We start from the raw sequence: 59,251 nt of genomic DNA on the forward strand, positions 1-59,251 counted from the left end.
AGTTTTTCATAAATTTCTGATATAACATTGAGAAGTTATTGAATTTTATCCTCCAACGTCCACTTCCCTACTCCACTATTCCCGAGTCCCTCCCCTACTTCTCCCACTTCCTTACCCCCCACTACTCCCATGTCCCTCCCCTACTACTACTACTTGCTTACCTCGCTACTCCTATGTCCCTCCCCTACTACTCCCACTACTCCCATGCCCCTTCCCTACTACTCCCACTTCCTTCTCACACTATTCCCATGTCCTTACCCTTCCACTCTCACTTCCTTACCCCACTACTCCAAAGTCCCTTCCCTACTACTCAAACTTTCTTACCCCACTACTCCCACGTCCCTCCACTACTACTCCCTCTTCCTTCTCCCATGTCCCTCCCCTACTACTCCCACTTCCTTCTCCCACTACTCCCATTTCCCTCCTCTATTACTCCCACTTCCTTCTCACACTACTTCCGTGTTCCTCCCTACTACTCCCACTTCCTTTTCACATTATTGCCATGTCCCTCCCCTACTACTCCCACTTCCTTACCCCACTACTCCAAAGTCCCTCCACTACTACTCTCACCTCTTTCTCCCACTACTCCAATGTCCCTCCCCGCTAGTCCAACTTCCTTCTCACACCACTCCCATGTCCCTCCCCTACTACTCCCACTTCCTCCTTACCCCACTACTCCACGTCCATCCACTACTACTCCTCGACCTTCTCCCATGTCCTTCCCCTAATGACTACTACTCCCACTACTCCAAAGTTTTCAAAACGGTTTTTTTTAGCAAGATATCTATAAGTTTGATTGTTTGTTTGTTGTTTTTTTTTGACGCATGAAATCAAACAGAACAGATAATTATGTGCTATCGAATACTTTTCCGTATAAAAGTTATCTCCCCATACAATTGGTCAATACGTATGTGTTCCTTGCGCAAAGAATACTTCAGTAGCGTTATGAGGAAGAACGACTGATATCAACACTACACAAAATGTAAAATACGTCACCACCACGAACTGGTTGACCGGTACGTTATTTCTGAGAGTCAATTCAAGAGACATGTCCCTTGTGTAGTGGACCTTAAGATACTAGAATATTCGATCTGAAAATTGATTTTGTACCAATTGCTATCGTGACTTTTAGAGTTAGTTTGAATTCGTATCACAGTTTATGCCTTCATAGGAGGAAACCTCGAATTGTTGACGTAAGCGGTCTAGATTCGTTTAGAGTCTATTCCTTCAGTTTTATTTAGCTTGGTTTGTTTATCTAAATTGATATTGAAAATGATGTTAGTTTTACCGAGAAATATTGATCATTTGACAATTTAAGAATTAAGACAATGAGTTTTCAAATTTAACGTAAAAAATTATCTCTATATCATAAAGTAATTACACGAGTTATAGTTATACTTGTTTTTTTTCAAATATAGATGTAGTATTTTATTAAGTTACATTACATTCGCTAAATTATATAACACCTACTAATAATTAATATTCCTTGTGACAGTTAAGCACAGTGAGTACCGAAAATAATAATATATATCAATTCTGGACTTTCGACGAGGTCAATACGTTATATATGGACTTGTTCACACTTTATTGACGAAGGACAAAGTCCGATTGTCAATATAATCTAGCAGGTCGATACATAATGTATTGACTGAGTGAAAGCCCTTAATTTACATATTACATATTACATATTACAAAATTGTATTAAGAAAATGGACTTCAATGATCTTTCTGTGTATTTTACATTGTATTTTGCAAGTATTTTTATATTGACCGTCAATATAAATATGAATAGAAACATAGCCTCCATTTACTTCAAAGAGAAACAAGGCTTCGGGTACATGGAATACCCTTTGAATCACGTGATCGAGATAACCAATAAAAAAAAAAGAATGCTACACCATATGTAATATTAAACCTTGATATGCAGACAACAATATATTGCAAGTTTAAATCCGTTGGTTTCCAGTATCTATTAAATGGAATTTAACATATATTTCGCATACATTATACAGTTCTATTTCAATTAATGTTTTATCATATTAGAAAAATACTAAAATTATAAAACAAAGTTTTAACAAAAATGCTACCATGAAATAAAGTAATTGAGATGTTTCTAATCAATGAAAATATTTGCAAATGGATGCTATATTAACGACAAACTAAGAGTATGAAGAGATAAAAGGTAGTAAAACAAATCTTAGGGAATCGTATGAACTCAAAAAAAGTAGAGACTGGATTCGTTGTCATGGTAAGTGCCTTATTGCATGCATCACACGCAATCCGAATGCACACTCAGTCCCTAATGTAACAATCGGGGGTAGGAAATAAATAACAAATTTTCAAATCAGAAGAATATACTGATATATATAGATCTAGGACGAAAACACGTCGCTAGGGAAATAAAGACACATCGTGTAAATCGATCAACCAAATCTTGATGGTGACCGTAAAACGTATTCAGTGCTGATTTCAGGCCTTTTTCAATATAATTTGTTGGAACAGTTTTTGTGTTAAGAGCACACACATGTCAACGAAGACCACATAAAGTAAACATACTTGAGCTTAACGTTTTAGTTTGAATATGTAAGCGCCATACAACGGCGAAGAGGGTTTTTACTACTAAGATATGGAAAGTTAACATATGGAAAGTTGAAATCATTACGTTAGACATAGATTCTAGTTGAAGTCGTTCATAATTTGCAATAGCGCAAACAGATCAAAATGTTGACGCAGATCTATTGCTGTCGATTGTAACCTCTATATCAAGTTCACTTGCATGTTCGAGAAGTAAGCATTCATTAGAATGAGTGTTATTGAGTGTCATGACATCATCATTATATTTGAAAGGATTTTAAAGAACATTGCTAGATGCTTTTTTTTCTATGCGAATGTTCTTAATTGATTTTGTTTCAGATGGGTACACAATTAAATTAGCCAACACAATTATATCATATTCTTCTCATCAATAGTTCAGTTCTTAAAAAGTTAAAAATTCAGTTAATAACGCTCCATTGCATATTGGATTTTTTTTCCATTAGAAAGATAATGTAGTTAATTATCTATGATGATTATCTCGCCTTTCCAATGAGGATTAATATACATACAGCAATACCAACATGTTTGTTGCTGGATATGTTGGATGATTTTTGACATTATCACTGTGCGCCTGGTTATAATATATTTTCCATGTTAATATTTAAATAAATGCATCAAATCTTACTAAATTCGTCTTCGATGACTTTGGCTGCAGCAAAAAGAAAGAAATTATAGTCTTGAGGTTAGGTTTACATATCTTTACAAATAACAAGCTTCAAAAGGACAAGTATTAGCTTGTCAAGACAAATTAAAGTTTTGGCAATTCCTGGACAAATTGATTCGAAATCCAAGATACAAATAGAAATTCAATGCATCTATACTTTCTTCTCCTTGCACAAAAATATTATTTCCTATGAAAAAAAAACCCTTTTAAATTTGCGTCTCAGTTCCTTGTGTTTAATTCTGTTTCTGCGAAAAGAAACATATGTCTTGCGGAATAGAACAAATTTTATTAAACTGCATTCTTCCTTCAAATAATGAACAATTAAGTGGTTTTGCATGACGATAACGAACTTTTAAGGTGATGTAAATAATTCATATGCGTTTAAAAATAAACAATGTAAAAATTTCAATTGCTTTTAACAATGCATGTTTGTTTTACTCAATAAAGGGAAACCGTTCCTTGGAAGAATATTGTCTGTTATAAAAGATGTAATGGAAGTTGTGAAGGAAGGCTTGTCTTTCATAATTTTCTTAACTTTGTACCATCAATATATATGTTTATATGAGGAATTTTGTGAAAAAGATGACATCGAGTGCCAGCATCTCAACATTAAAAATGGTATTGGGTATCTGCAACATGACATATATGAATAATACATATATATAGTCGCCTGAAAAATATCCATTTTGTTATGTAAAATATCACTACCTTTGTAATTGCTTTATCTGTATATTTGTTTATCTTTTTTTAGTCTCTAGCAGGATCATGTGCAGACCATACTTGTTTCGCCGGAGAAAAATGTTCAAAACTAAGAACTAGTGGACATAGCTGAACATCTGTTTGTAAGTGATAATAAAATATTCATACATGTCTATTTTTCAAGAATTGCATGCTGTATTTCCCTTGAAAGTTTTAGTTCGATATTTTTTCTAAAGGAAGTTCTTGTTTTTATAAGATAGGAACATTACTATCTCAATCTGAAAAGACTGATATAGAAAGATTTGTATGCGCGTTGATTTAAATTTAAAAAAAGAGCTATTAAACATTCTATAATATTAATTATTTTCATTTTACGATTGTAAGGATCCTGTCCTGATAGCAGATAATGCTACTTGTGTTGCAACGTTTGGCCTATGCAGGAATTTTCATAGTTCATAGTATGTAATGAGAATGGAAAATTGAATAATATCTGTTCATGCACAAACAAAAGTAAGTTGCTAGCGCTTATTTGAAAATAATAAAAAATATGTTGAAATAGAATTGTTGCTGTTGAAATGCATTTCAATTTTAGTATACAAAACATATTTCAAGTGTGCATTTTTATTTGAATACAAATATTGAATAACAAGTGTCTAAATTATTAACTAGAAATTATGCATGTCATATAAAAACAAGAGAATAGATATAGGAAGAAGTGGTATGAGTGACAATGAGACAACTCTCCATCCAAGTAACAATTTATAAAAGTAAACCATTATAGGTCAAGGTACGACCTTTAACACGGAGCATCTATTAATCAATGTATACGTTAATAATGGGAAAACTGACAACATCACGTGTGCCCTTGATCTAATACATGTAATATGAAGTCAATATGTGTCAATTCAATAAAAGAGATCAGGATATGAAGCAGCAAAGGGATATATGACATACAAGCACAGTTTTGACTTTTGGGTCCTTGTTAAAGTCACGTTTATGAGTTATGTCTGTGTGGTTTACTCCCTTAATTTTGTTAATATAACGGAACTGTAGACGACATATGTCATATAACAGGAAGCTTAAGCTAGCTATACAACCAAGTTTCGTCAAAAATGCCTTTACCAAGTCAGGAAAATTACAGTTGTTTTCTATTTGTCCTGTTGGTTAATACACCCGAGCGTTTGACCTTGTCAGGTTTTATGAACTTCTCTTTTTTTTTAAATTACCTTTAAGTTCAAAATTTTAGTTAAAATTTTTTTTTTTTAAATAGAAATTAACAAGTAACAGGTCAGTATCAACATATCTGAACGTGAAACTAATCATAATGACAAAATGATTGTATTTGATATATAGACTGTATGTGGCCGTCTCCAGGTGTGGCATTTTCCGGCTATGTTGAAGTGTTGCTTAGTCTTTAGTTTTCTTTGTTGTGTCATCGGTACTATTATTTGTCTATTTGTCTTTTTATTTTTGGCCATGGCGTTGTCAGTTTGTTTTCGATCTATGAGTTTGACTGTCCCTCTGGTATCTTTCGTCCCTCTTTTGAAGACCCATTGGTGGCCTTGGGCTGTTTTCTGCTCTTTGGTTTGGTTGTTGGCTCTTTGACACCTTCCCTGTTTCCATTTTCAATTTTATGCTATTTACTCGTTTGAATAAGTTTATTGGGAAGTACTGAAAGCTATTTTATTTATAAATGCAAAAATATAACATTAATTATCAAAATCACATGTTTCGTACAATGCAGCAGTATATAAATATTTTCTTGTTTTTAATTTAAAAAAAAATAATTTTAAAGATCAGTTTAGTGTTATAGACAAAATAAATAAATCATTAACAAAATGAATATATATTTTAAATGATTTGTTCCACGTGACTGTAGTGATTTACCACAAGGAAGTATATTAGGAGTATACACAATTTATCCAAACGATCAAAAGTTAGATAGTTACTGTTACATGGAAACAGCAGGATTTGGATAGACGGTAAGTGTAATGAAGATAAAGTAACATTTATCTTACTTTTGTTTTATGTACACATAACAGATATGGTATGATACCATGTTTGATGTTTACTGATTGATTGATTGATTGATTGGTGTTTAACGCACTAATGTCCTGTTTCGCGGCGGTCAGGTAATATTGGTTGAGGAAGCCGTAGTGACACTAGTGACAGGAGGAAAACTTACAAACCTAGTCATTTACGATAAGAGTCTTGTGCACCTGGCAAGTACGGGATTCGAACTGGCAACCTCGGTGTTGACAGGCTAGTGATACAGTAGTTTGACAACTAAGACCACTCGGCCACCGAGGCCCTCTTGATGTTTATTTTGACATGGCAAAAGCTGGATTTTGATGGACTGTTATTGTAACGAAGATTAAACGTTTCGCTTTTGTTTTACGCATAGAAATAATATGTACTGTACGACAAATATCACGTGAAAATGAAGTAACCTTCATCGGGTGTACGCATATCCAAGAATTTACATTTAATATGTTGGGATGCTGAATTATAACACGTAATTGTACTTATCTTATTCGTACTGAATTTATTGTTAAGATGTCACGATTAACTTTAATGGTTTGACGTCCAGTGACAAACAGTACACAAACAATAGTATACAAATATCATTATGAAAATAATTAAAAGAACGGATTTCCGGAAATGTTTTACTTTCACTAGGTACATTTGATTGATTATGTTGAATCATTGTTTAGGATTTGAATATCACTAGATGATAATATCTTAAATAATACGATTTTCCTTACTTAATAATCTTTTTGTTTGTTTATTATCAACTAATCGATTGATTGATTGATTGATTGATTAATTGTTTTTTTTTAAAGTATTAATTGATTCATCATTATCATTTGTATATTTATCAATTTATTTATTTATTTATTTACTTATTTATTTATTTATTTATTACTCATTATTATTATTAATAATTTTATTAATATTATTATTATTATTATCATAAGGTCTTTCAACTTTTCCGTGAACATATCTTTTGCTTTCGTTCTGATTATTATATTTTAGTTTTTTTCCATCGTATAATTTTTTTTTTCTTGTGAGGTATTGTTGTTTCAAAAGATGTCGCTTAGATATTTAGTATATGATATCGAACAGATTATATGCTTTAAAAACTGACACTGGTTAGCCGAATACTTTTATTTGTAAGAACTATCCTCTCTTTTTTTGTGCAGACTACTCCTTCGCATCCGTAAAAGATTACGACAAATTTATGTTACCAAATTGCTCGTTATATCCTTAGGATATTGAGAATAATTTTGACCGAAGAGATCCGGAGACTCCATATGAAAGTTATTTCCCCTTATGCATTTGATATCAAGGATTTGCATTTGTAACTGGTAAATAATAAGTGATAGAGACCTAGGGTCTTTTGATTTGAGGTACTTGGTCTATCAAATTGAAAATAAGGTCAAGGTCATGTTTGATTTTTTTTAATTTTGGATTATTTCACCGTAGTAGATAGCGACAATTTATTTTTTACTTATTTGTAAGTAACGACATGTCATAAAACACACATTTAGGTTGAAAGGGTACGTTGACATTTAATGGGAGTGTTTTCCCGTTTTTTTATTAAAATTAGCTGAAATGTTGATATAAATAATTAACCATAACCATAATCATTAATCATTAAGAGAAAGTACCTACTTATCTTATTTTTAGCAAAAGTATATAGAAACCATTTATTTTTAGAATCAACGTAAATTAGGCTATTTTCTGACACCAGAATTGACATTTTAAACCTAAAGTCAATATTTTTCAATCAAAGTATATGCATTTGCAGTGGAAAGACCTTCAATTGTTTTCGGAACAATTGGTTTATTATTATTAGTAGTAGTTGTACGGAATGCTTAATTATAAATCTATCTTTTTTCCCGCTTAATCCTTTGTTTTATCTTTTTTGTTCAACCAAATAAAGTGAGGTCAAGAGAACATGTTAAGGTCATTTTCTAAATTGGGATTTTTGGTTTTTATCGATTCTCCTTAGAAACCGTATAAGAAATCGACACAATATTTGAATAAATTGGAAATTGCGATTTTTTTTTTAACAGACATTTTGGTCGAAAGGGTAGGCCGACAATTAATGGGATTTCTCCCCTTTTGAGATTCAAAATTAGCTATGGTCTATAACTCATTAACCATATATAGTATAGATCTATGGTCTTTTGATTTGAGGTTCTTACTTTATGACCTTGAAATTGAGGTCACGGTCAAAGTTTGATTTGACAATCTAAATTTTAACCGTTACCGTAGCTTCGTATTGATACATGATAAACGCAAAGAGTGTTTGCATTAGGTTGCAGATACATATCACTTTTGAAAATTGGAAGCCTCAACTTATCTCCCTTATTTCAAGCAAAATTATATTAAAACCATATATTTTGAGAATCAGCGTAAAGTAGGGTATTTTCTGAAACCGAACATGCATTTTAGGTGTAAAAACATTCAATTGTTCTCCGAAAAATTGCTTTTTGAATATCATAATATTATTTTTATTTTTTTATTTTATAAATATCACTTTCATGTATATTAATATTATTATAATATTATTAATATTATCATTATAATCATTGAAATGACAACATTACATTCCGTTCTCCCGAGAGTATCTAGACCTTTTATAGTTCACTAAGGTGAAATACTTAATTTATATCATTAACATCACAATAATAAACAGTATGCATATCTTACTAATGCGAAACAAAAAATATAATTATATAAAATAGCAAAAGTAAATCTTGACCTGTAATAATCATTTCACAACGCATCGAAAGTTGTGTGTGAAATATATTGTTTCTTTTCCTCTATTTATCCTTTAATCACCATTTCGTTATGCACTGAACGTTTGGCGAAAACTATTGCTACTTTTCTTCGAGTCATCCGCCTGTAATCATCATTTCGCTATGCATCGATTGACTAATGAGAAATATTCTTTTTACTTTGAGTTATCTGGTTTGGTTCGTTGTTTATTCAGATTGTAAATTAAATACACTATACTTACTAATTATGTTCTCCGAATTGAAAATATAACTTTTCTCCATTTCCAAATGAAATAGATTGTATATCTATAATTGTTCTCTGCTTATAGGTTTTCCAAAAGAGAATGAATGGAGCTATCGATTTTTACAGAAGATGGTCTGATTACGAGGATGGATACGGAAATTTGAAATCAGAGTTTTGGTAAGGTAGTTTTTACTTTTATGATATATTCCATAATTCGAAGATCAGACGCATATGGTATACCATTGTCCATCTGCCTTCCATCTGTTGATCCATTTGACCTTCAACACTTCGTAAGATAACTTAAATTTGCTAATGTAATTTTAACACAACATTTGAAAAACGGGGAAAGCTCCATTTCGATTTTGAAATATTTTTTTTTGCTTTTTCGTTCCAGAGTAACGGGACTTTAACCGTTTAAATAAAGGCAATCTTTTGTATATCGAGTCCTAAGTCAAGTATATTTGGATTCAATTCCTGAAAACTTTACATTATTGTGAAGATTAATAAAAAATAATCTCCTTTTCGATATGTTTTATTTTCTGTTTCTCAATTTAGGAGTTACGGGACTTTGATTGTCTGATTTAATCATTTTTTCTCATGTTGTTCCATGAATTGGGTTTGCTTTAACATGTTTAATTGAATTACTGGTAATTCTACGTTATTGTTAGAACTTAAAACACCGTTTGATTGAAAAAAAATCCAATATATTATCCCAGAGTTACAAGACAAAATAAAAGGCATTTTTCTATTTTTCATGCACTATATACATGTATATATGCTTGGTTCAAATTACTTCAAAATTAGTACTGGGAAAGGTGAATGTTAACTTTTGATTTTGAAAATGTTCTGTTTTGTCTTTTCAGAGTTATGTGACTTTTAACTGACACAATATTTATATGTGCCTAATGGTATCTTCATGCATTCGACAGAGTCAATTAAACTTGCTTCTGATTAAAATCGTTCTTAATATTTCATTTTATTTTTCAATTATTTTAATATGTAAAATAAGAGTGAAGCATGCACTCTTTATATAGTTGCCTATTAAGATAATGTATTTCATTTTGTTAGTAATTTGTTTTTCAAATTATTGCCAGGACAAAAAGAAGGGATTTGATAATTACCAAAAAGACAACTTCTAATGAACGGCAATAGAAAAAATGATGTAAACAATTGCAGGTCACATTTAAGCTGCCAATAATAAGGAAAACACAAATCAATCAATCAATCAATAATTTAGAACATCCTTATCGTTTATTGTTTTTTGTTACTCTTTTTCATTTATTTATAAAATACTCGGTATGACAAAATGTGAAAGGAGAACATCAACGACCTAATTCATACTATTCCAATAAACAAAAAATATCTGCAAAGAGGAACTAAAGACATCCACTGAAAAAAGGACTCCGAAGTTCATGATAATAAGAACTCAGCTATACATTCAATTTCACATTAAGATTGATCGTTATTGTCTTACTTTACCATTTATATTTTTTTGGGATAATTATAAGCTAGACTGAGAATGTTTTTTAGCCGTTTAGAACAAGACATTGCTCAAGAAAATAGTGTTCGACAGATTATTTGTCTTTTAAGTCGACGAAATATCTCAGCTACTTCTCATCTCAGGGCTATTTCCTGTTATTGAAATAAAAGCCGAGAAACTCCCAAAACCATAGATAATCGATAAAAAAAATCAGTTTTAGTTGAACTGAAAACTGAAACTTTAATTAATGCCACGTAGACAGTTTCTAGTAGAAAAGTAGATATCAACAAAACCCGACAACTCTTAAAAAAATTAAAAAAATTAATAAATAAAAAGTGATACTTTTAAAACGCTGTCTGTTCAGTTGTATTTGTTTCATTACTTTCTGGCTTTAAATCAGGGACGGTTGTTTCAAATAAGTTACATCGAACTTTATTTTAATCTTCTATCCTTCACCTATGTATGCCTTTTTAAATTATTCTAAAAAGATCTTGGATCTGCATTAACTAATGATGGGAGATGTGTTTAATTTGAAATAACAGTATGGAAAATCTTTTACGTTATGTTTCTTCTTTTTTTTTTTTCATTAAAAAAAATACAAATATCTATTAACAACTGTATTTTCTTTGTTTCATTGTGAGAATTTGGCCGGATCGTAAACCTAACGGAATAGAGATGCAAACACCGGGGTTATTCTGTATACGGTTTGTATATCCTAAAGTAATCTGTAAATCAGTTGTGTGAATGTTATGTGATGTTTTGTAATTCAATTGTTTTGTGTTTTTTGTTTTTTGTTTTTTGTTTTTTGTTTTTTGTTTTTCTGTTTTTTTTTGTTTTTTTTCATTTGATACGTCGACAGAAACCTTAGGAAATATCTATGTTTTGTTGCCAATAACATGTATACCGATTTTTATGTTCTAATTCACGAGCTCAAGCGAACAAAAAAACATTAATTAATTTAATGCAAAACTCTCACAGGTGAGTGGGCAAATGTGTAAGTGAATTTCAATTTCTATTCAGATATTTGATACATGTATTTCATTTTATCTCAATAAATATTGTTGACACACGACTCGCTTAAGACTTGAAAATTTTATTTGTCGATCACTAAATTTATAGGTCTTTTAACATTCATTTTTGACGCAGTATCATCTTGCATATGGATATCGTCATGCATGTTTTCTTACACAGCAATGTTACTAAGTTGTTATTAGATGCTTACATATTGCAGTTCTTCTCTCAATATTCTTATAATATCAATTCAATACTTTTGATCTTTAAACAATCAACCTGTAAATAAATAATGTTTTTAATTATTTATTTGAAACAAGCCTCTAACACACTTCACTGCTTTAAACTACCAACAAACTACGCGTGAACTAAACTATACCCGTATTCATTTAGAGGGTCCAACTGGTTTTAACTGACGTAAAAGAATGTATGCATCGATTTTATCACTACTGAATGTTATAATGGAAATATGGAAAATATGAGTACCTGAAATGTCGGCAGGGTAGGGTTGATCTCGATAGCATTGTATGAACATTATTAGATCGTGGAGCTCCTCAAACATTTTGCAGTTAAACTATCGAATTTGTTATCACTGTTTTATAGCATGGTCATTTTTCAATTGGACATATCTGGTAAATCGTAAGATTTGAGACAGGAAAACAAATCTCATATTTGTTTTTCTTAAATTGTTTTGTTATAAATTAGGCCGTTAGTTTTTTCAAATGACTTGTTTCATATCTTTTTATGTCGGGCCTTTTTTAGCCGACTGTACGGTGTGGGGTTTTCTCATTGTTGAAGGCCATACGGCTGCCTATTATTACTTACATCCATTTCATTTGAACTGTGGTGGATAGTTGTCTCATTTGCAATCATACCACATTTTTCTATATTTTTTTACAGATGAATTGTCAGTGGCTATTTTGGAGGGCGTAGTGTATGTCCACCCTCCTTTTGACCTGGAAAAAAAAATTCTGTTTATGGAACATTCCCCAAAAATTTTTTTAATCGCTACGTTCTCATTTTCGACATTTACACCCCTCTTTCCTTGGAACCTAGATCCACCCTTGATTTTAAGGCTATTGTACTTGTAAATTAATTGAATATATATTCTAGACTTCGTTTTGACTGCTCTATTTGTTTGAAGTTGTATGGTTATCCTACAAAAAGGGGATCTGTATCACAAAAGTGAAATTTCTTGAAGAGGTGAAAAGTTTATTTTGAGGAGGGCGATGAGGGGACGTTTTGTGCTAATTTGATGATGAGCGGAAACAAATATTCTGGTCCTCGTCTGAGTGAAAATGAATAATCTGGCCGCTTTTATTTTTGGAAATAAATATTCTGACCTTATCAAATTTGCCATCCCCCCTCAGAATCAAAAAGTTGTCCCCTAACTGCAAATCGGTAATCTACAAATCGGAAAAGTGCTATCATCAAATTTGATACAGATCCTAGTTTAAGGATGAAGTAAGGTGAAAAAAGTTGGAATATAAAATTGATACACTAAATCAGAAGAGCATTAGTAAAAGTGATGATTTTTTTTTCTCAAGATATTAGATTTAAAAAAAAACAGTGTGAAATCAAAAATCTGTTAAATTATAGTAATGACCTTTTATGAGCTATTGCAGGTTTCTATGAAAATAAAAGTGGGTGATATAGGGTAAAATATTTTATCCTTCTCTTTCAATTTCACGCAAAATACTCAGATATGAGGCAGAGCTTGTAGTTTTAATTTGAATATAAAGTTCACTGAGATATATGAGATGCAAGCAATCGACGAAATGTGTGCAATTCAGTAAGTTACAAAACATGGTCAATATATTTGAACATACACTTTGTCCGCCGAAAATGTTTCTTTTTGGATCTTTTAACTGTTTAATGAATTGTCATCACTTGGACAAAGATAGCCATATATCATTAACCATTACAAAACGTACAATTAAATGTTTGGAAGCATGGTATTTTTAACGTTACTGAAATTTTTAAAAACATGACAGTGAGTTTTATTTTTCTTGAGAATTAAGAATGGTACGATGTTGTATTAGCAGGTCAAATAGTTTGAGCTAGTTTTGAGGTACTACGAACATTCTTTTATAATGTATGATATTAATTCTTTTTGTGTACTTTGCTTTATATTTATCGTTATATTAAAGTTGTCCATTTCTAGTAGTTATTTTACTGAATACAAATAAAAACTTAGGACATTTACAGAGATTTAGGTGACAAATGTAAAACAAAAACACCGAACACCAAGGTAAACTCAAAAGGATTTCGACTTCATAAACAATAGCATCTACATATAAAACTCATTTTAGCCCAATAAGTCTTTGAATGAACATTAGGATTTGTTGACAATCATTATATCTATTTTGAAATTCAAGAAATTTGGAAAATCCTCAAGCAAATGTAAAAGCTCACTTTAAAAAAAATATTTATCGTATAGAAAGAAAAACATTCTTGTAATGATGCGTTAAAGTTTAACAAACTTGTCGATTCTTAAAGTCGAATGATTGAAAGGATGTCTTAGCATTCCTTCTTTCTGTTCCACCCTGATACAATATTGAGCAATTCACACGGTATTTATATTTCTTTGTCTTTCCCCTTCACATGAGATAGCTTGCTGAAACCTTGCTACCCTTATCATAACGTCATGATGTTTACTACCAAAGACAGGGATAACGACAGAAACATAAAAAAAAAACAACTGTGCAACAGGGTTTAAGGGAGCATGGTGGTACAGTAATTGCCATATGTCTAATTTGAATGGAGAATATTTAGGAGGACAGCACTTCATTTATGCAAATGGGTCGGTATGGTGGACATGGAGACGATATTATTATTCACTGAAGTCTACTAAAATGATGATTAAACGATACTAAGACACGTTTGTGAGACTCAAATTTACATTTTCGAAGTAACAAAATGACGCTTTCTAAAAGTGGTCAATTAATGTCTTTTTTGTTAAAAGAAGCGTAACGTATTAAGCAGATTCCTTGTGTAAATATTAGTTTCAAGTTAGAAGGACATTACCATTTTTGGTACCGGAACTCTCAAGTTTCGACCAGTTTTGTGAGTTGTGAACATATGCCATATACCAAAAGGAATTCAAAATAGTCATTTACGGTGCATATTACAAACAACCTTCAATATATATTTCAGAATATAATACAACAGAAGAAATGCAAAAACAACTTCTTAATTTATTAGGTGTCATATAATACAACTCAAAATAATACAAAATAAATTTGTCAGGAATATTTAATATTCCTTATCAATTGATATCAAATAGGCTGAACTATAACTAAAGCAGAAAAAACAAAAAAAAATCGAAGACTGCGAAAATATTTTTTTTATAAGTTAAAACACAGACACTTCATACTGGTTATCGTGGTGTTTACCATTAAACAACAGCACATCTTAGTTTACTATACAAAGAAGTCTTTAACATTTTCATAACTCTGTAGTGTATGGCATTAACTAAAGCAAGTTGACACAGGCAAGTTTTAAATCATTAATTTAAGATATCTAATTTCAAATAAGTAATTCTTTTTGGTTTTACGCTTACATACATCAGTGCATTATCGTACAATATTTTCAAATCAATGAGTTTTGGTCTATTATCCATTTCCTTTGAAATCAAAATGAATTAAGTCATATCTAAAGTAGGAAACAGAGCAGAAACAAAGGCAATTCAGAATACGACAATCTGACATTTTATTTCAAAAATACTGTACAGTCAACTTCTTTTTCCCATGACAATGACTTAAAACTCAAAGCATTAGTTCGTTGTTGAATTATTTTAGTGTGTTTGATACGTTTACGATGGCATTTGATTATATTGTATTGTATTTACAATAATCATCAATGAGGTAGTTTTAGATATGTTCACTCTCATGTCCAATGATATTTTCATTTCGACCATGTTACAAAGTATTTCAGGCTTTGATATTTAATGCAATGTCATAAAAAACCGACGCGAATTCATGCTGTATTACTTGTTGGTTAGTCATGTAAGAGCTGTTAATAACAATGGATGTCACATGTAAAACACAATAGTAAATGCATTTTAGTTTTTTTAACGGTCATTTTGATCCTAATCAACATCATCTGAAAAGTCTGAACACTATATTTTTCGGTCATGATCAGTCTTTCATGCAATTTTCAGCCAATTCGCTGGCAGTCAATTCAGTACTGTTTAGTAGCTTTTGAGACTATTCAGTATGGTGTTGATGTGAACAGGTAAACCAACTACTACTGAACAGTCGTTACATAGACTGAACAGATCTTAAATATTTGCAAACGAATAATTGTTTGAACAGTACTGAATTTAACGGAGTGGATAAGTGTGAAAACTGACTGAAACACTGAAAATGACTATATAACTTATCATTTAGTACTCTAATACGACAAATCAAAATGACCCTATCAGATCAAAATTGGTTTACAAGTGGCATGATTTGTTTACCATTCCAGAGCAGAGCAGAAAAGATCCTCCTAATTTTTTGGTTGGGTATCGTTCTTCATCTTCAGTTTTCAATGTAGTAAATTTGAACTGTTGTTTGTGTTTACGTTTGTGTTTTTTCAATGATTTTTAGTGGTTTTTTAAATCTTTCAGCTCTGAATATTCCCAATGTCAGTTAGGCTAACTAAAAATCTCAGTACATTAATTTGAAATTACAAATGTATTTTGAAAATGAATTATACATTTTATTCACCTTAAATGGATGTGTTTTGCCGAGATCAAACAGACCACAAGAAAAAGACAAAACACGAGATCAGACGATATAATCAACTTAAAATATTAACAGACTGACATTCTTTTGTATTTATATATTTCTTTTTAAATAAAGCACCGTGTAATGATTGTCCTATTCACCATAGATCAAACGTTCTGTTATAATTGACATATGCTATATAATTCTTGAGGGCTTTAACCAAAACTTTTTAAAAATTGACACTTATTTTCATAATTCTATTGGGAAGTAAAAGCGTTGACAGAAGAACATTTTGTATGATATTAAAAAAATTGCGCACGATAATCGCTTTTACAATCCTATAACATTATGAAAAGAACCATTCTTCTGTGTCCATACGTTACCAACTTGATCTATCTATAGTGCCTCTTTAATCGGAGCGACGCGGTAGCGAGCGGAGATAAAAACTTCACAATCATTAATGAATACAATGATTGCATTTGTGGTTACCCATGATACATTTTATTTATAACATATCTTCATCAAAATCTCTAATTAATTCGTCATATCATCAGATATTGATTACATTATAGATCATGTAGATGTTCAGGACACACATTGATTCTTTATATTCAGCGTAGATTGCGTACCAGTTAAGGAAGTAATATCTTGTATTACTGTGCCACAACTAACGTAAGGTAAAGTAATCTTTGACCATTTCGAAGTTGTCATGGATGTCAAACCTGTTAAGATTTCCAGAATGTAAGCGTCCAGTACTAGACAAACCAATTATGAAGTTGCAGTTTTGATGTCTTTTCTTTGTACTTTTGATCAATGATATATTTAGTTCGTTTCCAAAAAGCATTTCATACAATTTTTCAGACGACAATATAACAAAATAATATTCGCGGTAACATACCTCACTAGAATATAGCAGAATTTAAGAACACAATATACAACTATTGCCTCGCTTTATCTTGTAAAAAAAGAAGATTGATGTCGCGAAATATAAAATATTTGAGAACAATTATTTCTGATATCAAACAAATAATGTTATCATTGTTTTATAGTAAAACCATTTCTATCGATAGCCAAAGACACTGCAATCTGTATCTAGTCATTCAAAACAAATTCGTCAAAATATTGTTAAAATTCCGCATGTTTTTATGAAAGACAAAGAAATTGCAAGAAACAATATTTATAAAAATGTTTAACACTGACTTGTCGAGCTTAAATGTGATGAATACGTGATATTCATAACGCACATATTTCAAATACCAGTAAAACAAAAATATGAATGCCATAATAGACTGAATTTCCGTAATTGTCATTGTCTTTTAAATATCGCGATAACACTTGCAATATAATGTGTAGATGGATAATTATCAAGTTGTATATCACTAAAGGTTTCAAAATGCCAGCTCAATATTACATGTATAGATGCATATATAAGAATCTATAGAAAAAGAGGACATAATTTTCACAATAAAGCGTTATTTTTAAAGGGGTTTAAAATTTTAGTTCTTCACCTAAAGTATTGATCAAATTGTAAAAATAGCTGTTTTTCATTTTTACTGTCGTATCTTATAATTATATTACAAAAAAAAATCTTCATCTTTATCCTACAGAAATAACACCCATTTATTTTAATATGACGTTCTTCAAACGCTTTGAATACACACCCGTAGTAAAAATCGAATATATTCGTATGTCAGCTTATATACAATGTCATGATTTGTTTAGGCTGTTCCAATCTTACTCCCCGTCGTATGCTTTTTATGAATGATTTACCTTACGTCAGATAGTGTAAAAGATGTTATTGAACGATGACGTAAAACTGTAAGGCAATTACTGGAAAATGCACGAATGGGAAACTGAAAGTCGTCAAAACATGAAAACATAAACAAACGATGGTGAGAATTTGTATAATGTCCATGTCTTTTGAAATGTCGCTCGTGGGAAAATTTTAGCATAAAGTTCCAACCCGTGGTAAAATCGCGATAAATTCATGTCCCTCATGATTTATTTCTTAAATAGACACTGAATATATGACGTTAAGGATATAGCTTGTTTGTAAATTCCTTTTAATTAAATTTGGTAACTGATCTTATTTTGAGGTTGGTCATCGTTACAGGATATGCGATACAGGTTATGCGAAGCAGCTCTTGAGTTTCCATCTTTATCAAATATTCAAAATCGCAGTAACAAGTACAGAATATATGTTTTGCACACATATCATCTTTGTATAATTCATTTTGTAGCAACAGATTTTTTTTCTGTCTGTTGCTTATTTCATAATATTATTGACATGATAACAAAATGGGTCATTTGAATCATTGCCGGTTTCACTGATTTGCATTAAGTTTTCATTAAATCAAATTTATGACTTCGAATGTTTTCGATCTTTACAAAATCAACCAGGATTGTTATTTTGTACTTTTGTGATATTATGTTTATATAAATACTTCGGAAATTATCTGTTCACAAAGATACCTGGCAGTAAATCTGATGTTTTCTGATGCATAGATCCTTTACTACGGAAAAAGTCATAAACTGTGTTTATTAAATGCGGAGGATTATCTGGCTCCTGAAATAGCAAATTAGTAAATTAATTCAAGCCTTTCAAACGTATGTTAAACTTATTTATAAATGAACATGTTAATATAATATGAACAATTTAGTACAATAAGGTCACATGCAATGTTCCTATGACGTCACAAACATGTCAAAATTTACATTTGTGACCTAAAGTGGCAATTTAAAGCTTAGGATTTGGTCACAATATAGATGTGCAACAGCTTTACCCAAAAAAGATGTTTTACACACATATCATCTGTGTATTTAACATTTTGTAGCAAAAGATTTTTTGGTACGGTTATTGCTTATGTACACATATTAGTGACATGATATCAAAATGAGTCTATTTTGGCATGTTTTGCTGTTTTACATTAAATTTTCGAAGTTTAGAGCCCTAATGCTAATATAAAAGACTAAATTTAAATATGTTGATATTGATGTCCAATAGACTTATGAACATCTGATGTATGTAATTTGGTAGAATTAAAAAAATGTGAATTCATGGGAACAAAATTTACCTTATCAAATCTTTTTCTTTACATACTATATGTCTATTGATTTTTAAACGAGTACTACTCTTGCTTTTGAAAAAAAACAATGTTCATCGGAAGATACCAAGACCTTATTGATAAATATTCCGTATTAACTTCACAAATTATACTTGATAGTCTTGAAGTATAGATTCTAAGTACTGATGTTTTTTTTTAAATATCTTAATTATGTGTTTTAATAAAGAAATAAGGAGATGTGGTATAGTTGCCAATGAGACAACTATCCACCAAAGTTCAAATTAAGTTGATGTAAGAAATTATAGGCAATCGTACGACCTTCAACAATGAGAAAAACCTGCACCGTATGGTCGGCTATAAAAGGTCCCGATATGAAAAATATGTTTGTATTTGTGTTTGTATATTTTAATCCTTTACTGTTTAGTCCATTTTTGGAAATATACTCGTGGCGTGGCTAGGAATTCATACATCCTTCCATTGTGATATTGTGCTATTGCCATTTGTTTTTTTTCCTTTTTTTGCTTATGTACTCTATCTATAGAGTGTTTATATGCCTTTTTGTTTTTCTTTGTCGAATAGTTATTTGCTTTATAATAATTAAAGTTGACTGATGTACCTCAATTTTTGACATTTCTACCCTTTATGTCTATTTGTTTTTTTCTCAGACATTTTTTTCAATATAATGGAATTCCATATGACTGTCATGTAAGTGATAGGATTAGCTAACCTATAAAACCAGGTTTAAGCCACCATTTTCTACATAAGGAAATTTCTGTTCCAGGAATTTGATAGCTGTTTTCCATTCGTTTGATGTGTTTGAGCTTTTGATTTTGCCGTTTGATAAAGGACTTTCTGTTTTGAATTTTCCTTGGAGTTCGGAATTTTGTTTTACTTTTTTATTATTGGGTACACAACTTAAACCAGCGTTAATAATGCCAAACATTGAAAAAATCTGTTTACCCTTTTTGTTTATGGAACATCTGTTGATTTCTCATTTTTCTTTTTTTGTTAGCAAGATATCGATAAGTTTTTGTTTACACATTAAATCAAACGGTATAGAGGATTATGTGTCATCGAATACTTTTCTATGTCAAAGCTATCTCCCCATAAACTTGTTTTTCTTTCATAACTACTCATTGGAAATCGTAAAAATTAACTGTGACATGCTATTGTTAAAACAATTTAAACTGTGAATGCTATATATGATGCTTTCAGCTTCTCAAAATAAATATGAAAAACAAACCTGTTATTTGAAAAGTTTTACACCCTAGCATGGTTATATTATCTTTATAAAAAGAAAGAAAGGTTTTAATGATGGGCATACTCTAACATCAGAACATATAAAAAAAAAACATGCATGCTCCAAAGCAAACAAAAACAAAGTTAACATTTTAAATGTTGACAAGTTGTTCAACAGCATATACTGCGTACTAGAAAATGTCACAACTTCGAAGAACCTAACAAAGGCATACACAGAATATGAAAATGCATTCATCAATATGTTAAGACTTCCAGTAGGTTGGAGAGCAGCACTACACAAAACAGCATGTAGTCGCAGTTTTGTTGGACATGTCAGATGAGTTCCACAAACCCAATGAAATTATGGTGGATACATTATCAGCATGTGTTTTTTATCATTCGAGTTTGTCCTTTAATAACCTTTGTTAAAAAAGAAACGGCATATTAAAACAAGATTATTTACAGTAACATTGACATTCATAAGGTTGTGCATAACGGATCAATCATTGGTCCTTTACTGTTTACTTTTTTATCAATTTTATATTTTGATTTATTTCTAAATAAGACTTCTTACAATTTTGAAGACGACAATAAATTATCTTTTAGTAAACCAGACTATGATTTGTTATATTTTTACTATAAAAGTAGAATCATGTAAACCCATAGATTTGTCACGTAAATATAACGCAGCTTCGGGCCGTCACAATCATCATTAGTTGCTTCCTTTTATAAGACGGGAATTGTAGATTGAAGTTTTATTGGAAAAGTGCAAGAGATAAAAGTTATGAATTCCTCTAAACAAAATAAAATGCACACTTATGTTACAGATAAAGCACAAATTTCGTGAATCCTTATAAAAAAGGGAAATTTATAAGTCAAATGCAAGGGATCTTTTGATCTAACTATCTGCGATGTATATTTGATTGAATAACTGATTTTTGGAAAAGAGGTATATGATATGTTTCCTTGAAAATAAAATGCACGTGAAATGAAATATTTGTCGCCGGGCGTCACATAAACCACAATCAATCTATTGATCATATGAAATGGTCGTCACTCAAAGTAATCCAAACTGTCAATCAATCAACCGATAAATTAACCAATAAACCAATACAAAAGCTTTTAAAAAAATCAATGTGCATTAATGTTGACATTTAACATTATAGGCAGTCTGTCAATTAATCCTTCAATCAACCAAACAAATAAGGTCTTCAAACCGATCAATATATTAAACAATTTATTATTTAATCATGTTCAGAACAAACAATTCTCAAAACCCTTTATTAAAAGCAAACATTTTTACATAAAAGATATTCTTATTTGCATTGTTATCGTGAATTCATTCGAATACAAAAATGCAAGATTTGCAAACAGGAAAAAAGAATTTGCACTAGATACGTTACAAGCGTTAATGTTCTGAGTTCGTTTATATAAAAACAAATCGATCTATAAATACTTATGCTGCATCTATCTTCCTAAATCTAAATTTTGTGACCATCTGAATGTCTTTCCTTAAAGATAATTATATTGCTGTATCTGCAGAGAAAACCAAAAGACTCTCATTTTTTAAACAGCTTGATTTGGAAATGTGGCGTTGACAGCAAACTTGGAAACGTAATAACTCTAGCAAAATTAACCAAAGAGAAAGACCTGAAAATTCATAATATATTTTACTTTTTTTTTAATTTTAAGTTACGTTGAAGAACTATTTCATCCTAAATACTAAAAGTATATGAGTACCCATACATTTAACGCTATAATGCTTGATCTGCTAAATGCTGCAGGAAACCTTTTTCCAAAGCTTGAATTCAGATTTACTGAAAACTACCAAATATCATTGATATGTTCCATGTGTTCATTTGCCTACACATGAATTACTTGACACTAAGGTTTTTTACCTCAGGCTTCTTTGGCATATCATTTGTTTTGGAATTTCCGGTTCTAGATACTATCATATGGTTGGGCCATTCAATTGTTTTGATTCGTTCTTTTTCCGAAATTGACAAAAACGATCAGATGTGTATTGGGTATATCTTTTTGATATTTTTTTTATTATTGTTTTGTACAATGTAGATATATTGAATTGTTTTGCAAAAGCAATGGTGTTCCAGAGATCTTGTTGTTGTCTCAACTAATTGTTGATTGTGATCTTTGAACAGACGTTTTTCATAGATAACAATGTTGATAGTAAATACTATGAATCACCTGAGGTTATAAAACTAAACTTATTATGACTCCAACGTTTGGAATTGTTATAATATCAGTATACATAAAATAAAAACACATTCTAGTAGACACAAATTGCTGTACCATTTCATTTATACGTAAGTGGTTAAAATGTGTAAGATTGAGTTTGGTTTTTTTTTTTATTGTGGATACAAATGAAAGCAGATGCAACCTACTCATACATTGAAACCATACAATGAATTAATTAAAGGATCAAATTGTAGGTAAAGCATAAGAAACAAATAGGTATTGTAGAAAACAGCGGATCCAGCTCACTAGAAATGACAAGATTTAAAGTGAAAAAATAGCAGAATGTCGCCATGAATTGAATTCACAAGTATGTGCAACATTGATGACAATAGATGCTTAAGATCATAAAAATAATCTTAGAGGGTATAAGGGCCATGATTTTAAAAAGCGTCGATTCATATTTGTACCACCACTTTGTTATGATGTTCAGTGAAGCCAAGATTAATAATTTCGTGATCATAAAACAGTAAATCGCAAATTGTAAACCGGTCACTTGTGGTCTCAACCTTGTTCCCTATTGTAACGAACAAAACTATACACCTTATATAATCAGATAGTGCCAAACTATAAAAAAGGAGTTAGGACCATACGCATTCCTAATTTTATGGCAAGGTATAATGTGTTAAGTTTAATTTTATTGAAATCTAAATCACTAATAGTGCATATGAAGACATAATTCTAAGATTTCACTACAGTATAAAACTTATTTCTTTTCGAATCAGGTTATTCAAATGATCAATAAGTTTTACATTGTATTAAAATTTACCAAAGCAGGCAAATGAAAAAAACTCACTACAAGAAAGGGGGGAGAAAATTAACAAAAGGGAATAAACAATCGTTGCTTGGTTTTTTTTTTCAAAAAGGTTCCTGTACGAAACTGTTATATTCAAATTAACGAAAGGTCACTTTTTTCTGTTTTATTTCTAGAACTACGTAAAGACGGTTTTTTTGAAGTTAATTTTCGCAAATGGTTTATTTAAATTTAAATATTGTCTAGGTAACCTTAAGCGTATTTGAATGTTTCAGTATAATCGAACTTTTACAAAGAAATACCGAGTTAAGCCATTAATTGAGATTTATACCAATTCAAGAAAAAGTCTCTTATAATATTAATGTATTCGGTGCCCATTAAAATACATATAGTCAACCAATAACATGTATTGCCAAAAATGTACATATCTGTTGTCACGGCTAAGAGTTAAAAAGTTAATCATTTCATAACAGTTCCAGTGGTTATATTTAGAATAATAACCTTTATAATTACATATAACGCTTTCTATGAATTGCATCAAATACATTTTTAAATCTTTCAAATGTCCATTCTTAAAAATGAAAAATCATATTGTCTCTGTAATGTAGTGATTCAAAAAGTAACATTTGCTAACTGCTGTGCAGTAGGACAACCGGAAGCGGCTGAGTAAGGATTTCGGTGCTCAGTGATACGGTTCACTAGACGACGTTGTCAACACGTAATGGCGGCCATTGTTTGACGTTGGATTTGGCATTCCAGGTTGTAAAGTTGCATTTATCTCATTCTTGGATGTTCAAACTTTATGCCACACAACATAAAAGGTAAACGATATAAAATAATTTATTTTTAATCTTTACTCAATTATTTCCCGCATTTTATAAAACAGAATATTCATTTTCATACTGTGTCAGCAATCTTGAGTAATGTTTATTTTATGTTCAGTTTTATGATAACATGGACATGTACCAGATCAGAATATTCATTACCATAAGACTCCTGCTATTAACCAATCACCATGCATCCATTTGAAAGCTTACACATGCATGACATGTACAATGTACCAAGTCAGGAATATGACAGTTGTTGTCCATTCGTTTGATGTGTTTTGTCATTTGATTTTGCAATGTGATAAGGGACTTTCCGATTGAATTTTCCTCGGAGTTCAGTATTTTTGTGATTTTACTTTTTCCCCAAAATCTAACAAATTTAAAATGCCTGTTGTCTGTACAATTTCTTTATATCTGACATATTATATTCTTCCAATAATTATATTTACAATCAAATTCATTAGAAATGAAAATCCATTGACAATATTACTTTTTCAAACTTCATTAATATTATCAAATTCAAGTTGTCAATACGGTCTCGACAGTGGTGGTTCCAGGATTTAAAAAAAACTGGGTTGTGAGTGATCCCAAAATGTATAAAATTTCAGTATGCATTGTACGATGGACATGTTATGATGTTATGATGTTTATGTCCAATATTAAATATAAAAATATTATCAAAAGGTTTGGTATAACATGAATTTGCTCCATGTTAAACCTAAAAATTATTTTTCAAGACTTTGAAATGTTTACTTTGCCTGTAACTTTAATGTATTGAGCAAAACTGCTGGGGCATAATTATTTATAATACTGAATGAATTAATGTATTTTCTTGGTAATTTATTTGGCAAATTTGTATTCATGTGTTGATGATAACAATGCAAAGTTAAATTTTGCTTTGAATAATTTAGTTTTATACATTTAGTAATTGTATGTACATTTGCTTTATATTTACAGGATGACGAAAGATGTTCACTATGGATCAAAAATTCAAAACAGAGGACTTTTATATACAAACAAAAATACTTGTACAACAGTAATCAAATAGAATGTCTATGTTTTTTCAACCACACGTTTTAATGGAGTGATGTTGAAAGCAAAATTATGTTTGTTAATGGAAAACAATAGGACTACAATATATTACTGATTAGGGGTGAGTAATCCAAAAGTGTCTGTTAAGGGTAATTACAAAAGCAGGTTATTTACAATGTGCTATGATTTCAATCCCCAAAATAGGAAACAAAACATAATATACATAGAATTCAAATTAACTGTTTTCAAAAGAAAACAGACTGAAAATATTCTGCATTTAACAGTCAGACATGAAATATACAGATGCATACTATGAAACGTTGTCCTGATAAAGGGAGGTAATATTTGTTGTATTGAGACAATATTTCATAGACAGATTGTCATGAAATTTTGTCTCATGAAGGGGAAGTTATCAACATATATCATGTTGGATAATGATATCATTAAAGTGGTTTATTTGATTGATAATAACAAATAAACACAAATTAATAAATAGATACAGGTATTGATATATTAACAGAAAACTATTTTTGATTATCATGGATGGTATTAAAGGAATACAAAACACTTTTCGAATATCTCAGTCATAAAGTTGTACCGGAAGGAATTTCTGAAAATCAGAATAGACTACATTCATTGTACTAAATAAATCAGAAGAAAGGCTAATTCCTTTTGTTTACAAAATAATGATATGTATTCCAAATGTTTTGACAAGAAAACAAATGATGTTCCAAAACAAACCTTGAAATTCATGAAGATAAACTTAATTTTATATTAATTTGATTGAGAAATGTTTTTATGGACAGTATTTCATAATGAACATATTGTCCTCCATGGATATTGTCCATCAGACAAAATTCTATATAAAATATTGTCCATGTACACTATTTCATAGGGAAATATTGTCATGGACAGAATTTCATAGTGAAATATTATCCAAATAGGGGTGACAAAATTTCATGGACAGGGACACTATTTCATAATGATATCCTAGACAGTATTTCATTATGAAATAGTGTCCGCGGACATTATTTCATGGGGGACAATATTTTATGTTACATATAGGTCAAGTAATCCTACACAGACTTTAAGGCCAAATTGTATACTTTTAATAGTTTAAAGATTTTATTCTATTATCTATGCTGTATAAATGCTAATATTGTTTCATTTGGATTTAAAACCTAATTTCAAGAATGAAGGGTACAATAATTTAAAATTAATTTATATTATCAAAAATAATATAAGGAAAGTAACTCTTACATGATGTGCATCATATCCTGATAATCCCTGATTAAGTGTTTAAATATATTTGACCATTTTTTTAAGATAAGAGAATGACTTGAGCAGACCATATTGTTGTCAAAGATAGATGGCCATACTAATGAAATACAGTATATTATAATTATCATTCTTCATTACTTTTTGATTGAATTAACAAACTTAATTTAATTACAAAATATTTTCTTAATTTCAGTACACAACACATCAGAAGAATAATTTTACCAGAGGATACAAATTTTAATACCTGGAACCAGCAATTTATATGAAATTTGTAAAGATAGATATATTCACGTACAGAATGGAAAACCCCATCAGATAACCCAGTTGAACTTGGTTCAAGTGATTATTAGCGGACAATTTTGTTGAACTAATGCAAAATTTAACAAATGAAACTTTAGCAGACTATGAGCTCCAAAGTGTTGTAAATAGAGGAATTTTAAATATGTGAGACTCATCAACATTAAAATGTGCATAAGTGAAATGTAACAATATTTGGTAAAAAAATCAGATCATTAACTCAATTGTTTTTATGAAATGTTTTTTCAAAGCAATAGCACTTTTATATAATCAACATGATTAATAAATTTCCATATGTTTTATTGTATACGTTTAACAACCGAATATATCTTCCCTCTGGCCTCAAGTGTTTCCCTTTTATTTTGCATAAGTTTAATTAAAAGAAAGCTCCCTTTTTCTTTTCTTTTCTTTTCTTTAGATTTTTTAAAAAGTAAAGACATGAAGAGTTTAAAACCTACACTGTCAACCAGAAATTAAGAATTTCAAGCCACTGAAAATGACGCTTCCTTTGCCTTAATCTAAGACTACTAGTCTCAGCCTGAATTAAGATTTAAAAGAGACCGCCCCCTTTTCAAAAAAGAAACAAAACACAAAACATAACAATAACGAAAGGAAAATTATGAAAAAAAGATAGCTTATCTATAAACCTATTCTGAGTAGATATTCATAAAAGACTCATCGGCCGGTAACAATATTCACGAAATAAATATGGATACACGAAATACGATGTCAAAGATATATATGGTTTATCATGTTTATGTAGGCCTATAAGGCAGTTATTTTACCAAGCTCGGCCTTTTTTGGTATAACGTTGAAATGGATTCAACATATCGCATTTTTTAACTTTTAATTACATTTTACGTTCACATTTTCGGCGCCGGAAATTGACAACGTTGATCTATGTACTGACACAACTTCGGAGGAGGTCGATTCCGCCAATTCTGCTTTAAAAAATGACTAGCATTTAAAACTTATTGATGTCTTAAAATATATTTGTTATGGTTCAATAATTTTTAGTTGATAATTATTTCCGAGAGAAGAATATAGCTATCGTGTACTTCAGAAACAAGGTTAATGGAGGACCACGCTCCCATAGTGGGGACATACAAAATAAAGATGACCGTTCTCCATTTCTACTCGATAGAAATGCCTAATGTTTTCATAACATATACATTATGTACCAAAAATTATTATATGAAAGTATAAAAAAAATCGAGGGGGAGATTTTTTAAAAACATCTAATAATTATAGCAGACCAATAGACGCAGTAGAAAAATAAACGAAAATGGCGCCTTCTTCAATTTCGAAAAAAATCTATAATTTTACAATTTATGGACACATATTATTATTTTGAAAGGGGTTAAATATCTAAGGATTCACCTTTCCATGACAGTTGAATGAATATTCACTTTAAAAACAGAAACTGTTCCAATTTCTAAATATATCGACCTTCCAAGGAAAAACCTAAAAAAAAATGAGACACCTACTTTAAAATGGGTACAAATTTTTGCCCTGGCTTGAACACCCCTGTTCTTTACGAATTTCGATGCCTAAAACTAGCGAGAATTGGATGTACAAATTATTAAAAAATCGAAGGATATGTATTTTTTGTACCCATTTTTAATATCGCTTTTTAATTCTAAAGTGCATAAAATCAAAATCCGAAATTCTATGTTCAGATATAAAAAAATAAGATTTCCTTTTATATTAAAAGCGCCGCCGAATCACATTTTGGCCAAAAAGGCACATCCGGTTGTCCTACTGGTGAATGGACCATCAATACCATGTTATTAATGTAAAACATTCATAATTTTGAAAAATCGCACACTTATTAATTAGGCGACATACCGCTAAATTGTTATTTGAATTGAACAGCACGATAGATGCAGCTAGTGGAACACCTAAGACGTATCCGGAATTTGTCATGTTTCGTGTTGTCTTTTCGTTCTTTTTCGTTGTTGGAATGTTAAATCTTGATATTAAATGAATAAAAGTGAATTATATTCTTAGGTCATTTAAATAATGATTGACCGTAAAGTATATTGTCAGGACAAACTATTCCGTCATACAGTTGTAGAGGCATTTTTGCTGTAAAGGTGAATTTAATCTCAATATCATCTAAGAATTCTAAACCAAAAATAATAACAAGACTTATTATATTAGAAGTTATTTTGAGATATTTTCATATTAGAACTTCAGTATTGTTCAGACATTTGGCTCACAGGCGGTCCCGCACTGTTCCTACATGTGGCTTGTTTCATTTCAGTGCTGTTCAGTTGCTTTGTTGACAATTCAGCATTGTATTTTCTACGGGCAAATATAACAACTTCTGAACAGACTGAACAAAGATTGAATAGATCTTATTTGACTGCAAGCGAATTGTTTGAATAGTACTTGCTGAAACTCGATCAGCTGAAAGACTGAACATGACTTTCTAATTTCTTGTTCAGTCTTTTAAGAGCTGATCAGTTCAAAATTCGGTAACGAGTGATACGATTTATGATCAGTCAATCACTTTCAAGCTTCCGAAAAAATACAAACACATTAAAGATAAGGCGAAAGATATCAAAGAGACATTCAAACTTATAAGTCGAAAATAAACGGACAACGTAATGGCTAAAAAAGAAAGAGACCAAACGACAAACAACAGATCACAATACACAACATAGATAACTTATGACTGAGCTCAAATGTTCGCCATACATGGTATATCAATACTAAAATGAAAATAGCAGACTGTAATGAAATAGTATCAAGTAAATATATTAACATCCTGATATAATTAGCAGATGAAAAAGGGAAAAAGCGTCAAACATACTACATGAACATTAAAAAACTGAAAAACCTAGGAGTGAAAAATAATTGGAGGGTTATACAATAAAAAATCAAATCAAAATTAATTAATTTTATTAACTAATTAAAATAGAGTATATACAATAATTATACAGTATTTCTTATGTACATGAAACTACCAATATGCAGAGTGTGAGTTCTTTTCAAAGATTCAAACTATGACACTTTTCTATTCTTATGTTGTAATAGTGTGTTGCAAAAAACTTCCATAATACCCTCACAAGATTACGTATTTTACGGGTGTTGATGTTAACTGTATACTAATTCATTTTTATGAGATATTTATAACAGTGACATACTTTCCCATGTGAATTTATATCCAACTAATAACGTTCTATGATCACATATTGTTGTTGAAAGCGTTTCCAGAGCTTACAAGCAACATCTTATTTTTGCATCTTTACATTTCATGTTTCTATTTTCCTTTTTTGATCTGTAGTCTTCTAACAGATCGATAATTTTACGACTTTCACACATGAATCCATAGTGAAATACAGTCAAACCACGGTCATCTCTTAATTTTAAATTTGCTCCGTTGTCGAGTAAAACTTTAATAATTTCTCCATTTGATGCCAAACAAGCTTCCATTAGAGGTGTCAGTCCTGATGAAAATTTAAAATTCACGGAAACTCCACCATCAATCAACAGTTTTAATAACTTTGTTTTGTTTGATAACAATGCTTCATACAATTTCAGTCTGACTTCGCTTGATTCTTCTTTTAGCTTAATGATACAGTTTTTTACAGCACTGTCGAAAGAATGCGAAATATGCTGCGATAATTGAATTATAGGTATAATAAGAAATTAAGGTGTTAATTTACTTTGTTAAACATTTTTCATTGAATGATGCGAATTTTATTTTAGCCAATGGTTTACAGACGAATACCTACGTTTTTTAAAAAGGTTTTCTGAAATGAAATATCAAAAGATGTATGAACTGCGTAGGCTTTTATCCAAATTATCAGTAAACATGAAAAAATCAGCGATTCTTCAGACTGAAAGATGTATAAGATGTACACTAACAGAATGACCTCTCATGGCACTTTTGGGTGATATCTTTTAAGTTTGGACTTGAGAAAACACAACAATGTATTCCATACATCTACAAACTAATAAAACAACAAACGAAACAATAACAGAAACAAAGGGGTAAATCACAATTGTCAAAATCATGCTAAGTCCTTTTTAAGATAGAGGTATCAAAAAGAGCCAAATTTGACACACAATCTAATAATGCTGTTTACATTTGGACTAAAACATCGCTATAAGGATTGTCCATCCCCAGGAATAGATTACCTAACCTGTATTTGGCAAAATATTTTTGAATTTATAGGGCCTCAATGCTTTTAAACTTCGTACTTAATTTGGCCTTTTACTCCTTTGAGACCAGCTTCATTTATGAGTCTTTTGTAGACGAAACGCGCCCATTTCGTACAATATTATAGATTGGCCGTTAGTTTTTCTCGTTTGAAATGTGTTATATTGTTTCATGTCAGAGCCTATAATAACCGACTACTGTGGATTCATTTTTATTCGTGGTTTACCAATTTTCGTGGGTTTCGTGGGTCACAGCAAACCACGAATTTAAGAATTCAACGAAAAATAATCCCGAGAAATGTGTATGGAGTCGGATGTTTATTTCCGGTTATGTTATGCAGTTCCAGTATAGTGTTGACTAGCGATAAACATTTTAACATAACACGTGTTTTTCTTATTGAAATAAGATACAAGTATTTTGATAAAATCAATAATAAATATATCGAATATCAATGACAGTTTACTTTTTAAAATTGATTAAACTGTTCAAGAAAAATAACTGCAAGTTGTTTATTACCGTGTCATAGTTTGGTTTACTGGTGATTAAAAATCAATAGGATTAAGTACGGGGATATTGCCTGTAGGTAATATTGTTTATGACAGGAACATTTATTTTCAAACCTTTAACTTATAAGACTGTTAATTATATCGTGATTAAGGAAATGAGCTTTCAATCAAAGAGTTTTGAATGCCTTATAAAATTCCGACAAGAATTTATAAATTGTAAAACAAACAAATAATTTGTCTCTGTCCATTATTGTAAAAGAAGTTTTCAATGAACTCTTTAACCTAGAATGACCAAGATTTTGACAATTCAAAACTTTTTCAATGAATTCCTATTTTTTGTTTGTTTTTTTATTGATCAAACCAAGGATTTTCTAAATCAAAAAGAAATCTATGAATTACGTATCTGATTTTTTCTTTTTTTTGTAATCAGCGATCCACGAATTTACGTATACCACGAAACGTCTTTTTTTCTCTATCCACGAAAATTGATACCCACGAAAATAAATGAATCCACAGTATAAGGTTTGGGTTTTCTCATTGTTTAAGGCCGTACGGTGAGGTAAAATTCCTTTTATTCACATGTTTGAACTGTGGGGAAAAGTTGTCAAACTGACCTTATTTTTATATAAGATGTCAATGAATGTCTGTTTTCAAATATTCATATTATTTAATTAAGCGTATGATCATGTGTAATATATTCAGAATATTAACATTTAATATGTTAACAATAATGTAGTTAAAGTGTCCGTTGAACCTTTCAAAGCGTCTAATTTGAAAAAGTAGACATCATGACAACGTTTTCTTTACAATAAGTCATATACATATCCTTACATTTAAACAAAACCAGATATCGAAACAATTGAGTGTAAATCCATTTTTTTTTTATTTAGCTATTTCCCTCATACATTGTAACATACTACAACGTAATCGACACAGATGGAACAGAAAATAGAGACGAAAGATACCAGAGGGACAGTCAAACTCATAGATCGAAAACAAACTGACAACGCCATGGCCAAAAATTAAAAGACAAACAGACAAATAATAGTACAGATGACACAACATAGAAAACTAAAGACTAAGCAACACGAACCCCACTAAAAACTGGGGGTGATCTCAGGTGCTCCGGAAGGGTAAGCAGAATCTGCACACCATTTCACAAAACCTGAGATCGTATGCGTTTGAATATTTCTTTTGTATTGTTCATCTATTTTGTATAAAACAAATAATTTCTCATTTACAATTATATTATTAAACTTTTGAAAGCCTTCTCCAAAAATGTTGTATACTTTAAATTTTCAAATGAACTTATTTCGGACACTTGTTAATAAAGTTGAGAATGGAAATGGGGAATGTGTCAAAGAGACAACAACCCGACCATAGAACAGACAACAGCAGAAGGTCACCAACAGGTCTTCAATGCAGCGAGAAATTCCCGCACCCGGAGGCGTCCTTCAGCTGGCCCCCAAACAAATATATATACTAGTTCAGTGATAATGAACGCCGTACTAAACTCCAAATTGTACAAAAGAAACTTAAATTAAAAATAATACAAGACTAACAAAGGCTAGAGGCTCCTGACTTTGGACAGGCGCAAAAATGCGGCGGGGTTAAACATGTTTATGAGATCTCAACCCTCCCCCTATACCTCTAGCCAATGTAGAAAAGTAAACGCATAACAATACGCACATTAAAATTCAGTTCAAGAGAAGTCCGAGTCTGATGTCAGAAGATGTAACCAAAGAAAATTAACAAAATGACAATAATACATAAATAACAACAAACTACTAGCAGTTAACTGACATGCCAGCTCCAGACTTCAATTAAACTGATTGAGAGATTATGTCTTCATCATATGAATATCAGGCACAATCCTTCCCGTTAGGGGTTTAGTACCATACCATCATAACATATATGAGAAGAACATAACCCGTGTCATGCCAACAACTGGTTTTTAAATAAATGTGTTTAGCGCCGATGCAAAGACCCTATAAGTGAATCAATATTAACGCCAAAATATGCAATCTTTAATGACCTGACAACAGTCTCGTAACTATATCCCTTCTTAATAAGTCTATTTAAAGGTTTTGTTAGCTTCAGAGGTGAAAACTGACATTTTTGTGCTTTATAAAGAATATTTCCATAAAAAATTGGATGTGAAATACCTGAACGTATAAGAAGTCTGCATGTTGAGCTATATTTACGAATGATGTCCTTATACCGATGATAAAATTTAGTAAATGTTTTGACTAGTTTGTGATATCGAAAACCCTGGTGTAATAATTTTTCAGTAATACATAAATTTATCTCGTTAAAATCTAAAACATTGTTACATACACGAGCGAATCGTACAAGTTGAGATATATCAACACCGTAAGATGGTGACAAGGGAACGTCACCATCTAAAAATGGATAATTAACGATAGGAAATGAAAAATATATTAATAACTTTTACAAACTTTACCACCAAATGTTTTGATCTTTGATAAGATTATTACAAATTGTTGTCTTGAATTTACAACATCATGAGATTAATTGTCTAAGTTAGAGGTTTCCTTAAATTTAATTTATATCATTACTGAGGTGAAGAACACTTCAAAGAGTAGTCTACATCGCAGCTGGTTGATCAATTACTTTTATTGTTTTTGTGGTTTTGATTTAATAGCAGCGCAAAATTTGGAATTTATTATCTTAGACTGTAACCTTACTAATTAGTATGATTTTGTTTTTCGAAAGAGACATATCGAAGTTTTCTGTTAAGTAATGTGAACAGTTGTACAAGGAATAGTATGCATAAATTATAAATATTAAACGTAGATTAGAGAAAATTCGTTTTTTTTTTTTTGGGTTGTTTTGTTAGTAACCATATCGATTATGGACATAATGTTTATGGTAAAACATTGTCGGCGAACTCCAAGTCTCAAACCGTCAAACTTCATGTCGAAATTTATATCGAACTTTATATCAAACTGTATGCTACTGCAATCATATCTCCGCAACAGATATCTATAATCATTTTATTGAGCACCACTGAAAACATAAAACAAAGTATAATACCAACTTTATAATGCAAATATACTCTATGAATGTTGTGTTGTTTCTGTCTCGTGCCAATATGTCCACCAATCTGTCCAATCTGTCCAGTTGAGCGATATCTAACTGGTGGGTAAAGTTTTTCTTTAATGTTGTGATGTTAGAACAATGCCCCAGGTAAGAGGCACTCTAAATTCTCAATGAATTAAAACGATTTTTTTATCCAAAATCAATTTTGTATTTTTTCTCCACTTACGTCATACACCAAGAGGAGAAGTCAAAGCTTATTTATGTAGTAAAATTTTTCGCTAATAACAAAATTGTGAAATCGACTCAATTAATGACTAAATAACAGTGATAATTCATGCATGCGCCACAAACGTTCATGCATTCATGTGCCACTCGTTTGTTTTTTTTTTATAAGTTCTAATTCTTGGATTTGCATACCAATAATCACATTGGAAAGCTATTATGATAATGTTTTACGACTATTTTGATGATGATACTATAACTAAAGTGAAGAACGATCATTATCGCTTTCTGTTTGATATGACACTACTATAAAACTCAAAGCCGTGTATACTTTGTTACATAAACTAAACATGCAAATATGGCATGCCATTTTGTAGAACAAATAAATCTGAACTCTCCAAACGATTATTAAATCATCTATACTTCTTGACCTAAGTAATTCAAAAGTTATTTCAACCGATATTAAGCAATCACAGATATAATTAATATTAAATCAAATTCTAGACACCCAAATACGTCGAGGAACGGTCAGGACAAACACATGTGATTTAACAATTTTAAGATTTTCGACAGTGAGGTGAACGTATATAACGATTCCTCTATCGATATGATGTATATTGTAAACACAAGACATTGCAATTATAGGTCTTGTAGTAAACGCTTCAGCCGTAATAAAATAATTCAACAGTAAACTAATTTTACACTGTATGATTTTTAAATCTTTTCTCATGAAGGATGGTTACCATCAACTATTTAAAATTTTAAGTTTGACGCAGATATGACAAAAAGTACAAATTTCATAAACGTGTGTTTCTTCTGTCAAAGACGCATCAGTGAAACTTAAATTAAACAAGTTAAAATGCCCCAAAAAAATACGTAGCTTAAACGCAACAATGACCAAAATTTCGGAAGGTTTTGCTTTGTTTTTCATAGATGCTTGTTGACTGTTCACGAATAAAGCACTATAATTTAACATTACCTTTCTGTACAAAGAGACGAATAAAGCATAGTTTTGAATTCAGATCGCAATCTGTTTTAATTTGATTTCAATAAGTTTCGTTTTTATTAGTTAAGAGACATCAGAAAGAAATATGCTATAAATTCATTACATAATATTAAGACGAAAACAATAACATACAATTAGAACAGCTTATATATTAGATACAGCACTGTTTCAAAACTTAAGCACAGGTCTTAGAACACTGGGTCCTGTACATGTATAAATGAATGAATACAGTGTACTTTATTATAAAAAGCATTTCATATGCTACAGCAACGACTACTAAAAGATTTGCTTAAACGTAATTCTCTAGCCATACCTTCATGATTTCAGGTTATCTGCTATCAAATAACAAATTACGGCATGTAATAAGTGACAGTTAACCTTGCTGCTTTAACTATACTATGCTAGTACTGGTTATGGTCTATGTTAAAGGTCAATTTTAAAACTGAAAAGGCTTTATAAAGTAAAAGTTCTTTTATGATGAACTGAAGGTCCTCTTAGTTTTACATTTGTGTGTGGAATGGTAAGCTTTAAGACATTTGCTACCATTCTTTTCTTTAACATGTTTAACAATAGAAGGGGTTTTTGTCGCAATCAAACTTGAAAGTGTTATTGTTTCGCCATTTCAAACTTGAATTCTGATCTTTATTGTATTTCATTCCAATTTTCTATCAAATTCATTTTAATCATCTTTGGACACATTTATGACCGTATATTGTTGCAATAACTGAAATGATTCCTGATTCACATAAGTACACATGTATTAAAGACAACTGAGATTTGTATATGCATCATGATTGATATGGTTGTTTAATAACTTAAAGTACTAATTGATTTTACTCTGTGTTTAATTTTTTTTTTTATGAATATGTATCATAAAAGATAAGAACTTGATATCCACAACTGTATATTTAAATTATGTTGCGAAAACAAAATTCATTATTCAGTTCTTAAAATGTTGCAATTTTAATTATAAAACTTCATTGAATATTGTATTGTTCATCATTTATATATTTCAAGCAATGTAATCAATTATCTATGTTCAAAACATTGCCTTTCTAATGGGGAATAATGTACAGTAAGTAATAAAAGCATGTTTGTGCTGGACATGTTAGAGGATTATGTTCAAATTATCATGCACTAGGTCATTATATATTTTCATATTTCTATTTGGACAAAAACTTTTAAAGCGACAAACATAAGCTTTTTAAGACTTTTCCTGAACAGATGGTTTCGTAGTCCAAGCAACAAATAGAAATCGTATGCACCTAAAATCATCTCTCCTTGAACAAAAGTACTTCCCCCAATACAAAAATATATACTCCTTTTCAAGTGACACCACCAGTTGCCTATATTTGATTGTGTTTATGAAAAGAGAAAAACATATATCTTGCTTAATAGATCAAATCCATTAAATTTTGTCCTTTTAACTGAGTTCTTACTCCCAATTATGTATAATCAAGTGGTTGTGCATGACGATTAACAAACTTTAAAATGATGTAAATAATTTACATGCGTTTAAAAGCAATTATTTGTAAATGTTATATGCTTTGGACCATGCATACTAACTTTGCTTAGTACAGGAAAAACCATGCCATAGAAGAATTGTCTGTCATAAAAGATGTGATGGAAGTTTTGATGAAAGGCTTTGCGTTCATAATTTTTGTAACTTTGTTCAATCAATATAGATGTTTATTGGAGGAATTTTGTGACCAAGATGACATCGAGTGCCACTTTCCCAACAATATAGATGGTATTGGGTATCTGCAACATGACAGAAGTCAGCAATCTAATATACTTCGTCGATTGCAACAGCTCAGTTTGTTAGAATGTGTAAGGGAATGCTTTTTGACATCATGGTGCGTAGCTATGAATTATAGAAAGAATCGGAAGTTATGCGATTTACTTGGTCATCTTACTGCTGGGGAAAATCTGCAGATCGAAGCAGGAAGTATCTATACTAAAAGATCATCCTGGTCTAAGGTAAGGTTTCATGTTCTTTAAAATGTATCTTGATCTGATATTATATATCATTTTTGATTCAATTATGCAAAGATTTAACAAAAAGTAAATTATTCGAATGACAATTTGTTGTCATTTATATAAAAGGATCAAATTATTTATGTATGATATATCCATTACCCAATTCAAGATTCTAGATTCAGAAGAGAAAACTATCAAAATTGCTTGAATAATACATATATTCTAAAACACTCCCGCGTGTCTGTGAATAAATAATGATATCTACGTCTTTTTTTTAGGCTGGATTTTAAGTATTCGTATTGTCATCTGGTTAAGTCATGAGGATTATAAGGTGCACAGTATTCTCTGCTCTCAAAATTTTTCTTTTTGAACCCGTTCTGGTTTTCTTTCTACAACTGGAAACTACATGTGACACGTTTGTTGGTGTGTGGTATGAGATTTCAGAAGGTGCGGTGTGTATATTTGTTTATAGCACATTTGTCATGTAAGTGTGGACCGATAGAGAACGGCGATTTATACCTGTAGAAAGCGATATATACTATTGATATCGGTATTTGATTCAACAAGGAACTTGTTAATAATGGTAATATTAATTATAAGGAAAACAAAAGAGCCTGGACTGGTGGAATTTTTAATCAACACCATTGTTCTATATTCGTTATATATAAAGTTGAATTCTTTGCTTCTTCGATTTTATGTCATGCCGGCTTACAAATCGGACCTCGTTATTTTAGTAGTATAGATATTCGCCTGAAAAATATCAAATTTGTTATGTGAAATATCATTACCTTCGTAATTGATTTATTTGTATATTTGTTTATCTTTGTTAAGTCTCTAGCCGGATCATGTGCAGACCACACTTGTTTTGCCGGAGAAAAATGTTCAAAACTAAGAACTGGTGGAAATATCTGTACATCTGTCTGTAAGTGAAAAAAAACACCAAACAATTCATACACTTCTATTTTTCAAGAATTTTATGCTCCATTCCCCTTGAAAGTTTTAGTTCGTTTATTTTTCTAAAGGAAGTTCATGTTTTGATACAATACTATCTCAGTCTGAAAGAAGATTTATAATAAAAAGATTTTTATGCGCGTTGATTTGAAAGAAATATTTGGATACTGATGTCATAATTTAAAAAAGAATTATTTGAACTTTCTATCAATCTCCAACTTTTTTATGTTCATTTTCAGATTGTAAGGATCCTGTCCCGATAACAGATCGATCTGTTTGCATTGAAACGTTTGGATTATATAGAAATCTGAAAGCTGGGAATCAATTTGAATGTAAACCAGGATATTTTATGATAGGACGTCCCTTCATAGTATGTAATGAGAAGGGGAAATGGAATAAGATGTTCTCATGCACAGACAACAGTAAGCTGCTAGCGCTTAATTGAAAATAGTAAAAATGTATGCTAAAATAAAATAAAAAAGGGATGAAAGTAAATCGTTTGCTGTTGAAATGCATTTCACTTCTAGTATACTAAACAGATTTCAGGTGTTCTTTTTAATATGAATACAAGGCTTAAATAACATATGTCTAAATTATTTACTAGAAATACCAAGTGCATGTCATAGAACAAGCAAGAGGAAAGATATATGTCAGTCTATGTATAAGTAAATAACTATAAAACTGGTATATCAGCGTGTGTCCTTGATCATAATAGGAAATAACTTTGTGTCAATTGGATAAAAGAGATCGGGATATGAAGCATAGGAATACATTACATGCAAGCACAGTTTTGGCCGTTGTATCCTTGTTAATATCGTGTTTGCCAATTATGTCTGTTCCGATTGCTCACTCAATTTTGTCAATATAGCATGTATAACAGAACTATAGACAGATGTCATATAACTGGGATCTTAAGCTAGCTATAAAATCAAGTTTCGTCAGAAAAATGCCTGTACCAAGTCAGGAATAATAGAGTTGTTTTCCATTTCTTCTGTTGGTTGATATAGTCGATCGTTTGATCTTGTCAGGTTTTATGAACTTTTACCTTTCTAAAATTTACCTTTGAGTTCAACATTCTAATTAATACCTTTTTAAATATAGGTTTATAAGCAACAGATCAGTATTTACATATCTGAACGTGAAACTAATGATATTGGCTAAATGATTGTATTAAGTATATAGACTGTCTTGTAAGTTTTTTTTTTTTAATTTTAGTTCATTTGTATGTTTTTGAGTTCATTTTCGTGGAACTAGTATAAATTACTGTTAAGGTGCCAGCTGACGCCCCCTCCGGTTGCAGTATTTTCTCACTGTGCTGAAGACCCATTGGTGGTCTTGGGCTGTTTTTTGCTCTTTGGTCGGGTTTTTGTCTCTTTGAAACATTCCCCGTTTCTGTTCTCAATTTGATGTTATTCATTCGTTGTAATAAGTTTATTGGCAAGTACCGAAAGCTGGTTAATTTTCAAAAGCACAAATATAACGTTATCTATTAAAATCGCATGACAAGAACAACTCAGCAGTATGTCTTATTTTTTCTTGTTTTACAAAAATATAAATCATTCTGAAAATCAGCAAAAAAATAAATATGTTTTACAGGATTTGTTCCACGTGACTGTAGCGACTTTCCACAGGAAAGTGTATCAGGAGTATACACAATTTATCCAAAAGATACAAAATTCGATGTTTACTGTGACATGGAAACAGCAGGATTTGGATGGACGGTAAGTTAAGTGAAGATGTAACTTACTATTGTTGTAGGTACACATAACAAATATGGTATTCTCTTCAACTTCGTACTTTATTTGGTCTTTTTATCTTTTTTATTCGAGCGTCGAAGATGAGTCTTTTGTAGACGAAACACGCGTCTGATGTACAAAATTGTAATCAAGGCATCTAGGCATGATGAGTTATTGATACAATGCTTGAAGTTTACTGTGACATGGGTACAGCAGGATGATATTGTAACAAAAATTTTAACTTATTTTGAATCATTGTTTATGATGCGAGAAGAATGATATATGAATTTAACTAGACCATAACGTATAAATATTCCGATTTCCCGTATTCAATTATTTATTTAAATATTAATGAATTAATTATTCAATTGATTGATTGGTTGATTTATTTATTTTTTATAAGTATTAATTTATTGATCATTGTTATTTGTTTATTTATTTATTCATGTATATATGTATTTATTTATTTATTTATTTATTTATCTATTCCTTCCTTTTTTTAATTGATCATTTATCTATTGATTTATTCATTTTCACATTAGTTTATTTATTTATTCGTTTATTTATTTTTTTATTGATTCGTTCATTTATTTATCTATTTATTTATTTATTTGTTTATTTATTATTATTATTACTTTTATTATTATTATTATTATTATTATTATTATTATTATTATTATTATTATTCTTTTTTTAACTGTTATCATGGTTATCATTACTAAAAAGAACAGGATACTTAATTATGAGATTAGTGGTAAAAGAACTTTTGATTTGTTCTGATTTTTTCCCCGCCGAATCTTTTATTTTACATTTCTTTTACAAAAAGGGGGACGAAGATTACAAGTCAATGTCATTTTCTAATTTAAGAATTTTGCCTCTTATCGATTCTCCTAACAAACCGTATAAGATATTGACAAAATATTTTTACTCAATTGTTAGTTGCGCTATTTAGGTCGAAAGGGTATTTTGACAGTACATAGGATTATTCTATATTGTTATTTTGTACGTTCTTCTTTTATGAATTTTTAAATAAAAAAACCATATTCACCTAAAGAAAAGTTATGTTCACCGCGCTGAACATCACGCGCTTTTACATGTAACGTTATGGTAAAATGTTTGATATACAATTGGTTGTGGTAAATATTTGACATCAAATACATTGTTTTCTCTCGGAAAATGAGAACAATAACCTTTGTTTCGGTAAATATGTGGTTTTTCACAATACCAGTCCAAACAATTATCATGACAATGACGGTATTGAAAGGCGTATTTATAATTATTTGGACTACCAACGATAAGACATAACAAATCATCTAACGGAAACCACAACATAAACACCAAAAATTAACACATGAATGTTGGATGTACAAAATACCGAGACACGTCGTATAGCAATGCAAATTCACACTCGGTAAAACAGTCATATTCTGGAATAGTCATGGTCGGTACTTAGCAGACAGACGACATAAATGTTAAACCACAATCAAAGACGTGGTAAAAATGTCATTAGTTAGTTTAGACACAGGCACATCGTATAGATCAACCAATTCGTGATAGTATCCATAAAATTTACGGAGTGTCATTTTTAACCTTTCTTCCTCATAACTCTGTAGGAGGAGTTTCTGCGTAAGGAGCACACTCCTGTATATGAAGTCCGTATAGTGTGAACATGCACGAGCATAACGTATCAATTGAGACTGTGCAGAGGGTATGTTATTGCTGAGAAATGGAAAATTGATAATTGGGAAGTTGAAATCATCCCGTTTGTCATAGATTTTAGTGTGAAATCGTCCATCTGTGTCGATATTGAGGAAAAGATCAAGGTATGAAGTAATCCTTCTTGTATCAGTAGTATCCTTAATTTCAAGTGATTGGGATATATGAGATGCAAATACTGACTGAAATATTGGTTATTAAGTGATAGGACAGCATCAATATATCTGAAATTAAAATTAAAGAATTTTGCAAGCTGCTTTTTCTTTTTGTCTTTCAGAAGGTTCTGAATGAATTCTGCTTAATACGAGTACAAAGTCGGCCAGAAGGGGTGCACAATTAGTACCCATTTGAATACCGACTGTCTGTTGAAATATCAATCCTCCAAACACAACAAATATATTGTCGATTAAAAAGTCCAGTATTTTGATGATATGATCTTCACTGTATTTTCTGATAGAATCAGTGTGGTTCTTTACAAAATAAGAATTATTATAACCCAAAACAAGAAATTTATATCTACGATTCCCATTTTTATAAAAAAAAAAAAAGCTCTGTTTAATGAGATGGTGAAGTCGATCTTTCAATTGAGCATAGGGAATAGTAGCGTAAAGCGTAGAAAAACTAAAGGTCTTGCAGCGATTGTGATCTAAGATTTAGAGGTAGATCTTTAGAATTTTTGAGAATCCACATCTGATTGAGACCACTGGTTCAATATATCTAATCATAATATTTTTGAAGGCCATCTTTTACTGTAAAAAGAATAATAGTCAACACTTTAGAAAGATGTTTAGTCGAACATCTTGATGACCCAGCTATGTATCGTTCTTTGTATGGAGTTTTGTGAAGTTTTGGTATCCAGTATAATGACGGTAGATTTTCTTCGTTTTCTTTGATGTTAATACCAAATGAAAGAAGGACAGATTTGTGATTTTGTAAAATTTCATCCTTTGTAAATGATGTTAAAGAATATGTAGGATTACCAGTTGTGCTGTTTATTCCAAGCTCTTTTGTGAGACATTGCCAATAATGGTTTTTACATACGAAGACAATATTAGTTGAGGCTTTATCTGCTGGAACAACCACATATTTGTCATGCAAAAAGTATAAAGCATCCACAACCTCCGAGTTCGTGAATGGATTAAAAACCCTTGTGCTCATCGAACATCGTAGTTTCTGAAATGTGCTTTTGAATTTATGATCAAATAGCTTTGTACCATTCAGACAAAGTGTCCAGTTCTGGTTCGTCTGGTTCGCGCTTTATCCATTTTCTATCATAGTCCTCAACTGCATCCATCAGTAACCTGAAGTTCTTTTTCCAGCTGAAACCGGACGTGCATTTTGAATATAAAGATTTTCAGTTGTTCTCCGAATAAGTGTTTTTTTATTATCAATATTATTATTGAAATGACAATATTAATTATTGTTTTCCCGATAGGATCAAGACTTCTGTTTATAGCTCAATAAGGAAAACACTAACCTTTTTTATCATTAACAACACAAGAAGTATGCATTATGCATATCTTGTTAATGCCAAAAACATAGATTCATCGCAGAAGTCAATCGTGTCTTGTAATGATCATTTCGCTTAAGTTTCGTGTGAAATTTTTTATTTTTACTCGATTTATCAACCTTTAATCACCACTTCGTTATGCATCTAAAGTTTGCGTGAATTATTTCTGCTTTTCCTCAAGTTATCCGCCTTTTCGCTATGCACCGAAACTTTCGTGATATTTTTTTTTTTTTTTTCGAGTTATCTGCTTTGATTTGTTAATACTTCAGATTTCAAGTTGAATACACTATACTTAATAGAGTGTCCGCATTGAAAATATATATATAACTGATCTGTTCTTCATTTGCCAATTAGAGATAACATTATTGATAATTATTATTTGGTTATCTTATAGGTTTTCCAAAGGAGAATAAATGGCACTATCGATTTTTACAAAGGATGGTCTGATTACGAGATTGGATTCGGAAATTTGAAATCAGAATTTTGGCTAGGTAGTTTTTATTTTTTTTATGATATTTTCAAAAAATCGAAACAAAGGACGCATTATGGTACGTCATTGTCCGTCTGCCTTCCATCTGTCGATAAATTTGTCCTCAACACTTCGTTAGAAAACTTAAATTTGCTGGTGTAGTTTTAACACAACATTGGAAATGACGGAGAAAGCTTTTTTCAATTAAATTTGGTTTCGCTTTGTCGTTCCAGAGTTACGGTCTTTAACCCTTTAAATAAGAGCAATCTTGTTTCACCGCGCAATTATGCTTGGATTGAAATCCTCAAAACTATACATTATTGTCAGGATTGATATAGAAAATATCCGTTTCGATCACGAGTTTCAGGACTTTGACTGTTATATTTAATAAACTTTTAAAGATGTTCGCTCCTCTTGTTTTTAACTTGTTGTTAGATATTCGGAATCCTCTGGTTTTATTTATGTACTGCCATTGAAAATTTTGCCCACAAACACCTACGTTTCTTTTAATAATTTCATAACATACAGTTTAAAAAGCCATATTTGAAGACCTTATTAAATCATTGTATTTTTTTCTTCGTTTTTGAAAGGAAAAAGGTGGTAATGTTAAATGTATGAAAAATCTAGAGAATCACTTCCCGCAAAATTTTTAATGACTTATATTACAAACAAGCAAACGAACCTTTTATTTTTGCTTTCTGCTTTTGTAGTTCCTTTATTCATATACTTTCAATTTCAACAGTTAAACATTAAAGCTTGATTTTGTAACAGAGTATCGAACATCCTTAACATTAAGCTTTATTGCCATTTTCCTAACTTTGAAATTAATCTTTTTGTGTGATAATTATCCATTATTAGCTAGGCTGATAATGTTATCTTTTCAGTCGTGTAGCACAAGATATTGCTTAAGAAAAAGAACGACCAAGTAGACGAAATATCTCAGCGACATCTCATCTTAGAACTATTTCTCTTCGATAAAATAGTAGCCGAGAATCTCCGTCTTGTTTTTAAAAACCTAGATAAGCAATAAAACAAAATCACTTTAATGAACTCAACGTAAACAGTGTAAAGTAGAAAAGTAGATATCAACAAGACCCGACAACTCTTTAAAAAGGAAAATGCACGTTTGAATCAAGGTGATACTTTTAAGACGCTGTCTGTTCATGTAAATTTGTTTCATTACTTTACATTTGTATCATAACACATTACATCGACATTAATTTTAATCTGCTACCCTTCTGCCTAATAATTTTCATCGCTAAAAAAGACTACAAATTGAATAGCTTAAACACAAGCATACATTGTGTAACAATGCATGGACACATTATCACAGCATCATTTACAATCTATATGAATCTTTTAGAATATGCTCAGCTGTTTGATCTAATTTGAATATTTAATTTTTCCCTTTTGAACAGGAAATAAGTTTATGAATCTTCTTACATCTACTGCAAAGTACAAGCTTTACATTCAACTTGAAGATTTTGAAGGGAATTCACGATACGCAGAGTACAGCGAATTCAGTATAGGAGATGCTGCAACAAATTATATTTTGAATGTCGATGGATATAGCGGAAATGCAGGTATAAATGAGAATTTTCACCTGATTCTTTCCGAAATAATACTAGTCCGCATTAATGCTACATTATCATTGCAACTTAGAGTGGGACAGTAGTTTGAAAAAATAATGAAACCCTGCGTCTACATATATTTCATCAGAATAAGTATGTAAAACTAAGTATGCCTTTTTAGATAATTTTTAGGATCTGCATGTACTTATGATGGGAGGTGTGTTTAACTAGAAATAAAAGTATGGTAACTTTTTTATGTTACATTTCTTCTTCTGTTTCATTGAAAGAAAACACGTTATTTTTTTAACAATGACAATTTCTTTGCACTATTATGGGAATCGGGATGGATCGTAAACATTACGGAATATCGATACAGAATCCGGTATTAATCTGTATTTTGGTTATCTTATCGTAAAGTTATCGGTAAATCAGTTATTTTAATGTTATGTGAGGTTTTGTAATTAGTTTTTTGTGGTTTTTTCAATTGATACGTCATAAGAAACTTTTGGAAATATATATGTTGTTCTTAAAATTAACATATGTAATGATCTTTATATTTTAATTGGTGAACTCAACAGAACAAAATAACATTTATCAATATAATACAAAACACTCACATTGGAGTCGGCAATTTCAAAAATGAAAAAAACACGTTATAAGTTGCATCACCAACAAATGTTTACAGACTGATACTTGAAAATCAAGGATGTATAAGAACTGAAACAGTTGAATAGCTATGTGACCAAACAGAGAAAAAAGCCAAATCCATCTAATGTTATTTTAACTTGTATTTTCTTATTATTTCATAATTTACAAACGAACAATTAAGAAAGGTCTGTTATAAATCATATCATACCATGGTACTGATAATAACTTCTGCCAGCAAAGTTATCGAGCCAGTGCTGTCATAAGCTTTTTTTCTAGATGAACCTTCATTAGGAACACTCAAAACCGAATATTTGAAAGCCAATGGTGTATAAGAACCGAAGGTGAAAGTCATTTTTTATCTCGATTATAAATACATGTATTGATTTTCATCTCAATTCTTAATGTGTGTTTAATAATATAAATCAATATTTGCGCTACATAGATGATGTTCTCTCACTAAAGGATTCAACATTAGATCACTATGTTGAACGCATCTATCCCATCGAACTTGAGATAAAGGATACAACAGATACAGTTAAGTCAGCCTCATATCTTGACGTACATCTAGAAAATTAATAATAATGGTCGATTGAAAACAAATTTTTACGACAAAAGATTTCAGTTTCCCAATGGTGAACTTTCCGTTTTTATAAAGCAACATTTAAGCGGTGCCTGCATACGGAGTATATATCTCCCAGTTGATACGATAGTCCAGGGCTTGTTTTTCCTCTCATGATTTCGTCTGAGGTTCGCTGCTCGCAAGGAAGCTATTGAACAAAGAATTTCAAGGAGTAAAGTTAACATCTTTCCTTCGTTAATTTTACGGACGCCATCACAAGTTGGTTGACAGTTACGGAATATCCTTTTCACAGATGTCAACGGATATGTTAAAATGTCATAACTGCAATCCCGTCCCTTTTTCCCGATTTTGACCTACCGAATTAGACTTCTCACCACATTTGTACTAACTTGAGCAACACGATGGGTGCCATATGTAGAGCAGGATATGCTTACCTTTCTGAAGCACCTGAACTCACCCCGAGTTTTTTGTGAGGTTGGAGTTGCTTAGTCTTTGATTTTTTATGTTGTGTTTGGTGTACTGTTGTTTGTGTATTTATCATTTTTCATTTTAAGGAATGGCGTTGTCAGTTTATTTTTTGACTCATGAGTTTGAATGTCTCTTTGGTATCCTTCGCCTCTCTTTTGTGACCAATGAGTCCTTTTTGGTAATATAGCTCTTCAACTTTTTCGGTTCTTATGCATCTTTGGCTTTCTTCAAATATTCGACTTTGATCGTTCCTGTTAAGGTAAATCAAGAAAAGTGCGTCGGACGCATGAGAATTGTTTCGTGTTGTTTTCATTTATTTTTCACTGTCGAAAACTTCTACAAACTTCGCTTGAATTAAATCTTAACCGTGTTCATTAAGTTTTGGATGACGTTAAAGAAAGTATGAATAGATTAGTATCACTACTTGAGTGTAATAATGGAAAATATAAGTACATGAAATGTTGGTAGGGTTGGTTGATCTCAATAGCATTGTACACACATGATTAGATCGTTGAACTCCTCCAACATTTTTCAATTAGACTATCGAATTTGTTATCACTGTTTTAAAGAGTGGTCATCTTTTTATTGGGCGTATTTGGTACCTTGTGTACACGTGAGAGGTTAAGATGGCTATAAAACCAGGTTTAATCCACCGTTTTCGACAAAAAGAAATGCCTGTACAAAGTCAGGAATATGACAGTTGTTTCCTTTTGTTTGAGGTGTTTGAGCTTTTTATTTTGCAATTTGATAAAGAAAGTTCCGTTTTGAATTTTCCTTGGCGTTTGGTTTATTTGTTTATTTAAGCTTTTGTACGATTTGCGACTGGAAAACACATCTGGCGTCATTGGAGATACAGACATGTTGTATCGGTTAAACAATTTTAATAGCGTACTGTAAAACTTAATGTGTTAATTGTATCCCGTCTTTCTCGTAATCCTGTTGTAGCAATCTTTGTGTTAAGATCCAAATCTGTTTGTTTAATGTAAACATCCAACTTGTGATGTAAAAATTAATATCATAGTTATAGTAAACGCCCTACAATAAGACATGAGAGATTATGTAATTGCAAATCGGGAATCTATATATCGTAAAAGTGCTATCGTTAAGATTAAAACAGATGCTAGTTTTAATTCATCCTTCTCTTTCAATTTCAAACAAATTACTTAAATATGAAGCAGTCCTGATGGGTTTTGAATTCGAATATAAAGTTAACTGAAATATATAAGATGCAAGCAATCGCCAAAACGTGTGAAACTCAGTAAGTCACAAAACAGGGGGACAATATATTTGAACGTACACTTTGTCCTCCAAAAATGTTTCTTTTTGGATCTTTCGCTGTTTATTAAACTGTCATCACTCATAAATTGTTAACAATCTGTCAATAACCATTACAAAACGTTCAAAGTAATGTTTGAAAGCATGGTATTGTTAAAGTTACTGAAATTATGGAAACATGACAGTCTCTCTATTTTTTTAATTTTTGTTTAAAAAACATTAGCAGGTCAAATATTTTGAGCTAGCTTTGGGTAACTACAAGCATTCATTTGTAATGTATGATTTGAATTCGCTTTTTTCAAAATCTAAAGGACTATGGGTTATCTCATTATTCGTACCCCAAAATGAAAACAACGTGACGTCATTGGTTGATTTTTAATCGTTTTGAACGTTGTAAGCCGATCAAAGATCTTTGGTGTACGCTTTTTAAACATATTACCCAGAGTGCATTAGATTTTCAAGCGCCGAATTCGTGTTGTGTACTTGTGATTTTGCTTAATATGTATCGTTATATGAAAGTGGTGCATTTCTAGTAGTAATGATATTGTATACAAATAACAGGACTTTTGGAGAGATATAGGTAAAAAATTAGAACAAAAATACCGAACTCCAAGGTAAATTCAAATGGATTCCAACTTCCTAATAGCACCTATATATTAAATGCATTTTGGGGTAAAATAATTTTTGAAAAAAAATTGGGACATTTTGGCAGTCATTTCACTCTTCTGAAATTCGCGAAATTTTCAAAATCCTCAAGCACAAGTAAAAGACAACTTCAGAAAATACTACTAGTACCAATAGAAAAAAAATCGTATATTGATGCTTCATAGTTTTATAAACTTTTAGATTTTTAAAATTAAATGACTGAAACGATGTCCTAATATTCTTTTTTTTTCTTTCACCTTGATACACTATTAAGACCTTCACACGTTATTTATATCTATTGTTTCTTCTTTGCAGGAGATAGCCTGTCGCATCCTGGCGACCAAAACCACAACGGTATGATGTTTTCCACCACAGACAGAGATAACGATAGATCTACAGGCGACTGTGCAACAAAGTATAAGGGAGCATGGTGGTACAATGCATGTCATATGGCTAATTTGAATGGAGAATATTTAGGAGGACAGTACTCCACTGGAGCCAATGGGATCGTATGGTGGAAATGGAAAGGATATCAGTATTCACTGAAGTCTACTAAAATTATGATTAAACGACATTAAGAAACGTTTTATGAGCTTCAAATTTATATATTCGAAAGAAAAAAATGAAGTTTCTAAAAGTGGTCAATGCACAAATTTTCAAAAGAAGTGCAAACAGTTAAGCAGATTCCTTGGGTCGGTTTAAAAAAAAACTTACAACTAAGATTGGTCGTAAGTCATGAAGAATTCACTATACTAACGATGAACCTTAGTGGTAAGCTTTTTTAGTGAAACCGATTCCTTGTGTAGGTATTAGTTTCAAGTTGAAATTACATTACCGTTTTTGCTACCGGAACTGAAAGGTTTCAACCAGTTTTATGAGTTGTGAATATATTTCATAAATTCAAAGAAATTCAAAACAGTGCATTTACAGTATATGTTAATAACACTTCAATATTTATTTCAAATACTAGAACAACAGAAAAAGTGCAAAGCCATCTTATTACTTTATGGACGAAGTGTCATATGATGAAATTCTGATAAATTCAGTTCAGAATTGAAATACTTTCATATAAGTAATTAAATTTGTCAGGAATAGTTATTATTTGTTATTAAATGATCTCACATAGCCTGAAATATTTCAAAAATTAGAAATCGAAGACCGCAAAAATAATCCTTTATGAGTTAAAACACAGACACGTCATATCGGTCATTGATATCATAACTCTATAGTGTATGACAATAACTAAAGCAGCCTGACACAAAGCAATATTGAAAGTATAAATTAAAGACATTTAATTTCGAAGTAGTTCTCTAGGATTTTACGCTAGAGAATATAAGTACAATATGATACAAATAGTTCCAGGTTACTGATATATAATATATAATCCATATCTTTCTGATATCAAAATTAATCAAAAGTCATATCAAAAGTAGGAAATAGTGTTGTGTTAGTGTTCCCCATCTTCAGTTTTCAATGTAACATTTCTGCACTGTTGTTTGTATTTAATGTTTTTTGGGCTTTTTTTCCCTGTTGGATTCTCGATGTTTTTCAAACATTGCAGCTCCGAAAGTTACCGATGTCAATCAGAAAGCAAAACAAAAGGCTCAATACATTTATTCGACATTATTGTGAAAAATTAATTATACATTTCATTCATCTGAAATAAACGGAAATATATATAATAAATGTGTTTGATCAATGTCAGAATGCTCACAAAGAAATACTCAAGACCAGACGATATGATAAACTTTATTATACATCCTCATTGTAATATTTTCAGACTCGCTGAAAAGACGGATCCTTTAAATATTTCTGTGTACATAAAGCAACGTGTAATAATTGTTCTCTTCACCATACATCAAACGTTCTGTTTTAATTGACATATATTATATAATTCTTCAGGAGTTTCAACTTAAACTAATTTACGAATTGAATACTTCTTTTGTATAACTGTATTAGGTTGTAAAGGCATTGACCGAAGCATATTCTGTGTGCGCACAAAAACTGCTTTCACAACACTTAAATTTATTAAAAGAAGCATTCAATTCATTTAATTATATATTTATACACCACTACCATGAAATTGTTCTCCTTACTATAAATTAAATGTTCTGTTTTAATTGACATATATTATATAATTCTTCAGAAGTTAAAACTTAAACTAATTTACGAATTGAATGCTTCTTTTTATGATTTTATTGGGTTGTAAAGGCATTGACCGAAGCAGATTTTGTGTGCGAACGATCAACGCTTTCACAGCACTAAAAATTTATTAAAAGAAGCATTACATTCATTTAATTATATTTTTATACACTACAACCATAAAATTAAACCCTTAATTTATTTTTCAGTGCATTTTTTAAACATTGTCACGCAAAGCACGTGCAGTCACAGCTAATGTATTTTATAAGGAAATAAAATTTGATAATAGTCAAGTAACATTAACTACACAATTTCCTATTTAATGCACCCACCTAACATACGACTAAATCATATACCATTCGAAAGCATATCATCTGTAATATCTTTTGTGTTCGGTCGTCACATATTCATACGATGCAATTTTTGTCAAATTGCAATAAAAGGTCAACGACGGACAATTTCTTATTTTACAAGATGTCAGCATTTTTGCATATTCTTTTTTTAAAAAATAAAATTCTGTATGGAAAGAACAGACTGTCAATTATCAAACGCACTTTGAAATATTGATGACGTATTTCTAATTGATAGCGCCTTTTTCAAGAAATTTCATTGAAAATGACAGAAATGAGTGAACACGAAAATATTTATCTGTGATTTAAATGGTTATCAACAAACACCAAATAACATTTTCATTTAGTGCTAATGAAGTTTTTGGCTTATTACTGCAATCACGCTTCTTGCTAATTGCACAACCAATCATAACAACATATACATCAGAAACTCTCCAAGGCGAATGTTTTGAAAGCCCGGAATGTATAAGAAACGAAACAGTTGACGAGCTATATGACAAACAAATACCTTAAAAATAGTCAAAAGTTAAATCACAAAAATACTGAACTCCGAGGAAAATTCAAAAAGGAAAGTCCCAAATCAAATGGCAAAATCAAAAGTTCAAACACATCAAACGAATGGATAACAACTGTCATATTCCTGACTTGGTACAGGCATTTTCTTATATAGAAAATGGTGGATTGAACCTGGTTATTTCAAATCCATCTAAGGACAACTTTGCCTGAAGGAGTTGAAACCTCAAAATACACCATCTGCAAAAAGATTGCTTTTTTTGCTGTTTTACGTAAAAATGAATTTTATTTATTTGATATAAGGTTAAAGAAACACAGTTAAAAAATGCAAACATTTTTGAAGGGAATAATACAAGCAGGATTCTTGGTTTTTATAGGCATTTAGGGAGCTTGACTTTGATATTTGAATATGTTATTCAGTTGCCAGCCTGTTATTTCTTGTTATTTGTTTGTTATTTTATGATTATCATGAAGAGAAATAAAGGACATTGTATAGATATCTAGCTAGCCAACAAAAAATTAAAAAGAAATGATAATTACGTAGTTATTTACTATATTAATGGAATATTTCTCTTACAAACATTAGAAAAAATGATTTCTTGGTTTGCTTCATCTGCACTAACGTGTCCTTTGTAGAAAAACAGTAGTCAGCATTTCTGCCCTGACATGAATTATGACTGATATGGTTATAATTATAAATTAAACTGCATTTTTACAAATACTACGGAGTTTCAACCCTCAGGAGTAGATAACCGTAGCTGTATTTGACAAAATCTTTCAAAAGGTTAGGTACTCAATGCTCTTCAACGTCGTGCTTTTTTTGGCCTTTTAAACTGTTTCGATTCGAGTGTCACTAATGAACCTTGTTGAAAAGAAACGCGCGTCTCAGTTACAACATTTTAAGTCAGCCTGGTATCTATGAGGACTTTATTTACATTAACTTACAATCTATTTCTTTTGATTTGAAAATTCTAACAATTCGCAATAATTATTGTTGTAAATAGACTTCCTAAATAGTTAAATTTTGTTAAAAACGTAGAATAAAAAGCTATAAAGAAAAATAAATACTTGATATGTGTCACAAAAACAATTCAATCAATAATCACCAAGAATGGTTTGTAAAAGCAGGCAACCTCTAACAAATTATAGCACTTACAATGCTGCGTTAAGCTCAAATATTGTTGACCTGGCAGCATTTTTTTTTTTGCGATTTTCACACATTTTTTAATACTAAAAATTAACGAAGTAAATTCTATTGCGTTCATTTTCGAATCACAAAAGTCACGTAAAACTGGTTACTAAAATTAGTAGATTAAAAGTATTGTCTTTTCCAAAACTAAAACAGGAAGAAAACCACATAAACTTTATCCAATCAATAAGTTACAAGAATAGGTAAAATCTTTTTTTTCTCACTTTCCAATGCTTTGCATGATATAATCTGTTTGTTTGGTTTTCTTAAGGTGCGAAGATCTAATGACTGCAATAAGACATAGTGTCTTATATTATTTGACGTTAAAACATACAAAAAAGTATGTTTAAATATGAGATAAAGAAGCGTTAAAAATGCGATAACATACAACCAGGACTGTAATGGTGAATTTGAATTGCTTGCTATTTCACTCTATTTGATTGTATTGATCATGAATAAAATCCCTTCATGTACAATATCCAAATGTGCACTTTAAAACTTTGAACTTCACTAAAATTTAACAAGCAATGTAAGAGGAGAATTGCTCATTACAAAGTTTTAAGACTAATAGATGAACATATGAATGGAACAAATGGGCGAAGGGACAAGATGAATACTACATTTCCGTTAAACACACATATTACACTATGGACAAACGTAGGACAGACAAACCACAGTTCTCCAAACACTAAATGTACGAACACTACCTTAAACCATTGATGATTGAAGTTGGCCAGGAAGAAAAACATGAAGACTTCAAACTGCAATTTGGTAAACTGTTTGAACCATTGCTATTGTGATACCCGAAAGCCTACTAAATAAGCACAGTAAAATGTCTACCACTTTCAACTTCGTAAAAACATATTTCTATTATAAAAACGTTGTATATTCCTAACTCACCTTTATTACCTCTCTTTTTAGCTTTGGTAAATTATTTTCTCTTGATAGTAAAAACAATGGATCTGTTATCGTAACAATGAAAAGCAAAATGATCAACTTATGCAGATAGTGGTTTTAAGGGCAACTGCAAAAGCTTCATACGAAGGCTGATTCCTGACCAATAAAATATCAAAATTATTGCAGTTTTAAATGACGAAAAAAATTTCCATCACCTACATGTATAACCGATAAATTTATTTTAATTTTGACATATAAATATTGATAAATAAAGACATATTTTTCCTTTCAGCGCAATTTTATCATTTTTGCAGGATTTTTAAAAATTGTAATTTTCTGTAACTATTGTGCAATTAACATTTCAGTTTGCACTTGATTGAGAATTCAGTTATTCTGCTCAGTTATTTTCATATGATTTTTAGAAAACAAAAATCATACGAGATCCAGCAAACACCATTTTATTTCATTTTTGCAAAATCTAGGAATGTTCATTCTTGACTATTGACATTGATGTCACAAAAATTGTACCGTACGAATTATTGACGACCGGACAAAACAGAAAGTACGGATAATAAGCTTTTCAATGATATATAATACAGCCGTATGTTAAGTGGGTGGATTAAAGTCGTTAACTAAGCGTCTTTTTGAAAAAAAGTCACTCACCGATAACCAGGCATGGGGCGAATTACATTGCAATGTAATGCATTATATTACAATTACTTTGACCAAACCATGCATTATATTACAATTACAATTACATGCATTTATCAAAGTAATGCATTATATTACAATTACTTTTGCAAAGTAATGCCTTGAATTACACATTACATTTGAAAATTTTATTAGTGAATAGAAAAATTAAACATTTTGAAAAACAACTAGAAGTCACAAAAGATTCTAGCATATGCAGTAACTGTTCCATGAATTGAATATAAGTATACATGTAAAAAGTCTATCTAATTTGATTTTTACAATTTTTAATTATTTTAACTTAATGTTGACTTTACTTTTATAAATATATTTTTTGTTGTTTTATTTTTAATTTTAAACGAAATATTTAATTACTGTGAATTACTTCCCTTATTATAAAATAAACATAGACCTTAATTAAAAACCAATTGTTCAGAGAACAATTGAAGGTCTTTCCACCCATAAAGATCTATTTTGATATAGAATTATTAAAATTCGGTTTAAAATATCATATCCAGCGTCAAATGATAGCTTATTGTACACTGATTCCAAAAATATATGGTTTCTATACATTTTTTTCTAAATAAGGGAGATAAATTGTTACTTCCGGTTTGAAAAATGTCACTTCCGGTTTTTTTTTATAGTTTACTTGATACTGATTCCAAAAATATATGGTTTAATATACTTTTACATTAAATAAGTACAAAAAAAAAGCTACTTCCGGTTTACACATGGTCACTTCCGGTTGGCTTTTCCATGGTCAAGTGGCTTGCAACGTAATGCAAAAAGTCCCATGGATTTATCATGTATACATATGAGGTAAAATCAAAGGTCAATATCTAGAACGTCAAATTTACCTATGACCTTGAGCTCAATTTCAAGGTCATAAACCAAGGGCTTCAAATCAAAAGACCATAGGTCTTAACTATATATGGTTAATGAGTTATATCACTATATGCCTAATTTTTAATATAAGAAGGGAGAAAACTCCAATTTAATGTTAGTGTACCCTTTCAACCAAAATTTATGTGTTACGACATGTCGCAACTTACAATTTAGTAAAAATATGTTGTCGATATCTTATACAGTTTTTAAAAAGATTTGAAAATAAGCCAAAATCAAAATTTAAAATATGACCTTGACCTCTGACCTTCACCTTATTTTCTTTTTTTTTGGACCAAGGACCTCAAATCAAAAGATCCTAGGTCTCTATCACTTATGGTTTACAAGATAGAAATGCATATCACTTACATCAAATGCATAAGGGGAAATAACTCTCATATGGAGTGTTCGTATGGTTTCGGTCAAAATTGAACAAATCATGCGAAGGATATAAGGAGCAATTTTATAAAATAAATTTGTCGATTTCTTATACGGTTACGGAGGAGATGCAGTCACAAGGAAAACAGTGTTCGGGGAGATAACTCCTACAAAGAAAAGTATTCGGTTAGGCAGGGTCAATTTCAAAAGCGCAATAACTGTTCGATATCATATGCAAAAAATCTAAGCGACATCTTGTAAAACCACAATACCCCGCAAGAAAAAAAAGTGGCGGAAGAAGAAAAAAAAAAAAAAATAATAATCAGAACAAATACAATAGGTCTTTCCACAGAAAAGTGGAAAGACCTAATTAATGAACAATTGTCTAAATGAGGAAAATATTGATTGTTAAACAAACTAGTTAGTGTTTTATAACAAAGTTTAATTATCTTTTATTTAAGCAAAACAAAGATACTCTTTGATCTTATGACAACAATACAGCTATGCTTTTCATATATCAATCTTTTTATGCAGAAAATGTATGAAATAAGATAAAACAAAGAATATATTCTAATGATTTATATATTCTTAGTTAATCAAGAAATCTTAAATTTGGTTTAGCTAAAACTCCAACAATATGTTAAAGATGAAGTATGTGAAAAAAGTAATGACATGTAATGCCATGTAATGCATGAAATTACACAACTTTTTGCTAAAGTAATGCATTATATTACAATTACATGTAATGCACAAATTGCTGCATTACACATTACATGCAATTACTTGGAAAAATGTAATGCATTACCATGCATTACAATTACAAATTTGCATTACCCCATGCCTGCCGATAACGGAGTGCCTCACGATTATTGTCAGCCAATCACAATTGCAGATTATAGTGAAACATACATGTAATGTAATTATATTGCAGTAGGGTCAAACCGTCTTGTTTTATTATCCAAAATAAGATACCTATTTATCGTACTTCTACTATTACCAATTTCCGTTATCATACTACGTATGGAGTCTTTGGTGTCATTATAAAAAGTAAATAAACAAACTGGTAAGTAATGGATCTTGTGAAAGTAAGAATAGGTCACCATACGGCTTTCAACCATGACCAAATCCGTAACGCATAGTAAGCTATAAAAGGCCCCACAATGACAAATGTAAAACCATTCAAACGAGAAAACTAACGGCCTGACTTATGTACAAAACCACCAATAAAAAGAAATATGATATACAACAAGAAACCACAACCACTGAATTACAAGTTCATGCCTTTTCAAAAATAAGGAGATGTGATATGATTGCAAATGAGACAACTAACCACCAAAGTTCAAATGAAGTGGATGTCAGCAATTAAAGGCAATCGTACGGCCTTCAACAATGAGAAAAACCCATACTGTATGGTCGGCTATAAAAGGCCCCGACATAAAATCTTAGAATGTATATTATATATAATGACTAGATACATGTAGCAACAGATCATTTGATGTCCAATGCACTTACCTTCAAAATAACGGTGTGTCATGTTTAATTCTGGAAGATTCCTTATAGATTCTCAAACAAAAAATATAACAATACAACTATTTTATCAACAGGCCTTGTAATCGGAAAAATATTCTGATTGCACAACGCAGGCAAGCAAGCAGTGAACATTATTGCATTTGTTTTTACAAGTGTCGACAAAAGTAAATATGTCATTTTCTTAGTTCAAAAGACCATCAATCTGTGTCCTCTTAGAATTGAAACTATCAAACATTACAAAATTATCAAGGACGAAAACCCGATAAAAATACGGCAGGCATGAAAGAAAGCGAACGATTTCATGTGTTCGCGTGTGTTATCCTATTTATATTCCTGATATTCGATCATAATAACAATGTCAATTAAAAATATATATCTTTAATTTATTTGAAAGGTTTAAGTAAGCTGAGTCTTTAAGGTTGATTGAGCTGTTTAACCTTTAACCTTCATTTTACTTTTTAAATAAAAAATGAGATTAATAGAATAACTAACCGAAGAATTCAAATATAGAAAAACAGTCAACGAGTGACTGAACAACACAGTAATCGAAAATGCGCGTAGCGTGTTAGTGAAATATCAGGGTTGATCGGTCACGAGTTGAAAATATTTCAATATTTGAATTCTTTGATTTGTTAATCTTGTATTACATTGACAATGGGCTTTTAAATGGAATTAAAGTAGTAAAATATAAGGAACTATATATTTTTCAACGCATTCAAAATTAGCTTGATTCGACGTTTTCGACAACGTCTTGACAGCATATATTGTCGATGACGTCAGAGTAGAGAAATGACCAAGTTTTTTTTGACATTGACATGTGAAATTATCGGTTATTTCTTTATGGAAAATCATGGTTATTCATTGCAACCAATGTATTACATTTTATTACTCAATTTACCTGGAAATTCTACCTTTCATACAACTTATAATTAAACGGACACCAACGCATTAGTGTATAACAACAACAAAATATCGTTATAGTTCATTAATATTTTAGAGAAAACTGACATCTGATGGTATTTAAATATCATGATTACTATATTCAACAAATGAGCTTCATTAGATTTGGTTTATGTTGATATTCGTTAGTAATCTATTTAAACATAATTTGTAATGAAAAAGCCTATGCGGTGTGTTTTTCCACTTAAGTAAACGTAAAGTAATCATATTCTTAAATACATAATGATTTCCTAAAGTTTTATTCGGTTTTATGAATTGTCGCT

The 59,251-nt window shown here is 30.8% G+C and overlaps 1 protein-coding gene across 1 annotated transcript; it reads left to right on the forward strand.

Moving 5' to 3' along the window:
• The first annotated feature begins 37,774 nt into the window (after nt 1-37,774).
• LOC127718653 (microfibril-associated glycoprotein 4-like) lies at nt 37,775-50,126 on the forward strand. The gene is made up of 6 exons (XM_052224706.1): nt 37,775-37,888; nt 39,444-39,504; nt 40,436-40,560; nt 44,196-44,292; nt 45,689-45,853; nt 49,773-50,126. Exons 1-6 carry the CDS (start codon nt 37,775-37,777, stop codon nt 50,033-50,035), a joined length of 825 nt encoding a protein of 274 aa, XP_052080666.1. The 3' UTR covers nt 50,036-50,126.
• The last annotated feature ends 9,125 nt before the right edge of the window (nt 50,127-59,251 follow it).

Source organism: Mytilus californianus, unplaced genomic scaffold, assembly GCF_021869535.1.
Source record: "Mytilus californianus isolate M0D057914Y unplaced genomic scaffold, xbMytCali1.0.p SCAF_10, whole genome shotgun sequence".
Taxonomy (NCBI): Eukaryota; Metazoa; Mollusca; class Bivalvia; order Mytilida; family Mytilidae; genus Mytilus; species Mytilus californianus.

What these genes read in the sequence shown, in the direction of transcription:
- LOC127718653 (XM_052224706.1), top strand. Translation starts at nt 37,775, where the DNA reads ATGAATTATAGAAAGAATCGGAAGTTATGCGATTTACTTGGTCATCTT. An exon ending in ATATGTCAGTCTATGTATAA is followed by an intron (nt 39,505 to 40,435) that starts GTAAATAACTAT and finishes TATGTTTTACAG; the next exon opens with GATTTGTTCCACGTGACTGT. An exon ending in GAAATCAGAATTTTGGCTAG is followed by an intron (nt 44,293 to 45,688) that starts GTAGTTTTTATT and finishes CCTTTTGAACAG; the next exon opens with GAAATAAGTTTATGAATCTT.